This window comes from Ciconia boyciana, chromosome 1, assembly GCF_034638445.1.
Source record: "Ciconia boyciana chromosome 1, ASM3463844v1, whole genome shotgun sequence".
NCBI lineage: Eukaryota > Metazoa > Chordata > Aves > Ciconiiformes > Ciconiidae > Ciconia > Ciconia boyciana.
Genome location: NC_132934.1, coordinates 23,059,409 through 23,114,785, shown reverse-complemented (window position 1 = coordinate 23,114,785; position 55,377 = coordinate 23,059,409). Strand labels below are relative to the sequence as shown.

The following is a 55,377-nucleotide window of genomic DNA, read 5'->3' as shown; positions in this document are numbered from 1 at the left end:
TTCAGCTTGGATCCTAATATGGGACAGCAGCAGAAGTTGCATGGGATATAAATGGTACCTTTGCAACCAGTGTAATAACAGGGGGATGCAGTTGTATTGTCTGATGTGCTCTTAATTGTTCAGATGGTGCAGATTTAGTTTTAGCCACTGAGCATATCCAAAGCTAAAATCACACCATCCACAAACCCTGTAGGACAGTATCCATATTAATCCTGTAAGATGGGGAAAGAGAAGGGGAATTGATGTGTGAGGCATGAACTACTCTCTAATACATCCAGAGTGTGACCTGTACATACATGCATTGTGCCTCTCTTACAACTGTGAAGTCTCTGTCCTCGGAGATACTCAAAAGCTGTCAGGAGACAGTCCTGAGCAACCAGCTCTAGGTGACCCTGCAGGGTGTTGGACCAGATGATCTCAAGACATCCCTTCCAACCTCAACCATTCTGTGATTCATTCTATGAAAATGGCAGCAATTTTGAATCATATACAAGGTAAATAGGTAACAAACTTCAGACTGTTCTTTGATGCAACAGCAATGGTAAGTACCTGGGATATCCAAATGTGGCATGTGGTAAAATCAACTGCCAAGTTACAAAACCAAAACAAACCAAGAAACTATAAGGGATTAAATTCAATAATTATCTATTGTACTCAAGCTTGATTGTTAGCTGTTAAAACAGCTTTTTCAGTTGGATTAGCTCTGTTCTCATGGGTAGTACAACAAAGATCCCATATTACAAGGGAAGTTTCACCAACTGCTGTTGCAAATGCACAACTAAATGAAATGTATGTACTAGTTCTGTGCAGTCGGTTGTGGACCACAGGAGGCTATTGTCCCACATCAGGGGAGCAAGTCAGAGTGGGAACATTGGTGGTGTTTGCTAACAGTGCGGACTGTGTATGCGTCGCCTCACCTGTATTGGGAGAGTGGGAGGATAACACGACCTCTGTGGCTCCAGGAGAAGACCAAAGATGTGGTATTGCATCCATTAGTGGTGTACATTCATTTGCCTGTTCTCAAAAGCAGGGTTTTGTTCCAGACCAAGAGACTAATGATGTCTGTCTGGGAGCTGCGAGGCCTCGCTGGGGTGAGGTGTTCAGACAACATGACAGCATACAGAAGGGAGCCCAGAAACCAGAGAGCAGACAACAAGCTGCAAGCCTGAGGACCACCTTGGCAAGTAAGGAACTGTCAGAACCTTCACAGTTCTGACAGACTGAATGGAACAGAACAGTCAGAGACTGAAATTGTGGACTGTACATTGTTGGTATGACATATCCATGGGTTGGTTTCCAAAAGCTACTGCTATGCAGCACTTAATGCACTTAATCCTTTACTTGTTACTACTTATGATAGAAGTTGTGTTGTTCTTTATCTTCCTATATATGCTTTGCTGCTTTCAAAAGGAAAGAGTGTGCTCACATGCCCAGTTGAACATCTTGCGTGTTGAACATCTAGCCTAGCAGTTGTGGTGGCTTCCAGCTGGAAGGGATTGAGCTTACGAACACATGGTGGTCTGAATGGCCTTGGAGGAGGTCAGGCAGACCAGGGGGTGGCTTGTGAGCAAGAGGTCCTGCTGGAGCATGCAGTCCCACAAAGCCAAGGCCCCAGCAGCACTGGCAGAAGGGTCACAAACAAGCACCTCTGCTGCTGCTCTCCAGTATGTAAACTGCCAGATAAGGTCCTGCTAGTGCTTGGTCAGCCTGCATGGGGATCAAGGCTAATGTGGAATAGTTGTGTCTAGTAATTGCAGGAGGTAAACTAAACTGAATGGGACAACCATGGGGGAGTTGTGGGGAGCCAGGCTGCCCACAGTGGGTATCCCTGCCAGTAACACTGCGTAAGGCTGTGACTGCCTGGGTAATGGCATCAGAAGTACTACAGTTAGGTATGGCTGTAGCAAAACCAGGACCAATGGGGAGGAACTAATTGGGGACAGGTTGTTTATTTGGGAGGGATTTGGGTGGAAGAGAAGAGGTGGCAAAAAGATGGGCCCTGATGCTGAAGAATGAAGGATGAAGTACGAGGTCCACTAAAGAAGACCAGAGGGCTCCTGCTGATGGTAGGAGTGTGGACACCTATGGCTGGTAGCAACACTGACCTGCAGACTTAAGCCCTAGAAGGCATTGCCTGGGATAACCCACTGGACTTGTTCCATCAGGTCTCTGGCTGTACGTTGTGGCATGGGGGGACAAACCTGCACCTTGGGACTTATAAAACTGTCACTGAGGGTTGGCTGTGTGTGAGACTCATTAGATCTGAGATCGAGAGCTTGTAACTTCATAGCTGTGCCTGAGGGTTTGCATAAATATGTAACTTGATCAGTGGTATGGTACTTAGGTTATTGATTATTTTTCTGTTTTGCAAGTTTCCTCATAGTGTGTTCACCAGTCAATAAACAGTGTGCCTCAGTTATGTCTTGGGTAACTGGTCTGAAGAGGGGAACCACACCTTGGCACAGTCACAGAGCTGTGGTCCATGCCATGGAAGTGCTGCCTGCCACGAGCCTTCCTCTAACAGGCCTGGGCATCCCAGAGAGCACGTGTAGGACAAGGGCTGACTGCCATATGCCCGGGAATGCCATTATTGGCCTGCCTGTGCCCAGAGGTACAAATCCATGCATGTGGTGGCCAGGCAGAAATTGCTGATAACCATGATGAACTGTCAAGGCTACTGCAGGTTCCCCAAGTCCTCCCACTCTGCCCCATGTTAAAGAGCAGCATCAAGAGCCTGCCAGGGTGGTCATGGTAGATGTGGTTTTGGGTAAGAAGCCCACAGTCTCCAGCTGCCTTAGAAGAGCAGCAGTCCCTTCACACAACAAATGAAAATATGCTGAACTTTTAGAAGTATGAGAGTAAAGGTCTGCTGAGGTTGGGTCTTACCTGATGGGCAAATTAAGTCTATCCTTGAAATGTTACAAATGAAGCAATCCACGCTAATTTCAGTTGTTTTAAAACCATGATTCTTACAAAAGAGTAAAATTAAGGTGTGATAAGGACGTTCTTCTGTAGGAATGTAATTCTCTATTTTCCATAAAGTACCCTAGAAGCAACGTAATCATGCTTTTTGGCAGATGCTTAATTTTTTTTAAGTGAAGGTTAATATGTTATTGCTGATTCATCAAGAATCTGCCTCTCGAGCATCAATACAATCACAAAAAGAAAGAGAAACGGGTGTATACTACAAGTCAGTAATTATTCAGGATGCTCTGGTTTTGTGTCGTTTCAGTTAATATCAGGTACTGTATCGGTGAGTCAAAACCAAACCTTACCTTCTCTGCACACTTACCTTCTCAGAAGAATAGCCTCAGGGTCCGGGAGACACCTCCACTTAAAAACAGACGTAGCGGGTAAACCATCTGCAGGCGGTAGATGGCACTAAATTATTACTATTACTCGTATTTTCCAGCTAAATCAGAAGGCAAGATAAAACCGGAACGCTGGGTCTCGGCTCCAGAGGACTCGGGCTGTAATCACGAGGCGGGGGGCAAGAGGGGGAGGGAAGCAGGGAGGGAGAGGCAGGGAGGCGGCGGGGCTGCTGGCTGGCGGGCGCTGCACGCCTGGAGCTGCTGCGCTCGCTCGAGGGCGAAGCAGGGAGCGGCCGGGCCGGCCTTGGCCGCGCGTAGCCCCGGGGCCTCTGCAATTCCTCCCGCTGGCCCCGAGGATGGCAGGTGACCAGTTCGGTCCCTGCAGAGACACGGCGCGTTAATAACCACCACGCTCTAATCAAAATGTCACTCTTAATTACTCTGCCCAGTTTGTGAATCATCTCGGTGGCCAAAAGCAGGGACATTTTACCACTGAAAGAATGTCGCCTAGCTGGGAGGAGACACAACCTACTGAAAGGGAAAGAAGTGTATAACAGAGCCTTTTTTTTTTTTTTTAAGCCTTTCCTGCTTAAGTCCGATTCGTTCCACTTTCTCTCATGCATCAGTCTTGATGCATTGGCACCAAGTATCTTGGATGAGGCAAGTGTGAAAGTGGCAGCGTGCATCTTTTCCCCCCTTGGACACCACTAGAGCTTCCCCGTACAGTACTAAATGAACCAACAGAAAAATCATCAAACAAGCAAAAGCAAGCGTTTCCTCACTTTGCACCACAGCCACCCCCAGCACAGAGCTACCCGAGAAGGAGCCAGAGTCAGGTGGCAGGATCCAAGGGCAAGGTCTTGCGATGGAAAAGAGCACACACAACCCCGGTTGCCACCCTTTTCCCTACTGGGAGTGAGGACAGGGCTAGCCCTGTCTTTGCTGCTGTCGCCTCCCCGGAGTATAGAAAGCTTAGTTTGCTCCCCATTGGTAAGACTGCAGCAGGCGGAAGGCAAGCAACAAGGGAGGGGATAATTAGACAACACCCTGCCAGCTTCTTCAGCCAGGACCTGCTCAACAGGACAGCTGCTTCAGCTATTCCCCATTCCCCTTCACATACAGACAGACACAAAAAACCTGCTGCTGTGGGGATGTGCACAGCAGTTGTATTTTTTCACCTGAATAGGCAGTAGACCGATTTCAGCTTTGTATCTTTGGACCTACTTGTGTCCTGTGGTTGATGTCTTCCACACACATTTCCACAGCCAACTGACAGGGCTCAGCACCACACTGAAGTCTGTCCATCGGTCAGAGCCAGAAAAGTGACCCTTCTCCTGCAAATACTTAAACCCCAAACCTTGCAATAAAATCAGTCTCAAAGCACTCAAGTCTAAAATTAAAGTTTATTTCAGTTTTAGAAAGAAACAGGAAAATATGTACATGAGTATCTTAGACTTACAGAAGTGACAGTGTGTTGTTTCTTGTCCCTGTGTAGTTCCCACTACTGCCTGGCACTTTGAGATAACTTGATGTATTTCTCAGTGCCTTTTAGATGTTTTACAATACACACACAGAATAACAGCTTCCAGTGGAAATCCAGGCAATATTAATCCACCTCAAAAGTCAATTTTTTAATTTGGTTCATTATTCAGTATAGAAAAGACACATCATAAACACAACCTAGGCCAGCAGTATGCATGTAACACTGGTGAACATACATTCCGAAAGCAGGCAGCTGCCTTCCCTGTGTGCGGGTGTGCAAACTGAGCCTGCCTGACTGAGCAGTGCTTGATAGCTCACATGCTGTGCAGCATGTCATCTGCCAGTCACATGGACAGTATTTGATGACAGTATTTAACATTTTTTTTCTTCCACCTAAACAGCTTACCCAGCAGCTCTTTGCAGACGCAGCTCCAAGTGCAACATCAGGGAACTTTGCCTGATCAATGAAAACAGGACTGCACTTTGCTTCACACACATACGATCAAAAAGTATGGACCACTGACTGACAAAGTGTACAATCTGCAGACTATTCAGGGGGTACATTATCTGTATGGAATACAGCTTCTCATATATACTTACTTTCAGTATGAATGCAGGGTCTTTCTATTAATAGCTTTTTTTTAATTAAAAGTAATCGTCATATTGATTTAGCTGGCTCAATTTGAAAGATTAAACTCTTTTTGCCACTAATTTAACACCTTTTCCACTTAAAGGGTCTTTAATACCCATGCAGAGGACAGCACTTTAAGCACCACTGGCTGTGCCTGATGTTAGGCCAGTGTTTGAGCACTTTGCTGGACTGGGACTAAGGCCATCAGCTCCTTGCACAACTGAGCACTGGAGAGACGTTAAAAGAAAAGCAACAACAACAAGTCAGCTTGGCATGCCTAACTCTGGACTTGGAATCTGGGTACTCGCATTGAGAAGTCAGTCTCCCTGCATGTCAGTAGGGCAGGGAAGCTCATCCTTTCCTCTCGTAACAGATTACATATGGGAGGTAGAGGAACTAGTTTCCCTACTTCAGCATTACACTCAGATGCCCCTCAGTGGGAGGTATTTACTCCAATTGACCTTCCTGTTCAGAAAAATGTGTTAGATGGTGAAATTATCATGTACTAGGATCTAGCTAACCAGTGTTTGTTCTCAATAAAAATACTGATTAATAAGGAAAATAAATGCCTTCAACAGAAATGGTGATTAAAATATTTTATTTTTTATATCATAGAACATACTGCTGTTTACTTTAAATCACTTTAAAGGCACACATTGTTAAAAATACTTCAAATTTACATCACATGTACAAATGCATAGAACAGATGTACATGTCACCAAAAAAATACAGTATGGCTTCATAAGGTTGAGGCGGGGCTGGGACAATTCAACATATATTTAAATTTTACAGGATGCTGTTAACACTGAAAGGACTGACTAGAACAGAAGAGAATGGAGCTAAAACACTGATTATGTTACATAAGCAGTACAACACATTGAATATACAATATTAAGCATTTGTGTATGGATTCATAGGATTGTTAGTTCTGCAAATTCATCAGGCTTTCCAGTGCCACTGAGTAAACACTGCATGCATATGATCTGCCAGTTCGCAACAGTGGGAAGATAAATTGCAAATTCTCCGTCCACAAACAGGCTCCTTGAAGAATCTGCTGATATGCTTTGTAAAAAAAGACTGAAACAATAGACTTAAGGTATTAACTGGAGAGAATAACTGAATAATGAATGGACAACTTACACAGTAATCACTTCTGGCTAAAAAGTATAAAATATTAAGTCTGCAAGAATGCTCCATGACAATCATTTAGCATTAGTCCCACCCATGTTTAAGGCTCATAGCTAAAATTTACCTTAGATTTGTTTTCCTTTGTGTAAAATTACCTGAGCACAGATATCAAAGATCTACAGAGCTTTTAAAAAGATCTGCAGATACCTTAAAAATCTGTAGATAACTTAAAGCAAAACAATATATCGAATTCTACCAGCTAAAAATTCTCAAAAAAACAACCAACAAAACAATATTTTGGTAGGTCAGTAAAGCCAGGAGAAGAATGAGCTTAAGCTTTTGCTTTCATCTTTTAAAAATGTACATAAAATGTAACACAATTATTCAAACAGGACTGCTTCATTGTAAACAATACATTAAACCTTAAAAAAAAAATCAGGAATCAAAATTCAAGCAGTCACTCTAGTCTTCTATAAATTGTGTACAAATGCTGCTTTTCCTCTTGCTAGAGATGGCTGGTGGTTTCTTAAGCACTGATAGATGGGAAATAAAAGGACCCGCCTCCACTGTGTTCTGTATTATCATTTACACTTTGTGTCCGAGAAATGTGAATTGCTGCCATTCTCACTTGCTAAGGTTTATTCCCTGCACAACTGTAAGGCCCAGATCCAGAAAAGCACCTAGCATCATCTTAAGAGCTCTGCAGGATTGGGTTAGATTTAATAGGTTTAAAGAGAAACATGCACTTAAATGATTTGCTGCACTGGGACTCATAAAATTTTAAAAGTGCAAGGCAGAAAAGCATCAGGTTGCATGGACAGACCAGCTCCCAGCAAAGTCAATGCCATCACAGAGAGGAGCATTAGACCCTTAATTTCATTTAAAAAGCTTGAAAAAGACAACACTGCACAGAAGATTACATGTACATACTTTCATCAAACAATAGACTGTATGGGACAATTTCCAACACAAGGCTTTGGAAATACACCCTATTAAAAGCGGTTTGTTGATTTTATTGAACCAACTGGAAACAAGAAAGAAACACAAAACACGTCACCTTTTCCTCCTCCTGCCTCACACACTGGTTCCTATCTTTCATTCACAAAAGAAATTAATACAGATAAAAACTTCACTTTAAGTGATGAGCAACTGTATATGAGCCTGAGGAGCAAATGGGACTCTTCCATTCAAATACATCAGGTTAAAACTTTGATATGACAATTACAGTTATTTGTATTGTTGAACTGGGACTAGCTGATTGCAGAGGACACTTTACAATCATTGACAATCCTGTATAAAGGGTACCAAAAAGATTCCTATGAAATATGAACCTAGGATTAAAAAAAAAAAATACTGATGATGGATGGCTGTCCTGGATAATTAAGAAAGACAATCACAGCAGTTTGAAGTACCCATAATTCTATGTATAAACAGCAGGTAATCCAAATAAAATGCTACAGCTAGTTTGAAAAACTAAACTGAACACTGCTTTTCTATTAAATAGATTAAAATATTCATCCACTGAGAAATTACATTGATAAATAAAATATTTTCATGTATCAAAAATGAGGGGCAGGTACTATCAATTCCAGACTTCTTGTCCCAATAATGAAAGGTCTGAGAAACAAAAGTAAGTTGTACAGTAGTTCTAGTCTCTTAAATTTACAATACTGAATCCAGCAGGATTTGGCTAAATAATACAGTTTAAATAAGCTAATCTAAAGGAACACAGTGTCCTGTAAACATGTGACACAAACCACATTGCGTTCTGATGGCATGGCTACACCTTCTCTATGCAGGAGAAAGACAATTCAACTGGTGGTGGTAACAAGGGATGCAATCTAAAGGCAACATTCCTGTTCTTCAGTAAGGCTTGTAAAAAATTTGAGCAGTGTACGTATGACAGCCTGTACAATTGTGAAACTTTTGGAAAGCTCTTAAGTTTAAAAAAGCCTAAATGTTTTAAGTATAAAACACACATTGAGAAGATGTCCTTCTAAATTATGTGTAAAAGTGTCTGGCACCAGAAACAACCACTAGGTATTATTATACCTAAGGAAAAAAAGCAAAGAATCACTCAAGACAAGTGTCCCTGAACTTCGGAGCAGATGCAGCCAATTAGGTTACTTTGCGTTGTTCTGTTCCTCTGGAAAAGAAGTCATGAACATACACTCTTTAAGCTGTCTGTACTACATCATCAGTAATATATATTATATATACAGTATGCATATATATAATATATATATTTGCGTACATATTTCTTTTACCTCAATCTGGAATCATGTTGTTTCATGCAACACACTTACCAGGAATCAAACCTATTCATTAGATCATAGCTGGTGTAACTTTAGTACCAAATATTTTATTATACAGCAATTCAGCGTTGCTCAGCATCAGTCGTCTGACTAGAATCCTCATCTCCCTCCTCTTTCAGTCCAGTTCACATTTGTTGCCTCTATCACCCTTTTTCAGCCACCTTCTTCACATAGTGCCCCCACTCAATGTTCAATGCTGAGACCTTATTTCTGTCAGTTTCTGAAGATAGCTCTGTGCTGCTGGCATCGAGAGAATAAACTGAATTGTCCTTTGACCTATTCGGTAGCAGCCATATCCCATCAGTCCAAAAACTGTTGCTTTTATGACAAATTTGAAAATCTTACTTGAAGCTGATGGAGGAGGCACACTGAAGCAAAAGATATAAAACAGCGTTAACACCTGCATAGCTGGAAAATGCCTGCTCTTTCCAATCAAAACAAGGATCTTTTCTCCCCTTCCCCCTTATAGTGCAGGAGACTTTCAGGTAACAGATGTGTCATGAACGAACAACGTATTCTTTCATGTTCAAGGGCTACATCCCAATTAACTAGTAACAACAACAACAATAATAATATTAACAACAAAATTATAACAACAACAAAAATAATAATAATAAAGCTTTTTCCACTTATGTATGATGGCACTTGTAATGGCTATGGACCTTGACTTGCCCATCACCCTATCAAAATAACTAAGACAACATCAAGACTTCTTGAAGAATACTAGAAGTTAATATTGTTTGTCAAACTGTTTATAATATAGTATGCATATCTCTGCACAGAAGGAAAAGTCAGAAGAAACACAGGACACAGCCTGAGTCCAACACCTGTACAGTCAACTCGCTGGCATTCAGGGTAATGGAGGAAAACAGAGCTTGGATATTCTTGATAACACGACAGGACCTGGTCAGGTTTGTGCGGCCAGAAGGGGTAAGTCTGGAGCCAGGCTGGCCTCTGCACAGATTCGGGGGGTGTTTCAGCAAGGTGTACCCCTGGACGCCAGGCAGGCTTACCAGCCTAGCTGCAGCGCCCAGCACGAGCGTGTGGAGGCCGAGCCCCTGCAGCGCTCTTGGCCTCCAGAGCTCCACAGAGGACAGTGCAGACAAAGCAGAGAGGCTTCGCGTGAAGCTGTCTCTGGTCTGGCAGATATTGCTGGCCCTGAGATCTTCACAGAGCCGCCTGGAAGTCTCTGCACTGGCCACCTAGGACCAGGAGGGCAGAGGACAACAGGCACACCGGGTCTACCCCTGCCTTCAAGCAGTCTTATTAACTTAGTGTATGAAGCAAACACTTAGTTTTACCTTCAAAATAAAGCTGGCTTTGAAAGCACAGCAGCGTGCACAGGTAGCCCTGCACCTTTGCTAACAGGCTCTGCGGTACCTCAGCTGGCCCTGCACCCACAGCATGCCTACACTGCAACTCAGATAATCCTCTCACAGGGGACGCGGAGGTCTCTGCATGTCATTTCAAAGAAGCCACAAGTTCTCATTTATTTATATCTAGTAAATGTTTCTAATGTATTCAGAAGCAATCAGTTACAGTAGTGCAAAAACATTATGGGCACACTCAAACCAGGTTAGATGCGCTGAGATTAGGATACCAACTAGACTGAGCTTAGATCCGTATGTTCAAACTAGGGCAAAGTTATTATTGGTAACATTTTCCATATTAAGGGAATATACAGGAATAGTTTTAAAAAAGCATACACACTGAACAAAGGATGGTGTAAAGGCATCCCCTTTATACCTTTTGCATCCCTTTACACCTTTACATGCTTCTCTATTGCTTCTTTCTCAATTCCAGTCCCTCAGTGTAATTTAAAAACAGTAATTTCAAAACAATCTGAAGCAAATAGTAAGGTCTGCTTAGAGTCAGGTTCAGTGCATGAACTTAAAAATTGGAAGTCTGAGGAATGTATATGTTTCTATCCAGATGACTTTCAAGATCACTTTGCAATTTGTAAAACCTAACTAAATATCTGTAAAAGTCTTAAACTTTTCACTTTAGAGAGGTGACAACCATTAACACACAAAAAAACCCTGTAACTCTGCTCTGCAACTGCAGTGTGACAGCATGAGGGGTAAAAAAGTTTAACGAGAAATGAGTCTCAAATATGGTAATCTTATGAATGTAATTGGCTTCATATTATTTTAGAAAGTCAAGTTAATGCGATATTAATGTTTTATGAAAGATTCTGGTAACCATTCCACTTAGTTATGGCACTGATATGGTAAAGACAAGTCAAAGAGCCTAAACTTTGATGAAAAAGACCCTCTTTGTAAACTTGGATACACTTAGTCAGGCTTTCGGCCATTCAGTTCTGTAACATCAATGATGCAACCAACATTAACCATACAATTATACGTATTTGGGCAACCTCTTTTTACAGGTTATTTGCAAGGGTGCAGAGGAATATGGACATCTAGTTTGCGACTCCAGGTGAGGCTTAGCCTTGAAAAAGACTTATAAATGGCTAGGCAGGGCTCCTGTACATTGCGTTCTTGGATAAGTCTCTCTAAATCATATTTTAGATGCCTAAACACACCGTTTAGATGGAGCAGTCTTTTCTGTCTTTTCAGAACCTCTGAAGAGATGGGTGAGGTGCTTACATAAACACAGTAAACAGATGTGATAAGATAGAGTGCCAATATTTGAAAGGCTCTATTATCCTAAACCATTGCAGACCAGTACTACCAGGTCATACTATAACTCATCCTACATTTCTGAAGTCCTGACCTTTGTGGCTTTATGGGATACACATAGCCTGCACATTTTGATTCTTCACTTCCTTCTTTTACAGAACACATGCATCTATTTTAATAGGTACTTTGGAGCAAGAGTTCACCAGATACATGGCTTAAATCAGCCCGTATTTAGGTATACATATTAAAACATGTTACTACTTATGTATAGATACACTTGAAACTAGGCTATGAGCAGCTGTGATAGTAAGCTTGCCAGAGCCAGCAGTGTCCGGACATAACAAAAACTTTGAATCCAACAGTTTATTTACCTAAGCTAGACTGGAAGCCTGGTTTTGTTTTTACCATCTTCTACAGCCCTCATTTGAATTCTCATTTTAAAAGCCTTAAATGTGGATCAATTAATTTTCTTTCTAGACAAGGGCATCTTCTCATCTCTACTTCCCTCGATATCCAACTATTTAATTTTTTCCTTTGATAATTTCTTTTCCTTTGCTGTAAGCACAATCTGCAAGCACTGCACAGCAAGTCAGTGAGCTGACAGGGCAGGAATGACAGTAGTGATGTTTCTTCAAGCTGTGACAAACAACCAAAAAACCCCAAACAAACCAATTATTGCTGTCTTTTAGCAAGAGAAGCTGTTATGTCAACACGTAGGAAAGGATGACTGTTACCTCATTATTTCCTGGATGTTTAAGTCAGAGTTCCAGTTCTTTTCAATTCCAGGTACATGACCCATCCCAACAACACCAACTACAACAGCTGGGATATATTTTCTAGGTTCAGCTGAGAGAGAGATGGAGAGAAAGGAACACATTGGTAAAATAACTAATTTCAGGCTATAAATAAATAGGTAATGTGTGAAATTACAAAACTGAATTTTCCAAGGGGTAGGGACTTACTATTAGATATTAAAACTCTGTTACATACTAAAAGTTAATACTCATCTCACCTACTGCCTCTTATGCTGAAAGTCTGAAAAACATCAGCACAGTTTCTGGATTTTCAGGACACGTTTGTTTCAGTAAACAGACCTGGCCAGGGCTCACACTCCATCCTCAGGGTGAGACGCTCAGCAGATGCAAGCTAAATTAGTTTCTTTCCTTCCGTGCGTGTGTCATGTTTCTGTACAGGAGACCAGGAGCAGCCCTGGTCTTTGCTATCTCCTGAACAGAGAACTTTCTACACCACTTTGGACAGCGGCAGCTGGCACACATGCAAATTGTGCCAAGACCTGGGCTAACAAGCAGAATGAACAATGGGAGAACAGCGCTCGAGACCACACCTGCCCCTGTTAAGTCTACTGTTACAGACCTGGCCTCAGCAAGTAACAGCAAAACCCGTACCATTCGTGTGCAGCAGCTAGCCAGTCACCATTAGACCACTGCAACATGTGCCGGCTCTCACCCTCACCTCCCATCTACCATCCAAATTCCACAACACCCAGTGGAAGTTAAAATGTTGTTCCTGAAAGTTTTGGGATTACTTCTCCTCCAATAAAAAAATGGCACCACGCCACAATAAAAATAATTCACAGAAAACTTTCTAAGTAATAGTAATCAGGCTGCTTTCCTATGCGGAAAATTATAAATATAATACATAAATACAAAATGTGAGTAAGTTCGACTGTCTTGCTTTAAATATCCACCCTTGATTTTTCCAGGAATAAGTAAAACATTTGAAAAGCAGCTCCCCTTGAAATGAAACAAAACTGTATTGAAAACACTAGAACTATTACACACATTTTCCAAGTTATTTCTTTGGACTTGCCTTTTCTCAGCCTATTCTAGGGTTGCTCTAAATCAGAGCTGCAACTACAACAGAGGCAGAGCACAGCACCTCAGCAGAATGGGCTGTCCACAGCACATCACATCCACTCCAACCTCCACCTGTATGTTCCTGTCTGCTTCTGGGCAGGATTCAAAGATGACACCATAATGTCTGAATCCCTGCCTGAAACTTAGTCCTGGAAGAAACTTTTATCCCTCTCAGAATATTTTGTGTGGAGTAAAGATAGAACAAAAAACTAAATGTGAAAGTTTCATTTGCAAGCTCTTTGGAAGAGTTCACCCAGGAGTCAGACAAAGCCTAGAAATAAATCAGACCTAGTTTAGGAATATATCAGACCAAAAGTATATTTGAGTCCTGCAAATAGTGTCCAAGAATTTCCCCTTACTATGTCCCCATAATAGCAAATGATTTGGACAATGGTGGTGATGCCCTATTTCTACTCATTTGAATTGTGGGGTTTTGTATTTCACTAGGAATCTTAAGTATATCATTTGCCTTTTTTTTTTTTCCTTTTTTCTTTTTGTCTCTCATGAGCATGAATGCATAGAACAGATTATATGTATATAACAAATGCACAGCTTCTAAACAAGACTGTCTCTGGCATTGTCTCTTGTTAACTAAGAGACTGAGACACATGACTATCAGTCAGGTAGTCCCTCACGTTCTTGTCTTTTATGGTCCCATCTTCTATTTTAAGTCCTTCATAATGCACATAAACACCTTCCAGTTTCATAGGCAATCCCTAAGCCAGTGATCCAGAGACTGAGCTTTTAAGGCGGCAGATTTAAAGGGAGGGGGGGGGAAAAAAAAAGAGCAGGGGAATTGCTAAACAATTCCTCTTGTGGCTCATGACCCAGCCAAGACCAACAATAAAACTAAATTTTCAGCCTGCTCTTTGGACCAAGTAACTGAATGCATCTGTGCCTCCTTCAGCTGTATCAACTGAGCTCACAGGAAATAACTGTGTGTGTGGACAAACTCTATGAAGGCACCATTGAGGTAATATTAGGCAAGGGAGATACAAGAACACAAGTACAATCCCCTCACTATTTTTTCAATCACAAGACAGTGCCACAGGTCTGCACTGAAGTGATTATAAACAGTATCTTAAGACAGCAAATAAGAGGTAACCCATAGCTCAGTATGCTTACATATAGGGAGGGCATGCACATCACATACAGCAGCAAAATACTTCCAAAGGCTAGAGAAATGCAATTATTCTGTACGCTTATACCTTGCTGAAACATGCAGAGGTCACACATGTTTCAAGCAAGAAATGTGTTCTTGAGCAGCTAGTGATGAAAATGAATTTGGTGAGGTAACAAGGTGGAAGCAAGATAGGCAACATAAGTCTAGACTGTCCTGTGCTGTGACACCAGATGCCTGCCTTTTGAAAAAGTTGTCAGGCTAATTAGTATTTTCCAATTTTAAACAGCACAGTAAGAAAGGAATCATACTTTGTAATCTACTGCTCTACAAAAATTCTTTACTTCTATAGGTGGTTGCAACAAAGAGCAATATCCCTTTTTAATTGTTTAAGCACTGTAATCTTATGTGACACATGGCACACATGAACATAACTTCCCAAATTTCCTGACAAGAACTGAACTTTGGACTAGCACACAAAGAACTTATGGTATCTGCTTTAAGACAATTACCTTCTGAAGCTCGAGGTAGTTCTATCTGCTTTGCTGCTTGCTTCAGCATGTAGGTCAAGTAAATATCTCGTTCCGAGACAATCGTTCGATGAAGATCAGGAAATTCTCCAATCATTTCTGCCATCATCTGCTCCAGTAAATCCTTCTGTTTGCATTTCTCCACATCATCCTTACTGAAAGAAAAGTAAGCTTTCTCAGTATCTGTTATGCTTTTAAAGCTCAATACAGACAAACCAATGAATAAAACCAATAGGGTTTTATACACATTATTCACATAAACTCACACTCTACAGTTCTCCTCCCCCAGTTCTCCTCTTCAAAAGCAAAACAAACTCCCTAAACCTGTAAAACTGGATACCTAACAATGCCTCTACAGTGAGGGAAAGGGAAAGAAGAGAGGTCACTTGCCTTTAAGGCAGCGCAACTGGATTTTCACCCTTCCCAGTCTGAAAGCTGACAACTTAACTGAACAAAAGCACTAGGGCTTCAAAGGAAATAGTTATCATGGTGCCCCACTTTCAGTGTATATTAATAAGCTTAGAAGAGGCAACCCAGAGCACTCCTGAGGAAGCAGATCTGATCACTGAACACACAGGGGCTCTATTTAAGGAACAAAAAAAGCACACCGTAAGGCACAGTCTGAGGGGATGGAAAGAGTTCTGCAGGTTCCTAGTGTCAATCACAGGTCTTCAGCAGGGAAGTCAAAGTTATAAATCAATTCCCTGAACAGAAGAATAAGAAATGGGTGGGAAATAAACAAATAAAAACTGCAGGAGTAGATGCAATGAGCTTTTATATTTTTCATAGGTGCTGTTAACCTTCTGTTTGCACCCACAGCTGTGGTATAGTCCTAGTTCGTGGCAACAGAATCATCTGTTTTTGCACCACTGTCTACTGAAGAATGATACCAAACATGCTTTCTTTAGTTTCCAAGATGAAAAGGACACTACAAATGTCAACAGGGACAACCAAAAGGAGAAATGCATTGCTAGCTTTCAACAGATCATAGAAAAGCTATCAGACTGACACAAATTTGATGCGGAATTATTACGCCGTTTTGTGTAGAAGCTCATGTTGATGGCTGGGTGCACAATACCCCCCTGCCCCCAACAACTTCCCAATTCTAAACACCTTTCCTTTTCAACCCCTACCCACATATTATTTTTAAAAATCAACTTAGCAGATCAATCAATTACACAACAACAACTGAGATGTTATGTCCAAGCTTCAGTGGGAAGCTAGTGTGCATAACCCGTAATTATCTTAATATTGCAGTTGAAAACCAAAATGTTCTTAGGATGGATAAAAGAATGGGAGAAGTTGCAAAGAAATATATCCTCCAATGACCCCCAAAAGCCTGCAAATAGTTTCATGCTAGTATTAGACTAGTAAGTGTAGAAAACTTACTTTGTGCATGAACTGTAGTTAATGGATTGAGGGAGGGTCAAACTCATTTTACAGATGGATGTAACGGCAAGTATTTACATGAAAGGACAATTAAGTAAATGTTAAAACTGGAAAACAGAAGGTTTGATTGACCAGACTACAGTTTGAGCCCTGGCCTAATTTTAAAAGCCTGGAAAAAATGCCACAGATCACTTCATGAGCTGTGCAGAGCTCTGGTCACAGGGTATGAGGGGCACTGAGATTCAGGGACCACGTGCACAGGGAACCTGTTTCTGGCAAGCCTCCCACCACTGTGAATCTGGTAGGAGCAGACTGAAATTAAGAGGACAACTGTGCATGTGTTCTCACCCAGTTCAAGCAAGTTATCGCACGCCTACTTGTGGAAAGAGGAAGCAAACTTGGCACAGGGATGTCTCTGAAGGGAAAACCAAACTGAGCAAGAGAATAGCTGTCCGAGAAATATTATCGTATGGCAAAAGTTTCTAACAATGTCCCTTTATAAAGGCAATAATCATTAAGAGTCCACGTTGTCCACAAACTTTAAATGTTTTCTCTTGTTCTGAAAAGCTGCTGAGACAGCAGATTCAGTTCTCAAGCTGCCCTGATCCAGATGTGACTTAGCATAGCAGACTCAAGTCCTTTGGAAATCTTAAGGAGGTATAAATTAGCATACCGAGGCCCTACTCTCTTCTATTTACAACATCTACATACAGTAGTGGGAAAGATTTTATTTTCAGCATAAAAATTTTAAAAAAAAGTTTTTTCTTAAGTGCACTAGGAACTCCCCAGCACCAAATCTTTCACTTTACCTGGAAGTAGCGTATCAAAAGACAATTAAAGAAAGAGCTGGAAAAAGATCAGCAAGCCAGCTTTCTTTTTGAAAATACAGATTATTGTAGGGTAGTTTGTGTATTTATCCTTCTCACTAACTTCAAGTTTCACTGTATCAGGGTGGGTACTGAGGACTTCCAGCTTGTACTAAAGTCAAACTGAAGAATTGAACGTTTTACCCCCGATAAACATATGGGATGCTTATGCATACCTGATTGGGTCAGATAAGAAGCAAAGACCCCAGGCAAGCTTGACTTTTTGCCAGAAAGAAAGGGCAGCAATTGCTCTCTTAAATGTAACAGGGATGGGTCGGTCTCCAAGATGGAATTTACAGAAAGGTACTTTACTGGCCTGAAAGAAAAGATACAAATCACTAGCCAACATTCCATACTGCAGCACAGTATGCATCCTTATTAAGAAAACATTTGTTTTATTGTGTTATACAATGTATCTTAAAAAAGAGCCAGTAGTGTCATACTTCAACATCAAAAAATATTTTGTCTTTGCAGTAAATAAAATTTCCAAAATACTACTTCATACAGGAATACATCAGCTACAAGATGCAGTAGGTATTACAGTACAAACATTAAGTTGTAACGCCACCCTCTTTAGGCTACTTTTACCTAAGCAGAAAGCTCCTGCTTATGACTACTTAAGGTGAACAGATGGGGCTCAATATCTATCTGGGTCTGAAAAAAGTCTAAGGTGAAACAACTGTGGTCATTTTGCTTTTACCTAGGATTTGTCAGGATCGCTAACCTATCAGTTTCTCAGGGTAAAATATATTCAAGAGGGAGCTTATGAAACAAGAACTGATGCCAGATACCACACAACAATGTGGGGTGAGACTTCGCTGTAGCTTAGACTGACAAATTTTAGTACAGTACAGAATTTCTAGAAAATTCTTTCCTACACATACCTGTTTAAAAATTTTAAACAACCACTTTAGAACAGGACAGAGGTAATATATATAATTTTTTTCTTTCCCACTTAAAATGGGAAACACTTAAAATGTTCCACTCTGGTCTGGAATGCTGAGGAAAATAAGCCTTGAAACAGTTTCTTTTTATTAAGGATAAATACACCAAATTATTCCAGATTCTTTAACAGTTATGTTATCTCAGATTTCCTTACTAATACCTAATTTACATAAAAATAGCAAGATACATTCTGCAAGGTGGACACATACAGTGAAAATAAGTGTCTCAGTACTCCCAGACAATAAAAAAAAAGAGTAGCTGTGATACACAGAAGTTGTACTATTTACTTCCCAGTATTACAGCTGGCAGCAGTACAAAAGAGAATGTTAGAAGGCCAGATAGGACTAACAGACCAGTCACATATTTCACTTCCCCAAACAATCTTTCTACATGAATGTGTTGGATCTCATTAATGCCTTAGAGTTGGTTTTCACAGCCTGAAACTGTGACACCACCAACAGTGGGACCAGGATCCATATCCAGAATTAAAAAAATAATTATTTAACAGGAACAAAATACATAAGTTATTAATGAAAACAAATGCCATCAGAAATATCATCAGGAAAAACCTTTATCATTTGAAGCCTTTTTGGAGTTGCTTTCATGCCACTTAGGGCTACAAACCTCTAATTTCGAGTACACTTAGAAGCTGAAGATGATTCTTACTACTTCACAGGCTTCAGCACAAGTATGGCCAGAGTGCTCTTTTCTAGTCACTAACAAATGGTTCTATTTAGTTTGACTCTGGGAGCAAAAGGCCAGTAATTTGACCTCAGAAAAACCGTTTCAAGTTCGCACCTCTTTGAAAGCCTCCCTGAATTCTCCTCCTGGGGCCATTCCCAGCTGTTCTGTGATGTGAGCAGAAACCTTCAGAAGCAGCATTTGCATCAATCCAGACATGACTCCATTCTGGCAGAAGAGGGAGAAAAACAAACAAACAAAAAAATCAACAAGCTGTGTGGATTTCTCAAAAGAAGAATGCACTGTTCACAGTAATGAAAAAAACATTTAATTATTTTAGTGAAGAAGCAGCACTGAAGCTACCTTTTGGAGCCAATTCACTGATCAATACAGCTCTTTTAGTTTATATCAGTTGTGAAGTAGCTTTTAACTTCAGTGTGCAGCCAAAGCATTCTCCCTTTCAACAAAAATGTATGGCAGAGTTAAGAAAAGAAAGGAGGGCAGCCAGACTTACTTCAGTCTACATTTACTCCACCTCTTGAAGCAAGTGTCTGAATAACTGAATAGTAAAACAGCTCATACTGTGCATTTAATTTCTCTTGATCTATCTGGTTACAAAAAAAGAAAAGGGACCACAAGAGTATATTCCATCCAATGTGCAGTGAACACCACATTGTAGAGATACTGAAAGGGAAATAGCTAGTGGTCTAATCAAACACTTCCGCTATCCTGGGAAAAAATAGGTTGGGGACTGGTTAGGTTAACAGACACAGAAACACAGAGAATCTAGCGTTGTGCAAGAAATTGCTGTGCACGACTTCAGCACGTTAAGACCTTAGAAAAGACCTCACAGTCCTGAGTATGACTCACTCCCACAAGCAGACTGAAGGCCCCTGCTCACACAGTCTATTACTTTTTCAACAGAGACCTAAAATCAAGACTCTTCTTTTTAAAAAGAAAAATTCTCCTATATATACTTATGCAAAATTTCTCTTCCCTGTCCTTTTACAAAAATAATGAAAAAACATCTCAAACAACTCCATTCAGAGCTGTTCCTTCTGTCCAGCTCTGGCTGTCCTCAACCAGTTATTATTACGACTAAGACTCAGTGGCTGAGTGCTACCTGTCCCCAAGCATAACCTGTACTTTGGTTACGCATCTCCTCCAACTTGGCATCAGTCCATACTGCTACCAAAAGGGGCACTGCATTCCCCCTTCCCTCGCCAAAAGTTAATTTCCTGCTATATCACCAGCTTCACGCAACTAAGATGAGGTTACACTGGATAGCTTGAGTTAATATAACTGCTTGAAGTTACCAGAGGAAGGTCCTGCTCTCCATTCCTTGCTCCCAGGGCCATGCTCAAGTGACCCACCCTGTGCCAGATCTGATGCTTATGGACCTCTCCAAAGGCTGTAGGAGTTTCTGCAGTTAAGTGGACTCAAGAGACATTGAGGACCAGAACTGGCAAAAGAGAGGGGCTATTTTCAAAGCAAATTGATTATCTGCTTTATCATGCTACAAACTAGCAAGCATGGCAGAAAGGGCACTGGGCTCCTGGAGAGAGACAAGGAAGAAAGGCGGCAGGGAGAAGAAGGGTTTTCAGCATCCTTGAGATCCAGTCCAAAAGCCTAGGGGACAAGGGTTTCCAGAAATTAAGAAAAGATGCCCACAAAGAAAAGAAAACTAGGATAATGCAGCCTGAGGTTATTTGCTGGCTGATCTCCCCTTCAAGATCGATGTATTTGAAGTTGCATTTTTACACTGTGACAGAAACTGGTTAATCCTGCTGGTTAACAGAGGGATGCATCTTTGAAGTGTGTCTGAGTCATTTGTGCTTTTAACTTGCGTGAAGCTCAGTGCCTGCCGTATTTGCTCAGCATCAAGGAGATAAAAGGTGACAAGCAGCCGTATGTAGCAGCAACCAGCAACAACTGGCCAGCCAGAAAGTATTGGGGGATAAAGAGCAAAATGTACGAAAAACGATGGGAGCAAAACAGTAAAAGAAGTTATTATCAATACCAGATTATTCAGTGTCAGACAAAGGAAAGCTGACCACAAAAGAACATTACATCCTGAGTGGCTGGCAATAATTTCACAGGTTAGATGCAACAGCCGTAAACACAAAGCAATGCACAGGTAGAAAGAAACTGAACTGCGCAGGCAGAGGGATGCAGAGCTATTAGCACACAGCAGAGAGAAAGCGAAATACCGATTTTATCAGCTCAGTGTTCAATAGCAGTCAGAAAGCAAGAAGAGTGACAGGGATTACCAGGAAAGGAACAAAATAGAAACATCAACACGCTGCTGTACAATCTTTAGTGGACTCCCATCTTGAAAACAAGATACTTGAACTAGAAAATGTGCAAAGAAATACCAAACATATAAGAGATTAAACATATTAAATACTGGGCTTGGGAAAGGATGACTGAGGAAGATACACTCTATTGGACACCATGACTCACATGGAGACAGTGAAAAGGACAGGAAGAGAGAGGAATACCCAGACAAAGTATGACTGCAGGTTCTAATGCCCTTCCCCAGGCATCTGTTATTGGCAGCTGCCAGAGCGCTTCTGAAGCAGATAAATCTTCCACCAGATGCAGCACAGAAATGCTTACGTTATGTACGGGAACACAGCCTAAGGAGGGGGGGCTTGAGGCTACTCTGACTGTATAAGAAATCACAGATCCAGCACTAACCGCAGAACTGCAGGCAGAAACAAACCATTTGTATTTTAGTCCTATGGATTTCTTCTTTTAAAAACCCTAATTCCCATGGACGCAGCCCTGTGCAAACACAGCCTTGCCACCTAGAGCCTGGAACTGGTTTTCCTGCTGCTGCAAGTGCACTGGAGGTTAGACTTTGAAGCGCAAGTGAAGGCAGCAAGTGACAGCAGCCTGCTCCTGTCCATATGGATGTACCCGTCATCTACCGATTCACATTATATCGATTTTATTTAACAAGACAATCCTGTAGGTTACCTAAACATGGAGGGCTGTATTACATGGTGCAAAACAAGAGCTTTTTCACTGGCCAGAAGCATTAAAAAAACCATTACAATATATTCCTGCACAGTAACTTCAGCCTAAAGGATTAGGTTAAAAAAGTGAGGTTGAGCTAAGATTTTGCTGCAACCAGCCCACTTTCTCTTCTGCCCTAGTACAAGGGTTCTCAACTCCTCCTCTGTGTTAGGACCAGCAATCATACAGCCACACAGGGACACGATGCAGCTAAAAAGCAAGCCCTGTTCAGACTGCCATGCGGCCATGGTATGGACACAGAAAGGACAGTGGAAACACGAAGCCAGGGGAGAAGGTAAAAACCAAACTGGTAAGACAGGTTTTGTCAAGCCAACTGTTACTGTGCATCTTCAGGTAATCCGCATTTGAGCCAGATACCAGTCTGCACTGTGTTGCTTTGCTTAATGGAAAGCCAACAGGTAGTTCTCTGCAAACAACTATAAGGGTTTTGAAATTCAAGGAGGGGCTGGAGGAAGGCTGTTTTCAACCTGCAACAGTTGCTGGATAAGCTGTGAATACCAGTGACCCATTGCAAGTGCATAATATTTTCATATTAACACTCTGCTCAGTTTCCAACTTAAATTAAGAGCAATGAAATGCAGTTTTACTGCTTAAGATTTATACAAGTGACTTTATAAAAAGACACAGTTTTCTCTTCCTAATTTGATACTCAAGGATGAAAGTTACAAGCAGTTTTGACTCTCGGTGTAACTTTTGGGCCCAAACACACATTTCAATGAAAGGGGACAACTGAAGCATGACTGAGCAACTTAACCAGCTGGTTTGATTTTTACTAGAGAAAACAAAGACACTATAATTTAGCATGAGACAGTTGGACTGTTCTTCCTGGTTTTCCCTATATAACCCATGCTACTACTGAATCAAAGGGGAAAGGTTTGTTTTTTTTGTTGTTGAGACTACAGATGGAGAAATATATTATTTAAAAGGCACAATGTCCAAATTTTATTATTTGCATTATCCTTGGTGACAAAGGAGACTAAGATTGAGCTGTAACAATAGGAAGGATCTTTGTATTATTCTCTGGCTTTGGAGCCAATGCAGTCTGCGTTTCGTACTGTCCACACACAAGATCACTTCAAGCTGTGGTAGGAAATGCTAATTACAAAGCTGCCAACACAAATTTACATCACAGAGAAAAAAAATCCACTATTTTATTTTCATTGTCCTTTTCCTCTTCAATAGCAAAAACTCTTGCATTTAGCTTTGATATTAAAAAAAGGCTTCTGTGCCTGTTTACGAGGTCAGAAGACCCCCAGCTATGCTGCTCTGGTTGTTGTGAACATGCATTCTTTTGGCTACATGCAACGGAACAATCCACCTTACCTAAAATAAACAGATGGATGCAGTAACTCATGCAATATGCAAGTGTTTTGCAATGTTCTTTCCTTTGATAGGACATAAATAAAGAAAACAGGAAAGACGCATTATTGCCTAACTCTGAGTCAGAAAGCTGCGCTAAGACACTATCTGCATGCACATACACACAAGTAGACTAGCCCCTAGCCACTGCAAGTGCTTCTGCACGGATGCAGATTATATTCTTATGAGGGGTGCAATCCTGGAAATTCCCCAATTACATCAATAAAACAATTCCAATATATAATTACCACACAACCAAAATAACAATCTATGAATTTGTTAATTCAGCTGGACACTGGAAACTCTTTTTTACTATTGACCACATACTGCCATTCTAATCAAATGTCCTGTCATTTTTAAGTCAGCTTTGTGCTGTTTCACTGTGCCTAGCTTAAAATTACTTAAATATAAGCTCACTGGGTGAAACTGAAAAAATACAGGACAACATTCCATTGTTTTGCGCATACATTCCAGACAGTGTCAAACTGACAGAGTAGTTATAATTTGAATAGAACCCCACACTTTTCAGCCCAGATTTTTCAAAAACCCCCCTCAAGGCCCACTGTCAATGAGAAACTACTCAAGAGACAAGTGGATGGGAATTAAAAAGGAAGAGCAACACACTAGGATGAAGGAATGCAACTAAACAGATGACAGACAACACCAAAATTAAGTGCTCCTTAAATAGCTGTGGTACAGATGCAGATTGCAGGGATAATAATCATATTTAAGTGTATTAGTGGAGCATTACAGTTACAAAGTTAAACTTGTATCCCGCAAATGCAGCAACTGTTAAACCCAGGAGGATTCCTGCCTGGGTCAACAACTGCCCAAACAATCCTGTGGTGGAACAGAAGCCCTCAATACTCCAGCTGAAAACAAAATACCAAACCTAACTTTGCCCCTGTGATGGCAGTCTCACCTAGGTGAACAGTATTAGGTTCCCAGCTGGTGGGAACACTGGTTTTGGTTGTAACTTGACAAATTGCTCTTGACACAAACCTTTAATTCTCACTGTGAGAGTCATACCTGCTTTATAGCTTGTTGAAGTTTTTCCAGATTTATTTCTTTGGCTTCCTTTAGTAATGTCTTTTCATCCATCTTTAACATAGAAACTCTGTACTGGCATAGTTCCACCACAACTACATCAGGCTGCACTTCTTGTATTGTCTGAAAAACATGAATTTATTTACACCAGTTTAGGAAGGATTAAACAGAAATGCAGCCAATATTGGTACTTTCATGAGAAAAGGGACTTAATAAAAGCACATGCTAGCAATCATTTTCAATTAAAAGAACAGTGAAAGAGTAAACAAGACTTCTCTGAACAGCTATGTATTGAGAAAAACATTAAGGAAGATGACAGTGAAATGCTTTAGCTACTGAATGCTTTGGGACAGGAAGATGGAGAACAAATTGTGCTGGGGGTGAACCTGACATTAAACTTTTCATATTCACCAAGTTCCTTTGACCATACTCTGCAATCATTTGGAATCTGAGTTAGAATAAGCTTTCTAAGAACCAGGGTTGATGATTCTGGCACAAGATTCCTCCCCCTCTAGCTCCTGAAGAATAAAGCCACTCTGAACTGCAGACTTTGCATGAGGTACAGTATGAAATAGTTCCTACTTTCACTAGAGCTTTGGACCTATTTGTATCTTGCATTCCATTCTCAAGTTTGGGACAGCATGGTTTTATAGGTCAGTATTATACACCCTGGACACAGAGAAGCTGTAAACTGCAGCTTCTGTTTTAGGTTTCGCATCTTCTCAGCACATCCCCATCACAGTATGCAACAGCCAAAGTATGCGCTGTCAATGTTATGTGATGCTTTATCGTGACAGGCAGGGGAAGCTTCTCTAGTGAGACTTCTACTTTTAGCACTGGCACTGTATCTACATTTGTTGTTTAAGGGCAAATAAAAATATTTGGGATGGGAGAGCAATGCATTGCATCAAAAAATTACTAAGATAATATGGCTGCCTCTTAGTTCATCCCATAGCGCTGTTAGCCCTCCAACAGCTAACTTGAGAAAAACAGAGGGAGGTTACAACACAGAACCAAGTTAGAGTTGGACTTCATTCTACTTAATGTTGACAACACCATAAACACGCTGCTGAAGGACTTCCACTTAGTATTTACCTTCACTACATCCTTTTTGCTGCTGTCACTGAAGTGGGCTGTTCCAACCACATATACTTTAGAACCATCCTCAGTGTCAAGCTCAGTCACAGTGCTTGGTAAATTAGGTTTTTTCTGCCTCTTCTTCATCTTCATCTCCAGAAGAATTTTAAATGCATCTGCATCAGCTATAAATGTAAAGAAAAAAAGAAAAGCACACATGACTATAAAGTGCAGGTAAGTAAAACAGAAAATAAAAATGTCACCACTAAACAGCAGAGCAGAGCTAAAAGGCCATTGATTTACCACTGTAATCTTACATTCAATTCTGAGGCTACATCATTGAGAGTGCCACCACTGGAGAGGCTGCCTCCAAGCATGGGTCTCAGTCCAGGTTTCCTACCCTGTGGACACTGGGACAGGTTGTCCATGCAGTTCAGTAAGGGAAAGAGAGAAGCTGTGTGGCAGGTGAGGTGGATAGAGAAGCAAAGAATACTTAGAAAAGGTATACACTAAATTGAAAAAAGAAAAAAAGAAGAGGCATTTTTTTCATTCTAGAACAAAAGCGTCCCCTTTTGGGATTTTATCTGTATAAATGATAGCAACACATGTACAATGGTATGAGTATGCTGGCAAAGTCACCTGCACGTATAGGATACCTACAGTACCAATCTTAGCCTTTTCTGTGATTAACATACCAGGGATCAGTATACAATTGAAAATTAAACCTTAAGAGCTATTCAGGTCAGGAAGCCAATCATTATTTCCTAGTTTCAACAACAAACTCTTTAAGACCAAAATAGTACAATGTGAGTTCAGCCCATCAAGCTTGCCATGGAAAATAGGAAGATCTATCACAATTGCTTGTTAAATGCCAGAAAGCCTCATTAACTGAGATAAGAGAAGCTTCAGTTTTACATCAATGGGAAATACAGTAACTTTGAATGAGTTATCTTTAATCTGTAATGCATCTTAAAAAAAGGCATCAAGTAGGAAAGCAGTTTTGTTTCCAACCAACTCTCTCTCTCTCTGGCAAGCTGCTGCACAAGTTAGCAGAGGTCTCAAGTGGTCCAGAACCCTGGAATAGGATCATAATCCCAGGAAAAAAAAGGTTAGTGAACAGTTTGCAGGCAGGATGTCAAAGATGCAGATAAATTACAGCCTCCTACCATACATTCATTCGTTTCATGAATCTGGTTTAACTGTGTGGCTCTGGCCCCAGATCTGTCCCACAAATACTTATTTCACAAGATTTTTATGTCAAAAAAAACAACCCACAACAAAAGCCACCCTCCAACATCCTTAGTTAGCGTTTTAGCAGCCTACTACTTCATGGTCAATACCCAAGAACATGGTGTGTTGCAATCAGTACGGTCTGATCTGAGACCATGTCGCTGCCAAAACAGATGGTGATGCTAAGGAGGGAGTGGGGAAAACATGACTGTAAAAGGAAGGAGAAGAGGTAGGGCTGGTGCATTTGTAGCACTCTCAGTCACATAATCATGAAAGCAGCCACAGTAGATCAACCAAAATCAACCTAAGCAAATATCCTGCCTCCCACAATGGTGAGAAGTGGCTATCTATGGAAGAGTATACGAAATGGGGAAGCACGCATGATAACTTCCCCGAACGCTCTCCTAGCCTAAAGTCATTTATGGCTCAGATTCCCCCAGTTGAAAGTGGTTTCTTCGTATTCAGTAGACTGTAAAGGATTTCCTTTCTTTTAATTTTCCAGCCTTCACCTCATACATATATTAAGAACCAAACTGAATAATGTTTCATGTGAAGAAAAACTGCTGTAACATTGCAGTACCAGATGTTATCATTTAAGGACATAATCAAGGAAAAACATTCTCAGGAGCAGCTACAGTTTCATTAAACCAACTTCTTTATCTGGAGAAAAAGGCAACATAAAAAATTAATCTAATTCTTTAGGTCTGAATGCTTTTCCCATAGCTTTAGTCAAGGCTCTGTTTGCTCCCATGATTGTTATTTCTGAAAGCTGTGATCCCTAGGGATTATTCAGCAACTTCAGCATTACAGTAATGTTGCTGCTACCCACTAATTCACCCTAAGGTGGTTCAGAGCCTATTACTTGCCAGAAAGCACAATCTGAATGTTCCTATTGTTCAAAATGAGGATTGTATACGTTAACATCACAACAGTATGTCAATAAACACAAAGCAAATCCTAAGTAGTCTTTGTTTTCTCCTCCTGAGAAAGAAGTGTCTGTCATTATCTGATCCTTACCACTAAAAGGTAAGGACCGATACTCTTCCTGGGCTTCACAAGCCAGTTTTGGCTGGGATACTTCTATTCCCGCATGCTACAGGCTTGGCCGTCATATCAAAATACTACCACGCCAGCATGGGCAAAGTATTCCACCCAGGATGACCACTCAGCATCACAACACTAGATGCTATCTAGCAGCTTACATCTCCGGCTTAGAGAGCAATGACCGAGCTTAAAACAATAGCTGAGTATATCTATTAAATCAAAAAACATTTTCTTTTAAAAGCGCGGGTGCAGCAAACTGACAATTGATATGTCATTGCTCTTTCCAAATTTGGTTTACGTAACTGGGCCTTTCTACTAATCATGAACAGATTAAGTCAGATATGACCTCATTCGCATCTCCCTTTTGTGCTAACAGCCACATCCTTATTAGGTAAGGAAAAAAGACATGGACATTTAGCTTAATATACTTCCAACATGATATACCCTCCCCAGTCAAACCAGAAACATACAGATATTCTGCGATACACTTGACGTTTCCTTTGGGCCATCTTCTGGTGCATCAGAGGAGGACATTGGATCTGCAGCAGCCTGTATGAGACAAATTCAAAAGGAGGCTGGGAATTAAAATGAAATGTTTTAATACATCTTTCCCCTTGCGAGTTTGCTCGATTTGAACCTACTTATAATATTCAAGCAAGTAAATAATTTAAGCAGTTCAAAATGTCTGTGGTTTTACAACTGTTTTTCTCCTAGCTAGATAAGTATGTGAAAGAACATATTAAAGCCTAACTATTCCATGCCTATTTCAAAAGATAATATTTATACCTGACAGTTTTTTTAAAAATCTGATTCTAGAATAAAAAGAACAAATTTGTCTCTAACACTACTATAGCATTTTCTGTGTTGGAAACTAAAATGTGCACTGATTATTATAATACCATTGCCATTTATAAGATGGTGTTTTGACTCAACTACCAGTCAGCAATAGTCTGTCAGGAGTCTGCCAAAGTTAATCAGCACTCACAAGAATACACATATCCATTCAAGAAGAGTCTGCTCAAGTACACTTATTCTAACAGAATAAAATAAGGTAATTACACAATACGCACACCCAATCTCATAAAATTTGTGTATGTTGACTTTATATACATCAGAAATCAACGTCAAAAGGATGAAAAGCATCTGCATAGTTTTGTTCCCTAAAGGATCAAAAGTTAATTGAAAAGATTCCCAAAGACTGACTTTTAAATACTAACACTAGAAGTATATGAGGCAAGTCTTTGACTAACAAAACCTTCCTTATTTTTAACTAACAGGCAAGTTTTAAAACCTGTGCATAGAATTCAAACAATCCCAGTCATTCAGCCTATGCCATCCAAGCTGGAGAGGCAGAGTTAGTGCAGAAAAGAGAGACTTAAGAATCAGGGAAAGCTCAACTATAAACTATCTTTAGGCAACTATATTAATTCAAAGTTGAATCAGGATGACTACTGGGAGAATTTTGAATTCTTTAACAACATTAAGTCAAAAAGTTAACAGGATGAGAATCCATAATCATTCAAGTACCTTCCAAATGAAAGGCAGTACTAACGAGTCAGCAAGTAGGCAGCCAAACTCTCCTGAAGGATGTCAGCTTTTTAACTAGAATGACTGCTTTATTTACTTTGTACTTAACCTGGTAAGATTTAAAACAGGACTGTACAAAGCACATCCAATTGTTAAGAGCTTTCAACACAACTAATTAATTTCTTCTTGCATTTCATTATGCCAAACAGTAATTTTCAGATAATAAATCCTGAGTGTCTTACCATGGTCCCACTGAAGGTAAGGAAAAATTTATCATGCATTTCATGGAGTAAGACCAAAAAGTACAACAGCTCTACAGTGCAAAGTTTAAAACATTCACAGCAACATATCATCCTTTCACTACAAAGCAAAAGTCTGTTCATGGACAACTGTAAACTGCAATTACACTGCAAACTGCAATTACATTCACAAATCTAATTTAACACCAGCTCAGTTTTTGATCACAACATATGGCTTGACTCTACTGCTTGCATATGTAACTCTAGTCACAAAAATATTTTGAAAAATGTATCCATCTGTAACATATGGAATTAATCCTGTCATTTGTGCTGGCTTTGTCAACATAACATTACAACATTGCAGTGGGAAAAGCACTAAGCACCACATTAAGAGTCCGCCATTGCTTTTTTTTTTTTTAATTAACTAACAGGACACAGGAACCAACTTTCTTATATCTCATAAGAAAAAAATTTCCTGCGCTTCACCTATTACACCAAAAAAATGTTTTGAGATACATGGATATGAAAGGAACAGAAAGGGTAAAAAAAAAGTCACCTCGGTTTAATTTGGCAAAGTACTTAACCTATGTACAGTGAGATAATTCATATACAATTTGTGTAATTTACTCACAAAACATTTTTTCCTCCTAAAGATTTCAGCTCATAGGTTAGACTATTTTCTGCAATTCCTCACTTGCAAGTAAAGTAATACAAAAGACCCTTTTTGTCTTTTGCAACTGTAGGGAAAAGGACCCTGAAAAGAACAACTTAAATACAGCAAAACAATAGCACTCAACTCCCAAGCCCCCTACACTGGTAGTCTCGACCCCAACTTCGCAGACCTTCCCTGAGGATGAGTGGAAGAACCTGGCTGATTCAGTCTTGACCTTCCCTGCAATTCTACTGAGAAAAAAACTTCAGCTGCAAGCCCTACCTCTGGCTGTTGCTCCGCTTGCATCCGTGCAGCGTAGGCTTATTTCCACCAACCACACAAGAACTGTAGGAAGTAAAAGGAATGGAAAAGAATTAAAAATTAATGGCATAACCCAGAATATTTGTTTAAGAACTGTAAGGGGAAAAAAAAAAAAGCAGAGGTGTCTCTACAATCTCTGATAAAGGTTGAAGTAATAAAAGCAGCAAACTGAAAGATGCATAAATGCCACCTTTTCAACTCTGCTGCTGTTAAAAAAAAAACAGAACAAAACAAAAAACCCACAAAACATCAGTAGGGTAAAACTAGTCTGTCTCAATCCAGTTTTTGAGAGCATAGTCCTGTTCTCACACACACTGGGAATACCTTGATTCCAGGGTGGATTTCATGGGAACTCAGAATTTGCTTTTTATGCTGTCTTAGATTCTGCAAAAATGCCTTTTTCCTGCAGATCACTCACAAGTAATTGAAGATACAGGATGGCTGTCAAAAAGGTTTCAGCAATAGCAAAAATCTTGCTTAACTAGATCAGTAGTTCTCTTGTCCAAACAAACTATGTCAAGACAGTTTTTAGGCAAACTGTAGGAATCATCTGTGTTTCTAGGACTTCACCGCTACAAGGAATAGGAGAGGAGTCACGGTCTTAATATTCAACTAGAGAGCCACTTGCATTATTCTCTGATCTGCATCATGTTATCATTTATATATTTACAAATATGCCAGGGTCAGAACACCAGTAAGATCATGCCTGTGTGAAAAACCCTGGGAACTGGGTCTTCAAACCCTTAGTGAATGGTTTCCATGTCTTGGTTTTAAGATTTTCTTCCACCCATATTGTTCAAGTCCAAAAGTTCTCCATGAAGCTGGCAGAGTGCTATGATTCGACTTTGATGGTACTCTAAGGGGACTGCACAAGCTACTGAATGCATGACGAGCGCTCACTCTGCTTATTCTCACTGCTATCCCACTAAAATCGAAGCACTCGTAGGAGAAAGTGCTGCTTCTTCACTGTGGTATTTTGGGTTGCCTCCCTCTGACCCGTTTCACAGTGCATGTGAACGGTGTTTTATCTTATTGGACTGGAGAGCAGTCCTGACCAACTTACTTGTACAACACGTTTGCAGCCCCACTCTGGGGAGCGGAGGGACAAGTTAGTCTCCTGCCCTACGCCCAGGTGAAGCTGGAGGAAAGCTGTCTGGAGCCTGGGTGACAACATGTTCCAGCACACAAAAGTGATGGCAAAAGCCCCCCCACCCCTTCCCCAAATGCAACAGTCTCCTTAGTCTGACTAGTGCTCTACATCCTGGTTTCTAGCCTTTGTTTTCAAGTGAGTTGTTTTGCTTTCTAGCTTTGCTTAAAATATGTTTCTATAAAAAGAGCGTTCTTCTCCTGGGCAGCATGAAGCATGCAAGTGTAATTCAGACAGCTGGCACACCTCTCTCCACGCGTCTATGGAGGGACTTCAGCAATTCATGCCTTTGTGTTGTCCACTGCTAGTGGTCAGCCAGCAAACGGCAGACCACAGCTGCAGGCCGAGCAAGAAAAACCCAGAGTGACCATGAGCCTGGCTTCTGCATGCTCCCTGGAGCAAAAACCCCATGAAACCCAACAGAGCCCCATGCCCCAAGCAGGCAACAACTACAGACACAGCTCCAGAGCTGCAAGGCAAATACCTTGTTGAAACAAAAACTACACACTGAAAACAGTCCAAGATGTTCAGTAACAAACTATTTATTCAAAAACATGAGAGAAGTCTGCATGGGCAACGTAAGACACAGTTTCCCAAGTTTTGGTACAATGCATAATATAAATTTAAAACCATGACCTTGCCTTCCCCCTTTCCAATGAGTCAAGTGAAGGAAACTTGCATACCAGAGTAACCTGAAACAGCAGGTGAAGCTGAACAGCTGTTTTCTGCTTCAGCATTTCTGTGATTTACATGCAGTGGGACAGCTCCAAATAAGTGCAGCAGAAGGAAATCCCTGCCCTGAGACCCAAAACCTGAACAGGGACATGCCAGCCCACTGACACCTCACGCCAGGCAGCCTGGCCAGAGCTGTCTGGTGGCACTGTGGGCTTACATGAACACAGTGCCTGCTTTTATGTTGTCCTGTGTCCGACAGACTGGTTTAACTATTTGTAGACTTGTGCAGTAAACCAGACTAGAGAGCAGATTCAGGTTAAAAAACAAACCTTTTTTTCCCCACTCTACGAAGGCATTTTAAGCTCAGATGACCAAATGGTGGCAGGAACAACTGCGGCAGCAAAACTGAAGGGACAGTATGAAGCGGAGATGCTGAAACCAACGCTGCCCTCTGAGAAAATATTTGTTCAACTACAACATCAGTCAGGGGTGTACCAATACTCTGATGCTCAGCTCTGGGCTTGCTTCTCAATCGGTTTATGTGCAAAATACTACAGTGTTTTTCTGCCAGTGAATCAGCTGGCCCTAAATACAAACTAAAGTTCTAAGCTTGGTTAAGGCCTGCCGGGGTTTGAAAACATCTCTCTTATCTATGGGAGTGCTCTTAAAAGTAATGAACTGCAAGTTTCAGTTAAAGAATAGACTTCTATACAGAAGCACCGAGTGATTTTTTTCCCCATCAAGTCACATTTTAGAAAACCTCATCCCGTTCTCACCACTGGGTAAAAGATGTGTCTGATATTGGAAAGAGATATCTTCTCTGAAGTTTACTCATGCTAACTAGCACTGCTTTTTATCTGACCTGTACAACCTTTGGAGAAAGCAAAGCTGTTTGGTCAGCGTGGTTCCCAGCTCCACCATAGCGGGGTTCCAGCCTCTGCAGGGAACCCACGGCACAGCATCACGAGGGTCAGATGAGAGACTGGGCAGCCACATCAACAGGCAAGTCTGCCACTGCTTTCTTCTAGGAGATCTTGTTCTCAGGTGCTTAGATCTGCTCAAGATCCACTGGAGGTGAAATATTCCATGCAGAAGGCCTGTTTCTCGATTTTTTTTTTCCTTAGAACATGCCCAGGAATTCAGGTTATTCAGTCAACATTAAGAAAATTCTTACAACTGGTTGTCAACAGCAAACTAGAACTCAACTGTACAACTACTGTGAAAATCTGAGTGTGTTCACGTTCTTGCTTAGTGTGAGTGACAATAGGCAAAAAACATGTCAACGCCAGAGTACAGACAAGGCTGGCTACTCAGCTAGCCAGTGTCTGCATCAACAACACAGGAGGAAGTACATATATTCTGGGAACTAGTCAAATACTATGGACTCCAGGCTGACCTAGCTCATCCATGTGGTAAAGTTACCATCCCTGTACACCTATATATTCACAGAAGATATCCACATCTCACGATACTTGAAATATTAATCCTGAAACCTGTGAGAGAGGACTGAACATACCTTGCTGTTACACAGATAAGGAACCAAAGCATATGAATCTGTATGCGCTTCCTCCCACTGCGTCTAACAGCGAGGAAAATGGTGCCGATTCAGATCAAATCCTGGCAAGCATCTGGGCAACTTAAATCCAAGCATTTCCAAATTTCTTAGAGCTTGATTTTTCAACCTTGCAGTTTCTTTTTGTTGTTGTTGGTTGGTTTTTTGGTTTTTTTTAATAAAGTTCAACTTCCTAAAGAAATGAGACTAGGTAACAAGGCAGAGCTTATTTGTCTGTGCTTGCTAACCCATAGGTGAATTTTAAACAAACTTGGCAGGGAGGTAAGTCTCACAGTCATTCAGAGGTGCAGTGCACAGCATGGCTCCTCCAGGAAAAAAAGGTTACTGAAGATTACAGGAGGTGGTGCGTGTGCATGTGAAAAAGAGGAGGTTGGCAGAACCTGCCAGGGAATAGAAGGAAATTCAACCCCAAGTTGTAAAGCCACAGGCAAAACAAGCTGTTCAGACAATTATTTATTGTGTTCCATAATATGTATACCACAACATCTCATAACCTCAAGTTCTTCTATTTACCATGGGATTTGGCATGAACATGCGAAACCAATCAAATTCCTCTCCTCCAGCTACTTCAAAGGCCTGTAAGAGGCCCTCATGAGATAAATCACATACTGAAAATCTCAGATATGACAGTGCATTTCTTTCAGACAAACTGGGAGATGCAGCTTCTAGCACTCATCAAGATCAAAGATGAGAAAGTATTTCTATTCTCTTATCTGCCAGGAGACTGTCTTAATCTGGGATCCATTCCTCCTGCTGAGAGTGCCACCAAGAAAATTCCTGAAGCACGAAGAAACAAGGGCGCTGACCTGGCTCCTCATGATCCAGCAAGACTGGATTTTGCCTCTGGAATTTTCTTGAAAGGACTCCTTGATGATTGAATCCCTGATGAGATCCCGAATTCAATCACCTTTTTTCCCCAGCAAGTGGAATTCTTGTGCTTGTTTCATCTTTGCTAGTCCTAGGGGGCCTGCCATTCACTGGGCTATAAAAATTGTTCTTTATGTATACATGTATGAAGAAATGAAGCCCTTTCCCCAACTCTTAAGATACCTAGACAACCAAACAGGAATTTTTGAGATGACCCAACGAACTGCAAGCCTAAAATTTAGCCATTACTCATCTTACTGGTAGAAACCTACTTCCTTTCAAGGTTTTCTTGTCCTGACAACACACGCAGGGCAGCCATTCACACTGACAACAGCACTGTGGAAAAGGGGCTATATATTTCCCCTACACTTTGGGGATTATTCTCTTCCCCCCAACACAACAAGCTCAGAAAGGAGCACACAGGTAAGTACAACATCTTCTAGCGATGCTTATCCTGCACAGTTGCTGACAAAAGCAGAGTGAGAAAGACCTCCCTGCCACGCTATTTCACATCAGTCCTCCAGCTTTCCTCACGTAAAACAGCTTCAGCAGAGCTTCCTCTTCGCGTGAAATCTGCTCGTGAACTACTGGCTCGTTTTTCATACTGGGTAGTCTTAGCTGACCAAAGTGTTTCGGTTCTAGCTGCATATTTAGGCATCTGAAACTCTCTTAGTCTCGCGGAGACAAGAGGTACGCTCACCAGTCAGGGGTTCTAGCAAGGCAAGTTTACAGTTACTAACACATAAGCTACCTTTAAAGAACAAATGCCCCTTCTCATTTTATTTCAACTAGGTGGTTCAGTGAGAAAATTCAAGCACAACACAAAGGATGGACAGGCAGTTCATTAAGGTATCCTCCTACAGTAGGACTGAATTTCTTCCTTTATTGTCTTGTCTAAATTTGCTTCTTTCAGATAGTGATTCAACTGAATCAATAAAAAAGCTTTTTTAAAAAACTCTCATGCTCCTACCTACAAAACAACCTAGTCTGCTACTCTTTAAAAAGATGTTTTTTATTGAATGTTTTCTTCCGAGCTATACAGAAATTCAGAAGCAGCATTTGCTTTCCTCAATACGTTGACGTTGCAAGAGGGAAATTAAGTTCTTTGTAGTCTTATAATTGCTCTGTATTTCCTATGCGCTGCACGCACATCACAATAACTAGTAAGAAACTAGGAGCCACAAAACTACAACTTGTTTCACCTTCTATTGAAAGGGAAAGTCAACAATTTTTATGTTTGATTCTCTCCCCCCCCCAAATCTGAATGCATGTATTACAGCTTTTGATGGGTACAATATTCACTAGCATTGAAGAAGGTATCCACATCTCTCAGTACTCAGAGTATTAATCCTGCAGCCTCTGAGATGGGATTATACACTTCGCTGTTTTACAGATAAGGAACTGAGGTGTATGAATACTTAAATACATCTACAAACCTGACCTCTGGTATCTAAACAAGTAGTTAGGAGGCTGATGGAGCTTTCAAAGCATTTCAATTTTGCAACATGAATTTTCCTTTGTTTTTAATCATTGGCCCTTCAGAAGAAGATCCCCCCCACCCCTCTGGGACAGCACTTCCTCACACTAACATGCCAACATCACTCATCCTTGTTCCTCTAGAGTCGCTGTGGGAAAGACAAGAGGTAGGCTAAGGACTGAATTTGATTCAAGAGCAAGCTGTCAAACAATAAAGTGGGCGTTCTCCAGTGAGAATACAGCACACCTCACACAGGTCACGCTGTAAGCGAGCCAGAACTAACCTGCGCTGGACGTAAGCCACAAGCACACGCAAACGACTTTCAAGAACAGCCTCGTGACCCAGCCCTCTAACACCAGTATCCCTGGCCAGAACACAACCTCCATCTGCTCAGCATGATACGCAGCAATAAAAATTTACTTACATCTACATTGTACTAAGTGTGCCATGTTCCTTTTATCCTCTAAACTGCAGTTTCACTAGCAACCAATATTCAGTTTAGCTGGTATAGCCTGCACGCCTCAGATTCATATTTATGCACTGCATAAGTACATCTCATTTGAATGCTGCTACCGATTAACAGGACCACTTATTTTATGTAAACAGAAGAGGCGTATCAATACTTCAGAAGATTCAGACACAACTTTTCTCCCTCTGACAAACCATTGCACTCATTACTCGCTGTCTGGAATACCTAACAAAGTACCTTCCATGCCTAACATTTAACCTCCTAAGAAGGCAAAACCAAATCAACAGATACCCACTTATGTCTTGGCACCATCCTCTGCAATGGAAGCAGAGTATTTAAAATTGATGAGGCTTTTTCCATGCTTATGCACGGAAATCTTACAAATGTTTACAAACAAACTATCATCAGCTCCAAATGGTGTCTCCTCTTTGTTGATAGACTGCTCATACTCTGAAGGATGCATCAGCCGAAACCTGACTGACAATTAATGCAACAGCCACAAATTCAGAAATTGGAATGTATTTCAAAACCATCACCAAGGTGACCTACTCTACATACTGCATGTATCTCTTTGACACAACCCACGCCTCTGAAACTTAACTGAGCAACTGGTTCTGTGATCACAGATGGTTGTAGATTGCGGCTCTGGTTTCTCATGACTCAGAAGTTCATAAATTTCAAGACACAGATTTTTACCCTCTAAGCATCAATGAAATGTTCCTGCAACATGAACTGTGCTGACGTATGCAGCCTAAACTCAGGTACCTGCACGCTGGAGCCAACATCCATTTGCATACTCTGGAAGCTAAAAGATAGAAGTCAGACACCTAAATTAATTTCGTTTGAAAGGAGGTGTTGGAATATGAGAATATCTGGCCTGGGACACTGATGCACTGAAAACACATTTATCAGTGAAAGACAAGAAGGCACTCTCATATGTTTTGTGTTTTTAAAAATTATTGCTATTACATTGACTAGGGCTACTAGACGAAATGAGTAAGCACAAGGTGAATAATCAGGATGCTAATGCAGAGCAGAATCGAGGACAAACAATAGGCCAAATCCTTACTGTTTTAAGAGGCTGTAAAGAGGTTGCTAAATTTAGAAACATGGGACAGAAAGACCGAAGTGACACGACCCAAGTCTGGCCAGCCACTCAAACTCACATTGTCTTAGAACCTACACACCTACCCAAATCACTGTCCTATTTTATTCCAATATGAATGATGTGAATTCAGGAAAGATTTGGAACCAAAATAATTTTATTAAACTCTCCTGTGATCAGCAGATTGGCGTAAGATATCCACTCAGCACATCTCCTCCCTCCAGGCCATTCAAAACTATGAACCAAGTGACACTTCTGATTCTGGGGAACCCTCTGCAAAACACTCCCAAGCAGAGCAACAGAAAGAGAGCACAGCTGCTGCATGCACATTTTCTATGTACTTCTACAAGAAGCAAATTTTCCACTCTCTGTTCATTACCTACGAGCAGCCAGCAAAGAGATGGGTAGAGAAGTTCTGCCATGGACAACTAACTAACTAGTGGCTTGCACACTAACTGCACAAAACTGTTGCAGAAGTCTTCTTAAACTCCACATGCACATTTACTCCACGTGTCAATGTCTGTCTGCTGAGATATACAGAAGCTGGGTCTCAAGAGTACTGGCAGACACTCACATTCATTCATTTTGTTATGAACACTTTTAAATGCAATTGTTATGATGGTAAAATTGGGATTTTGTAGGACAAAATTTTGCCCAACTGCCAAACATGTTACTTATCAGTGCTCTTCTGCCTGCCCCTTCCATCCTAGTCTCCAAACAGTAGCTGGCAACAAGCTGATCCACTTTTTCAAAATCATCAGGTGATCACAAAAGCTGAAAACGTTACATGACACAGGCCCACCTGCTGGCAACAAGCAAAGACACACAGCTCTACTGTGGCAGGGAACTGAAGCAAGAGGGTCAGGTTTCAAGACAGACCTAAGAGAGACATAGCTCCAGGAAAGCAAGCTAATTCCAGCCTGCCGGCCTGCAGACACTGGAGCCCCACACATTAGCACTAACCATTCCGCACTACAGACACGCTCATACTAACCAGGAAAGTTGTCTTGCTTGCAACTCCATCCAGCTGCTGCACAGCTCATTTAATGTGTAAAGCACCCTGTGCCTGACAAGCTCAGTAGGTAAAAAACAGATCTTCCCTCAACAGATTATCTCAATTTCCATTCCTAACTGCTGCCCTCCAAAGAAATGAGAAAACCCCTCAGCAATTCCTGATCCTGGTTCCTCACACACAGGCCGTCTTTATCGGTTACCTGTAACTGGCTGTCTGGCTGTCTTTCTGAAGGACAGCTCCCACTTGTGCAACACCCAAGATACACGTCCTACCAAGGTAAGATCAGGATCCCTAGATGTACTGCACAGGTGACTGGAGATCTTTTTTCAACTTCATCAGCATTCGTGTTCCTGTTCAGCTGTGGTGCAGGCTACTGCTCCCTCTTGCAAGTGTGCACACCCTTCCTGCACAGAGACACAGGCCTCTCAACACCTGTGTGCCACGTTGTGCTGTCCCTACAGACAAGGTTATTTTGTAGACAGCCTGCAGGGCTTTACCACTGGAAAACATGAACTCCTGGAGCTCCAGTGTAGTCTCTCCTGCAGCTTGATACATGGTATCATCAGGACACTTAGCATCTCCACATACAAGAATTTAAGTCCCTGCATCCCTCCATGATTTCAGTCAAACTGCATAGCATGGCAACTAAAGGTGGGGGGAAGGAGGCAGGAGGAAAAAACAGCCCCTCTAACTTTTATTTTTTTTAGAAAAAGAAGTGGGAAGGAAGAGAGATTGTCACCGAGTGCATGCATGTTTTCATACAAATCTATAAACTGCAGTCAATATTAAAATTATATGCCCTCGAGCCATTCTGCAGGCAGGAAAAAAAAATTCACTCCTACTTGTAGAGTTTCTAAGTTCAAATGCAGAATGACAGTATTAACTAACACGTTCATAGCATCTCAAATTTCAGTGGCTATTTACAAAAAACCTTCAATAATTGAAGGCCTGACCTCAGAAACAATTCACATTGGAAACCTATTTGCAAAGACCTATCTAGTAACAACCATTACCAACAGAATATATTGGTGAGACCTAGTACTAAATCGTCTATGACAGGCAACCAGCGTTGCTAACCAGCGTGGACTTCCCCTGGCAGGACAAGGAGAGCTGCAGAATCCCTCCCTTCCTACTGGCAGTGGCTGGCAAAGCACATGCTGCGATACCTCTTCAGACAGCTGTAGTTACACACCACTCCCATTGAATCTCGAGCACACTTATCTCTGGCCTGCTCTCATTTTTTCATTTTCTAAGACTGCCCCAAATCTCTTTCTTCACTCGTCCTGAGTAGCAAATAAGGAAAAAGAAGATGCTTTCTGAAAAGTACTATTTAAAAAAAAAAAAAAGGCAATCAGATGACTCTCCCACAAATAAGATGCCAATACCACCATGTTTTACTCGCAGCTGTGGTGGCGGGCAGCAACAGCAGCAATGTTTCATCGTATTTACCATACGGAAGAAAGAATGCACTGAAAAAAATATATAACTCTCCTAGCACTGAATTAAACAATATCTGAGTCTACAGTTAAGACACAACAGTGCCAAACACTGCGACGGCTGACAAATTTACAATCAGCAACTCAAGTTACTGAAACTTGAAAGCCTACTGAAAGCCACAAACAGCAGGGCACAAACCAATGCCACAGCCATAACCCAGTATTTTCAATTAATAAACTCATTTAGCTTAGGATAATTAAATGCACGCATGTTTTTCCCCTACTTCTTAAGGTCTATCCGCTGCTAAAATACAGCAGGGAAATCCCTGAAATCTGTTTGGTTTGTGTTTTTTTTTCCATTTTTTTTGCTTTACTCTGTTAGCTTTCCAAGAAGGAATATGTGCATTAATGAGCTGAACAGTAGGTACACTGATACACATCTCTGCAAAATGGAGAAGTAAGGCCATTCCAGGCACCACTGATATTTCTTGGGACTACTACTGACACCACCACACACGCAGAGCAGCACCTAACTTTTAAAAGCCCATCCTCTCGCTTTTCCAACCCAGCAGCAACCGCTCAGCAGTCGCAACTTTCTGTAAAGTTTTACCAAACAAAAACATTCTCTTTCTTCCTGAAAGCTAGCCAAAAATAAACACCTTCATTGTACAGATACCAGCGTACAGGATCATTGGTACACGCATTTTCCTCAAGAGGAAAGCACAAGCTACGCCTGGGACACAAGTTATTTTCGAGACCTGGGTTAATTAGAACTCTTTTCAGAGGTGAATTCAAAATCCTGATTTCACAGTTTATTGCATGTGATGCACAATGCGGACAGCCTGAAAGAGTCACAACTGTTTAGAGACCAAAAAAAGAAACAAGAAAAGCTGTGAGTCTTTGCTGTTCTCTTCTCCAGCTCACCGTCACAACCAAACCCACAAACGAATCTCACGTTCTTATCACGAAACACCTACAAAACGTAAAATAGCCCGGAGTGCTCTGCCCACACCACGCTGCCGCCTCCATGAACCCCCAAGCCAGGAAACGGCCATAACGAAGTGAATGGAAAGCTGCAGCCGCTGCTGTGACCACACACGGGTCCGGGACCTTAAAAACGGCCCAACAGGACGCGTTTCCCCAAGTTTCGTGCTCTCTCGCAGTCCGCTGGCCGGCAGGGCGGGCCTCCTTGCCGGGCTCCGGCGGGGAGGGGACGGGCAGCGGCCCCCCGGCTTCCTCCTCCCCTCCGGAGCCGGGACTGACGCTTCAGCCTCCCCGCTGCGAGGCCGAGGAGGAGCTCGCCCGCCTGGCGGGGGCCGCCCCGCCCGGAGAGGGCCCCTCAGCCGCCGCCGCCCGCAGGGTCACCGGCGGGGCAGCGCCGAACCGGCCCCGGCCGCCCCTCCCCGCGGGCGCGGAGCCGCCGTCTGCAGCGCTCTCGGCCCGCCCGCCGCGGGCGCAAGGCCCGGGGAGCGCTTCCAGCGGCGGGAGCGGGCCGCCTCGCCCCGCGCCCCGGCCACCTTCCCGCCCGAGCGGGGCGCTGCCCGGCGGCACCTCCGGGCCGGCCACCTGGAAGGGCAGGGCCGGGTGTATGCGAGGGGGCAGGCGGCGAGGGGAGGCGGCCGCGCCGCTCACAGCCGACCTCGTCCCGCGGGGCACCGGGCACGGGGAGAAACGCGACAACCCCCCCGCTCCTCCTCACACGCACCCGCCCGCGCCGGGGCTCGGCCCCAACATGGCACCACCGCCGCCACCGCCCCCCGGCCCGGCAGGAAGCGGGCACCGCGGCCGCCCCCCCCTCGCCTCGCTCACTTGCCGTGCTCGGCGGCGGGGTCGGCGGGTGCCGCCGCTGGCTGGGGCGCTGCGGGAGGAGGCGGCGGCGCGGCGGAGCTCCGGCGCCAGGGGCACGCTAGCCTGACAACATGCGGCATTAGTCATTCATACGGGGGGCGGGGCCGGCGCCGCGGGGCAGCTTGGGCCTTGTAGTCCCCCGGCGCTTCCGGGCCCCGCGGCGGCGAGGGGCAGCGGGCGGCAGCGGACTACAGCTCCCAGGGCGCAAGGGCGGGCGCATGGGCCGCGGGGCCCGGCAGCCGCGGGGCCCGCCTGCCTCCTTCCCCCCGCGCGGCTGGCGGCAGCTCCGCGCTCCGCTCCGCGCCGGCGGCTGTGCGGCCCGGTTTCTGTGCCGGCTCCTGTGCGGCCCGGTTTCTGTGCCGGCTCATAGAGGCCGTTTGAATCTGTGGCAGTAAAAGGGTTTACTGGTGTCTCTGCGGGAGCCCCGGGGCGAGGAAAGGCTCGGCGGAGCGGGGAGCGTGCTGGGTGCCGGCAGCGGGTGCCGGGGTGCCGGCAGCGGGTGCCCGAGTCCCTTCAGCTGCCCTGGGGAGCAGGGGGCCTTCTGGCAGGGAATGAAGCCGCGTCCTCTTTGAGGCGACTTCGCCCAGGTCGGCTGCAGCGGCACTCTGGGACCGCTGTAACGTCTCCCACCTGAGCCAGGCCCGCCGAGCTCGGCGCAGGTAGGCGCAGGAGCTCTGGTTTGGGACCGATCTTCCAAGTCCTGGGCTTTAACCCTGCGGCGCTTTCCAGGTGGCTGTGCCTGCTGTGACTGCGAACGAAAAGGCTCCTGCTGTGCCGTGCTGGCCGCCGCCTGGCCGCCGTTGCAGGCGGTTTGGGAACGTGTTCAGGCGTAAGGGGCAAGAGAGCACCCTCACGGGTGGGACTGCACGGGGTGGCCATGTGAAAACACGCCGTGGTCGTGGGTCTAATGGAGAAAGACGCAGGGAAATCGAACTCCAAGCTACATCATCTCCGAACCTACCCCTGACTTCCTCTGCGTGCAGTCCTGCTGCTTACCGTGGTGTCCATCCGTCCGCTTTCTCTCTTCCAGCGGACCTTTCCTCTTCTGCTGGAGAATAGTTAGTGTTTCACCCACGAAACCTGAAAAATCCATGTTGCACCACCTGTTCAAGCACAAGCAGCATTTGATGGTACTTCAGATTACTGGGCTGACACATACAAATATTTTATTGGTTGAGAAACCTTTTTTTCAAGAAAGATGTGTCAAGAGTTGGTTATAGTTACTGATTATTTTCTGAAATTGCCTCTATCCTTTTTCCTGCTTCTCTGTCCTGTTTCTGATAGATCACAGATCAATGGCAGTATGGCTAAAACACCCGTTTAGTTTGAGCACGTGTTTATTATCTAAATACAGTTTCATTAGAACAGATTTGAGGGTACATTTTCTGATCTTTTCTTAAATATTTTACTTCACGGACCTATTCTAGCCAGGCTGAGTTTAGGATTGATTGGGCTGAGCTTTGGAAGTACATGGTACGTAGAAATCAAGTGCAGACATGTTGAGACAGTTGGGAATTTCACTTCCCATTTTGTGTAATAATAGTTTCAACTTGCTATAAAAGCACAGAGCAGGCATTTCATGCGTGAACATTCAAAATACACGTAATCAAGTAAAGGTATAAGCTGTGCAGACCTTCACTTCTGGGAAAAAAAGCCATCCAGTGTCTGACAGATAAGGAAGAAAATTTCATTTTGGGCATTTAATCTGCAGTCCACAGATTTCAAATACCTTTTTTTTTTTTTCACTGGTGGGTGAAGGCCACCGAGAAAGATGGGACACTGTACTGGACAAGAGAAGTTGGTTGCTGCTTTTGGGGACTGCACCAGACAGCTTTCTAGGCCTACAAGGACATCCCCCCTCTGAGTACTGCCGTTCCCAGACACGGCTGTGCCCCACTGACCACAGCTGCTTGTTTCTGAGTCTGTTTCTAATCCCACCTCTTCTAGGCGTCAGCCTTGCCCAGCCACAAGCCCAGTGCCCAGCTGTGACACTGGATCCACCGCGGGGCTGTAGCGTGGTGGGTAGCAGGTATGACACTGTGTAGTGTTGGCTGAGCAGCGTGTGACAGGTCCCACTGCTTGGCAATCTGAATCTTAAGTCACACTAGTGTCCCTTACACAGCTGATCATACGTTTTATCCTCTCTCACTCAGATTTGCTCAACTATCAGGGTGTGCCAGGCTTAGACTCAAGCCCTGGTTATTTGCAGTGTAATGTGTTTGGTTCAAGCTGTGCATCTGGAGTGATACTTCAGCATTATTTGAGCTGCAGCTCCTGCTGCTACACCACCGCTGGTGTTTTGTGCAAACCTTGTGAGCCCCTTGATAGACTACAGATGTGTTCCTGAGCTTCCCACTGCTTCAGCTACAAAGGTTCAAGGATTTTTAGTCAGAGCTGGGGAGCGCTGCCTTAGCCTGCAGGAAAGACCTCACCTGATCTGATCTGATCTGATTGGCAAGCCCTCTGCTTGTGGGAATACTGTGAACCTTGCTAGCCTGTTTTTCCTTTAGCTCATGATGCTGCACCCTGATCTGTCAACACTGCTGGTGCTCTTGCGTATTGTTACTTCAGGCAGTGTTTCCTTTGCTGGCTCAGCGAGAGCTGCAGTGGTTGAACATGCCTTTACCAGGACCAAGGTAAGATGCGGGTCTCTACCGACATGAAACAGTGCAGCTGGAGATTCTGCCTGTGCTGTTTCAGCCTGGTCTGTGGCGCACAACACTTCTGAAAGCAGAGAGGGAGCATGGAAACAGGAGGAAGTTTATCAAACTGCAAAGATCTTGGCATTTCCATGTCCGGCGATCCCAGGGGTGCAGGGCTCCGCAGCCCTGCCAGCAGCAGACGCGCTGGTATCGTATCGTTAGAGGTGCCCTCTTGCCAGGACTGTGCCAGTGATCCCACTGACAGCTGTGGTGTCACTGCGGGAGCGTGCGTGACTGCAAATTGTGTTCTGATCCGTATTTGCAGAGGATTGCGGTAATTGAATGCCCCATTAATTAGCAATTGCAAGATGGGTCACTGGTGTTTGCTAAGTGGCCTAGTATAACATATAAATCAGGTTCTTAACAGTTGTTTTTAATACTTTGTGTATCTTCTTTAAATGTCACCGTTGACGTGGGATTGTTTTGAGGTCAATGGCAGGTGCCAGTAGTGAAGGGAGGGCTTGGCAGCTGATTCATGGATTTCTTCAGCATTTCAACTCTACTTAAAGTGCGTTTTTTTTTTTTTTACTGAAACTGAAGCCTCACTGAATAGTTACCAGCCACAGCACGGTATATCTGAGGTCGTTTTATTGTGTAGAGAGTCAGAAAGGTTCCTTATGTACATGACACTGCTCTTAGGCATACGTGTTTCCGGGATGGGGTGAGAACAAGGAGGGGAACTAAGTGTACTTCTGCCTGCCCTTCCCCCCTCCCTTTTTTCTTCACTCCTTCCCTCCCTCCCGCCCTCATCCTTCCATCCCTTCCCTCTCTCTTCTTTCTCTCTCTTTTTCTTGAGAAGTTATTTTTACATAAGGTTTCTTAGGAACTGATAGCAGTGATGGTGACATTAGCTAGAGTCGCTCGATTTTCTGCAGCGATCTCTGGTTTGTAGAAAATAGAGACCTGGTGCGACATTTTGAATCAGCCCCTGAACAGATTGCTAGGGAAGTCACTAGGCTGCTTCCTGGACAGCCATTTGTCTGTCCCCGTCACAACAGGTTCTTAAGAACTTGCAATAACAAAGAAAGGATTCACAACCACCACCCAAAACAACCCTACCATTGAAAACCTTGAGCACTGGGAAGGTTGTTCAAGCATCCAACCTAAACTGGTGTTTGCTGACATCCAAGCCCAGTAGCTCTTGCCCTCCTCACTGCAGGTCTGGAGGACAGCTTTGTCCCCACGTCTTCATAGCAGCCTTCACCTGTTGAAACATTGTCACGTCTCCTTTTGCCTTCTCTAGACTAGTGAGTCTTAAGATTTTCTCCATGAGTCCCAGCCTCTGGGCTGTGGAGGCGGGTGCCAGGCCCCAGGCTGGGGCTGGTACTGCATACCGCCTGGAAAACGTGCTTGAACCGACCAGCGCTGAGGCCCTCCCCAGATCAGCAGGATCCTTTACCACACCTCTGGCGTTCCAAGCACACGAGCAAGGCGGCGGCGGTGGTGTGACCACTGGCGTCTGCGCTGCAGGAGCTTACCGGGGCCCGCAGGGATACAGACGGGAATGTTTCACAGCACTCAGGGGCGGCAGCGGAAAACACAGGCCAGGAAACAAACTTGGCGGCCTTCAGTGACCCTTGCTTCGTGATTGCCAACTCATCCTGACTTCAGGATTTCTGTGCCGTATTTGTGTTCCCGCTACCTGCCTCATTTCAGAGACTTACCTGTGAATTCTAAAGGGCAAGATCTTAAAAATGCTTATTTGATAACAAAAGCAGTTCTGTTCTTCCCTCCCTCCTCCCCGTCCCCCTCCTGTCACCTGTGGTGACTAAAGAGTTTACCTGGCAGCCGTTCTGCCAGTCTGCGACTGACAAAACAGAGGTTTCTGGAGAGGCGTCCCGCCGGGCAGCGCCAGGGCCGGTGGGACACGCTAGCCAGCTCCGGGCGCCACCGGGTGGGGCAACTCACGCGGGAGGCCGGGGAACACAGGCGTTGCTGCCCAGCCCTGCAAGCCGGGCGGTGGCCGCGCAGGCCACGAGCCTGCCGGTGCGGGGGGCGAGGGGGCCCCGCCGCAGGCCGCCGGGCTGCCGCCAGAGGCCGGCCAGGGCAGGTGCCGCCGGCGGCCCGCGGCGGGGAGGCGCCTGGGCTGCGGGCGGGCAGCGGGGGCGGGCGGGCGCGGCGGGCAGGGGCGCTGCCGCGGGGCTGTGGCGCCCCCTGGCGGCCTCCCCCCGTCAGTGCCCCTGGGGGGTTCCGCGCGCAGCAGCGGGGGACACCCCCCCCACCCCCCCCATTTTTATTTTCTAACGTGATTTTCGGAGAGGCCATCTATTTCAGGCTGCGGGCGAGAAGAAGAAAGACAGGTAGAATGACTAGCGGCTCTGCAGAATTCACTTGACCGACTTCCCTGGAACAGAGACAGATTCACGTAATTTCAGTCTCACCCGCTGCATTTTTGTTATCATTCAGAAAAAGCATCTGCGGGCCAGCTCTCATATACTTCATTCCCTAAGCTCAAGAGTATGGAGTATATTTATGTTGCTCTAAAATAGCATCATCTCAGCTGCAGGCAATGTGCTGACAGGGAAATTAAAGTGCAGGTCTGCTGCAACCAGAAGTGATCTATTATTCATGCAGAGGCAGCCGGGGCAGGGTAGAGATTGTAGATTGCCGTATCAAAAGATTGCCAGCCAGACCCAATGCCCTACATGGTATCAGTGTATCTGCTCCTGAAGGCTACGACCCACAGCAGCGCTGGGAAGGTCTTAGTGTTCCTTCAACAACTGCTTCGACAACTGAGCTGCTGTACGTGGCTAGAACTGGCTCCAACAAAGCTGATCTGGTACATCAGAAGAACCAAACCGCACACTGGACTAACTCAACCACCTCTGGGCTTTACAATTTACCCTTAAAATTTGCATGACGCTTGGGGTCAGTCCATCACGAGTGGTTGCTGCGAAGGGAAATTCTGTGGGAAGCTGATAACTGTGAGCAATGCTTTGGTACCCCAGGTCCAGCTGCAGCTGCTGTGCTGGAGACAGCGGGTGCAGGCAGGCGTGCAGCCTGCAGTGTGCATGTGGAAGAGAACGGTGCTGATGGCAGAGGAGGAGGAAGGGATACAGCCCCCCTGTTCTTCCTCTGCATCTTCCTCTTCCTCTCCCCGCTTCCATTAAATTTTCATCCAACCCGCACAGCACAACACTGTGCGGTGTAGAGGCACTCCAAGCAGCTGTGAGTAATGCAGCTTGGGGAGCAGGAGCTGTTGGCTGTGTCAGCACAGGGCTGTTTTGGGGATCGTTTGTGTGGGAGGCATATGGAGCGAGGAACGTGGCATTGGTGTGACAGCGAGATGGATGTGAAAGACATGTGCTGGGCTTTCCTCGTCCAGGGAGAAGGAGCCAAATCAGAGCTTGTGCTTCTCTACAGGAAAGGCTGGAAAAGAAGGCAAACCAGAGACGTGCCCCTGTGAGGGAGCCTAGGATTGCACAAGTTAATTTTTCTGTTCACCAGAGGTAACCAGAAGTCCCGCAACAGAGCCTAACGCCCATAGGCTTTGGAAGACAAGGAGAGACAACAGAGCTCTTATATATGGTCTTGTTCCTACACAGGAACAATTAAATCATAGAGTGCTGTCTTCAACTAATAACAGGCTGGATTAGAGCTACAGAGCAGAAAAGTCTGGGCTAAAGCAAGTTTGCAATCCTTAACACACACTACTCTGCCTCAGATTTGAAAGCTGTATGGCATTATGGGAGACTTTGGGTGTAATCCCTGTAAATAAATAAACAAATGAGTTGAAGATAAAGGCTGGATTATGAAGCACTGAAAATCACTGCTGATGTCAATGCGAGAGGTGGACACAAGGAATAAAAGGATGGGTCCAGAACCTTGGTTTAAAGTTGTATTGAAAACCCTGGTTTAGCAATGGGACTTTTCTGTTAAGTTCCTTCCTTTTCACAAGCCTTGGGGCATACATAAAGACTAACAGCTTGTCCTACAACAAATTGAGCTGGGAATTGAAAGAGCGAGGTGCTGCCTGCTCTCTACTGACTCCCCAGGGATCGTTCAAAGCAAAGAGTAAGTTAATTTGGAGTAGGTGGTGCAGTGGCTTCCCCATATGCAATGTCCATAAGGGGAATTAGTCAAAGTGCTGTAATCAACTTGCCTGCTCATCAACTCCCCTATTTGCATGAGCTCTAAGACTCCTTATGTGTACATGCGTTCATTTAAGGACAAGGCTTGCACAACTGAAGTCCCTGGCAAAGTTCTGTCACACTTCCATGGCTACAGGACGGGGCTCCAGGAGCTCGCTGTGAGTGGGCTAAGGCTGGAGAGCATCAATACTATTAACATCATATTTCCTCCAATTGTGTCATTTGATTAAAAAAAATCAAGTCTAACACATGATTACAATCCCTTTATTACTAATATCTAGAAATACTCTGATTCACAAATCCCAGCTGCTGTTGCCTTCATAGATTAGATCGGAAAAGTGCTTAACTCCTGAAAGATCCCTTCATAATGTCTTCCTCCTGAAAAAAATTAAGTTGCTAATAAAATCATTAGATCGCCTTAATGTTACCTTGTGTTTGTGTACGTGTTTCAGCAGCAGGGAATAGTTGTACAATGCAGAATCAGAACCTAAAATCCAAAGTTACACCTATTGCATATGAGAATGTTCGATTACCTCCCATGGATTTGAGTAAAAATGTCAGTTCCTGTGCCTCTAATAGACCTCCTCATGGTCCTCTAATAGACCATGAAATGAAGAGGTGCAAGCTCAAAGAAATAAACCTTGTTCAAATTTTCTGCAGAAAATCCTGGGGCATACACCTAAGTATAAGAGTGAAGAGAAGGAAGGATACATCAAGAAAGAGAAATGCTCCTTATTTGCTTTGTTGAGCTTAAGCTGAAGGTATGGAATGGGGGGGGGTGGTGGTGGTGTCTTGAACATGCTTATGATCTGGACACAGCAATTTCACCTTAAGCCAAATATTCTCTCAGAAGGTGGAGAACTTACTGGGGAAACAAAGGCAACAGGTTTGAAAAGGACTCTGTTAGGGAAAAGAAGAGCTGCAAACTACCATATGACCACAACGGACAGCTTCCTTCCACCTGCACTAGGGTTTGTGGTGGAGTGGTTTAAAGTTACCACCCTTCAGTCAGAGTTTAGTGCCCCTAATGAACTTGTGAGGGTTTATGCAAATCCATCCTACCTGGCATGACAGTGGCCTAGAAGCACTCTTGTAATCTGTCCCTCCATCTCTGATGAGAATCTAGGAACTAACAGCAATAACTTTCTAAACCACTTGCTTAAGGGCTACCTGTGCCCTGCAACAAAATTCCTTCATCTGAACAACTGAATAGTCCCCAGCCAGGTTACTGCCTAAATATGCTGCTCTTCTTGGGGAAACAAAACAAAACTAAAACAATATAAAAGTGTATGATACCTATGACTTGAGCATCATACAAAAGAAATTTGTTTAAAGCAGTGTTCACAGATGGCACACCAGAGTTAACAACCATGTCTTCTAAGTGTTCTAATAAACATATTGACCTCGGGCTCCTTTTCTTGTGTAGTTAACCTTGCTATCAGGAGAAGGCTGTGAAATAATACTACTTAGCTGTGAAAGAAGTAGACGAGACACACCAAGGCAGAGGACTTTGCAAGCCCACAGATGGTAAATATCAGTGCCAAGAGCTTTACTTGGCATGATAAATGCCCTGTTGACATATCTCAGAGCTGCCATTAAAAAGCAGAAGCATTTGTTATACAAAATATTTGCAAACAATTGTAAATGTGACTTAACCCAATTTAAATTGGGAACTTATTTTCACACAGGGAGATTCCATATCAAAAGTGAACTTCTTATCTTTGGGATGGTAATAATGACCAGAATTGTGTTAGAGAGCTGTGATCTGCTGGCTAAATCTGGATTTTTTCCTAAGTACTTTAAATAACTGAGCAAGAAGATGAAGGGCATGGGTTGCCCGGTTGTCTTTTTCTTTGAATGAGATAGTTGTCTACAAAGCTGTTGAAGAACAGGTGAAGAGGGCATATTGTGGCAGGTGACGATAGCATCTAGATATTTTGAAAGATGATGAAAGGTAAGATAAAGTTCCCATCAAAGTTTACAGGTCTTGATTCCTGTGTTTACTCTGGCTTTGCATCAGCCCAATACTGCTGTACTCAAATTTGGGCTTGCTTTTAATGAGTGACCTTTCCATGCAGTGAAGAATCAAGTGTTATATGTCTAGGAGTATGTTCTGCTGTATCTACTTGCTTAGGAAGATTTCAAATATTGTTCTGTAGCAGAAATCCTCCTTTAGCTCAAAGATAAAAGGGGGTCTTTTGAATCTGTAAGAATCTGTAAGGATGGATTACTGTATTTTTTATTTTAGGGAGGAATTTGGCATCCCTGAGTTGACTGCAACGGTCCTTGTTCCTCATCAAAGGTAAAGGAAGAATTGTGTATAGTTAAGATTCACTGCAAATTTTTAATTCATTACTTATGCAAAATAAGAACTCTCTTTTTCTCCAGTGTTGGATATTATAATTTTCTTATTCCTTTTATTAGTTTTGGTTTGTTTTACAAACCTGGATTAATCTATCTGCATTATACCCTGTTGAAGGAGATGAAGTGAAATTTTAGAATGAGGAACTGTGCACTAATTTCAGGTAATCCATCTGAGACATTGAAGGTTTATTTTTTCTTTTTGTCCGAGTATTTAAAATTAACACTATAAATTAAAAATAAACATATTCACAACTCAGCTTCTACTCACCGTCTCCTGGAGATGACAGGCTAGTCTGAATGGGAAGACTGTGCTTGTCTCCACATCTCATTCTTCTTCCTATCCTGATTTCCAGATCTCCTCTGATTTCCTGCCCCCACCCAATCTATTTTGATTAGTATGTTCAAATGGCCTGTAATTCCATTTTCCAGGTCTTTCTCCCAGCTTACTGTCACGTCACCCCTTTTACCAAGCCAAACTTTGTCCTTTGGACAAACTTCTGTCATTGCATTTGCACCCGTTTCTTCTTCCTGCCTGCTGGAGTACCATGAACAGGAACATGGAGAGCACAGGAAAATTAGAATTCCAGGACTTGGCCAAACGGGATAAGCGTAGTTAAGAGCACAGATTTCAGGGAAAAAACTGAAACCCTGGCCTGAATCATGCTCAGAAGATATCTCCAGCAGTTCCAAACAAAATCATGACTGAGGAGGTGTGAAATAAGGTTGCAGAGACTTATAGTTTGCCAAATTTAACCAGTTTCATGTGAAAATTACAGAAAAAAGTTCTTCCTAGTCCTTTGCCAGCTTTCAAGTCTGTAGTCCAAAGCCTGGAAGTGCTATAAGGAGGTGGCTAAAATACTATTTTTAAAGGAGGAAAATAGCGTCTTTAACCCTAAACTTTTTCAAAACAGTTTTTGTGGAACCATTGTAGCTGGAAGTTAAACAAAATTGTATTTCAGACTCAGATAAATATCCGCCTTGGAAAATTTCAGCTCAGGTAGTTAGGAATATAGAATCATAGAATATCTTGAGCTGGAAGGGACCCATAAGGATCAGAGTCCAACTCCCTGCTCCTCACAGGACTACCTACAACTAAACCATATGACTAAGAGCATCGTCCAGACGCTCCTTGAACTCTGACAGGCTTGGTGCTGTGACCACTTCCCTAGGGAGCCTGTTCCAGTGACCAACCACCCTCTCAGTGGAGAACCTTTTCCTAATGTCCAGTCTGAACTTCCCCTGACACAGCTTCATTCCCTTTCCTCGTGTCCTATCTCTGGTCACCAGAGAGAGGAGATCAGCACCTTCCCCTCCGCTGCCCCCCTTGAGGAAGTTGTAGACTGAGGTCACCCCTCAGCCTTCTCTTCTCCAAGCTGAGCAAGCCAAGTGAACAAGAACAAGGCTCAGCTGCTCCTCCTAAGTCTTGCCCTGGAGACCTTTCACCATCTTGGTCACCCTCCTCTGGACACTCTCTAATAGTTTGATGTCCTTATATCGAGGCGCTCAAAACGGCACACAGTACTCGAGGTGGGGCCACACCAGTGCGGTGTAGAGTGGGACAATCACCTTCCTTGACTGGCTACCTATGCTGTGTTTGATGCACCCCAGGGCACGGTTGGCCCTTTTGGCTGCCAGGGCACACTGCTGACTCATATTCAACTTGCCATCAACCCAAATCCCCAGATCTCTTTCTGCGGGGCTGCTCTCCAGCCTCTCATCCCCCAATTTGTACGTATAACCAGGATTACCCCGACCCGGGGGAGAATCTTGCACTTGCTCTTGTTAAATTTCATATGGTTGGTGATTGCCCAGCTATCTAGATCTCTCTGAAAGGCCTCTCTACCCTCAAGGGAGTCCACAGCTCCTCCTGGTTTAGTATCATCGGCAAACTTACTTAATGTACATTTGATTCCTGCATCCAGCGCATTTATAAAAACTTTAAAGAGCACTGGCCCTAAAATTGAGTCCTAGGAAACCCCACTGGTGACTGGCCACCAGCCTGATGTAACCCCATTTACTATAACTCTTTGAGCCTGACCCATCAGCCAGTTATTCACCCAACATATTATGGACTTGTGTAGCTGTGTGCTGGACATTTTGTCCAGAAGGATACTGTGAGAGACAGTATCAAAAGCTTTGCTAAAATCAAAAAAACCCCACATCTACTGGCTTCCCTTGGTCAACTAGATGGGTGACCTGGTCATAAAAGGATATTAAGTTAGTTAAGCAGGACTTTCCCCTCATGAACCCGTGAAGACCAGTAACTTTAAAAGTACATGAAAATTGTCTCAAAAAAAAAAAGTATTCAGCAGTCCTTCCTATAGGAAACTCCAGGAAAACTGCCTGTAATTCTCATGTTCACTGTCATGCTGATTAATGCTTTATTGCATACAGGCAAGCTATATAATTTAATGAATAGTGCAAAAGGCATTTTTCAAAGAAAATCGTAGTAAGAATGTTTAAGATTTTACCACCACAGGAGAGCTAAACATGATTCTTCATATCTGAGAGTATCAGAGAAGACAGGCAGGCTGACAAATTATTGCCCTGATTAAGGCAATGATGCCACTGTGGTGTGTTGTTTGCACGCAGACTGCTTCCTTTAAGTAAGTCTTTCCTGACCTTTACAGCAGGTAAGAGTGACGCTTGCTTGAGGACAGCACACTCCATGTGAGCAATTCAAGCTGTAAAAGTCCATGGATCTGGACCCCAAGGCTTGGAAAATCCTCTGGTGCTCTAATGTTGTTGCATTATAGAAATGCCCTAACCATTCACCTCACCAAGGACACGGGTTTCAGTGATCCCAGGATAACAGCCTGTGCCCCATGGCGTTCTTTAACCAGTCCACAGAAAGTGCGTGGTCACCTTGTCCTCTACCTGTGACAGCATTATCTGTTAAAACCTGGAAACATGGCAGAGATAAAGAAGATACGTGTGCAGGTGTGAATCAGCTGGTGCATCTGGAATACCTACCTTTTCACTGGACCTCAATTCTCTGCTAGATGCTTAAGCTGTGGCAATTATCCATGGGATTTCCCAATTCCTGACCCAGGGACCCAGAAAGCATGAAGCTCACTTGTAACCAAATATTCCTTCTCCCCACTAACCTTGTGCCAAGCACCAGTAGGAAGCAAGGGACTATGGTAGATATTTGTTGATACATATACGTTACAGGCAACATACAGATCATCTCTGTATATCAGGCTATGTACATAATAATTTTAATATAATCAACAGTGACAGATGTTCGTTCTATAAAGCTACACTTACAATATTACTAAAAGGTCTACTGTCCATTGATTAACATATCAAAATAATATTACATGGTGTATTGTGGTCTATCGTACGCACCCACAGAGGAATAGCCTTCTCCCTTACACCACTATCCTGCATCAGCATTCGTGAACTGGAAGCCTCCAGTGTTGTGATAAAATTAGACAGAGAGGTGGTTGTGCTATGCTGCATGACTCCCTAATTTACCCTAATTTATTTTGTTTTGGATTGTCTAGTCCACAATTAGTATAATGGCATTTGTTTAAGGTAAGATAGGAAAAGAAAAGGGGTTTTAAAGAAGCAAGGTCTTTAATTTTCAAAACCAGCAAAGGTGATACAAAACTATACCAACCAAGTAAAAAGCAGAATAGATTTTTGCTACTGCAGATCTTGGAAATCTCCCTCATATATGGAAATCCGTATTGGTAAGTGTAGGTAAGATATGAATGATGACTTGCTAAGTACACTTAACTGCTGTCAATATGCACATTACATAGATCCCAATATGTGAAATACTTAATACACTCAGTTCCTAATACAACAAGTGGAAATTGAGAATTAGTAGTAATATATTCAAATCTTTTTAAGATCAAGCATAAAATTTAGCAATGTTTAACCTTGTCTTGTCTTCCCATTGCTCCCTGAAATGAAAAGCCTAAAGACCTACTTCTTTTTTCATTCTTCTGACATGGTATTTTGGCAGTCTTTCCCACCTATCTAGCCTGCATGCTATTTGGATATACTAGTGTTGAAACATATCTGATTTTCAGCACATAAGATTTTTCTGTGGGGTAACTGGAAAGTGCATTGAATTTTCCTTGAGAGACTTGCTCAAGGCATGGATCATATTATCCTCTGTAGCTATGGGGAAGCTACAGCT

At 43.2% G+C, this 55,377-nt stretch overlaps 1 protein-coding gene across 4 annotated transcripts; it reads right to left on the bottom strand.

Moving 5' to 3' along the window:
- Positions 1–6,011: 6,011 nt before the first annotated feature.
- TRABD (TraB domain containing) lies at positions 6,012–42,176 on the bottom strand. 4 transcript variants are annotated; one of them, XM_072860583.1, is made up of 10 exons: positions 42,033–42,169; positions 30,417–30,479; positions 28,187–28,265; positions 25,461–25,627; positions 24,348–24,488; positions 19,035–19,145; positions 17,468–17,607; positions 15,019–15,191; positions 12,244–12,355; positions 6,013–9,235 (listed from the first exon to the last, which is right to left on the bottom strand). In XM_072860583.1, the coding sequence occupies exons 2-10, from the start codon at positions 30,438–30,440 to the stop codon at positions 9,058–9,060; spliced, it is 1,125 nt and encodes a 374-aa protein (XP_072716684.1). In that variant the 5' UTR covers positions 30,441–30,479; positions 42,033–42,169; the 3' UTR covers positions 6,013–9,057. The 4 variants fall into 4 exon arrangements, with proteins under 4 accessions (XP_072716677.1, XP_072716684.1, XP_072716694.1 ...); XM_072860593.1 differs by having other exon boundaries at positions 42,029–42,153; XM_072860576.1 differs by lacking the exon at positions 30,417–30,479 and having other exon boundaries at positions 6,012–9,235; positions 42,029–42,176.
- Positions 42,177–55,377: the final 13,201 nt, after the last annotated feature.

What these genes read in the sequence shown, in the direction of transcription:
- TRABD (XM_072860576.1), bottom strand. Translation starts at nt 42,154, where the DNA reads ATGACTAATGCCGCATGTTGTCAGGCTAGCGTGCCCCTGGCGCCGGAG. An exon ending in AAGTGTATCGCAGAATATCT is followed by an intron (nt 25,628 to 28,186) that starts GTATGTTTCTGG and finishes TTACATTTATAG; the next exon opens with CTGATGCAGATGCATTTAAA. An exon ending in TTCAACAAGCTATAAAGCAG is followed by an intron (nt 19,146 to 24,347) that starts GTATGACTCTCA and finishes CTCTTCTGCCAG; the next exon opens with AATGGAGTCATGTCTGGATT.